Source organism: Bufo gargarizans, unplaced genomic scaffold, assembly GCF_014858855.1.
Source record: "Bufo gargarizans isolate SCDJY-AF-19 unplaced genomic scaffold, ASM1485885v1 original_scaffold_1057_pilon, whole genome shotgun sequence".
NCBI classification, from domain to species: Eukaryota; Metazoa; Chordata; class Amphibia; order Anura; family Bufonidae; genus Bufo; species Bufo gargarizans.
In genome coordinates this window covers 6197-78285 of record NW_025334216.1, presented here as the reverse complement: position 1 = coordinate 78285, position 72089 = coordinate 6197, and the positions used below count along the sequence as shown (strand labels likewise).

The following is a 72089-nucleotide window of genomic DNA, read 5'->3' as shown; positions in this document are numbered from 1 at the left end:
GATGTTCTTTTTAAACACAGACTGCACCCTTAGGCTACTTTCACACTGGCGTTTTGGCTTTCCGTTACTGAGATCCGTCATGGGCTCTCACTAGCGGTCCAAAACGGATCAGTTTTGCCCTAATGCATTCTGAATGGAAAAAGATACGCTCAGAATGCATCAGTTTACCTCCTTTCAGTCTCCATTCCGCTTTGGAGGCGGATACCAAAAAGCTACCTGCAGCGTTTTGCTGTCCGCCTGACGAAGCTGAGCCAAACGGATCCGTCCTAAAACACACTAAGTCAATGGGGACGGATCCGCTTTCTCTGACACAATAGAAAACTGATCCGTCCCCATTGACTTTCAATGGTGTTCAAGACGGATCAGTCATGGCTATAGAAGACATAATACAACCGGATCCGTTCATAACGCATTATATTATTGTAACGGAAGCGTTTTTGCAGATCCATGACGGATCCACAAAAAAAACGCTAATGTGAAAGTAGCCTGATGTGAAAATCACTGAGGATTCAGGGTACTAATTGAACCCACAGGAAAATTGTATGTCAATTTGCATGTGGATTCCAAATAGATTTTTATTTTAATACAGAATACTGCTAAAACCTAAACAGCTGTTTTTTACTTTGCTTCTGCTGAAGACGCTGTGGATTTTTCACCTGATTGCAGCATTTATGCCCTGTGTGAACAAAACCTTACTGTATAGATTAAAACAAGATCAGCGTTATCAGTGCTAGATGCCTAGACAATGCAGTTATAGAACCACTGTATACATATGTAAGACTTTCACCTGTCAATCCCTAGTCTCGGAGGGATGGCACTATATTCTCTTCTCGACACTGTAATAATCTATGACATTTCTCTGCCAATTGACTTGTTAATTTCAGCTTCCATCAAGTACAAACCCCGCAGTACTGTACATATAGGCTATAGAGGAAGAGAGTCTAAAGGCAAAAATAGGTCTTTAAAATGAATTTTTTTTAAAACACACAATTTACTAATCCTGCCTAATATTTAGATAGTGATACATCTGGAACACCATACACGGTCTAGTCTAAATTTATTATTGTAGGTGTATTTGAGGCTATCGTTTAGACTGGAATTGCTTTGCGTACCTGTGTTATATTCATGCAATAGACCCTATAGGATAGTTGGGAATGTAAATACAACAGCACTTTCTAAGTCCTCAGGCTATTCTGTTCCCACTTTATACCCTGTTAGATATGTAAATCTTCATGTCACAGGGTTCTTTCGCTTCTCATGCAATCAGCAAAGTAAGTGATATGGGGAATGCCCTAACAACATTTATTGCGGCTATAATAACGTTCAGCCTGTACCACACAGGAAGGAGAATGGTCTGTGGAATCCGGTATAGTCCAGGGGCGCAGGAAATACAGTACACAGAGCAGAGTATATTTCAGTAAAGCGGGATATACAGCAACGGGGATATAGTCCATGAAACTCTGCTTATTGGTCACAGGGAGTAGTCACTCTGCAGATGCTCTTCCTGATGAGTGTCCCTCCAAGGTGTTGGCCTTAGCTTCAACTCCTTTCACGCAGGTATCCCCAAGCAATGGGTGCTCTACTGGAGTCTGGCCTCCGCATCAGCGCCATAGATCTGCCTTCAAGATTCCAGGAAAAGGCTGCATTTCTAAGTCTCTGCAGGGAGCGTCTGCAGGAGCCAGACAAGAAGTCATAGATGCCAAATGTGTTCCTTGCCCAGTCTCAGCTGGAGGTCATTAGGTAAAAGCCCACATCATTTACCTACAGGGGCGGATTGGGTGACCCTGGAAAAAAACCTAAAAGTGATCCTACTATGTGTTGTAGGTGGGACTAAATTGATAGAAGATGAGGCAACATAAGTAGGCAGGGACAACAGAAGAAGAGAGGGCCTGCAATACCATAGTAAAGCACAAAGTACCGCCCTGGCAGAATCAAATACCACAGTGCAGCACAAAATAATGCTGCCCTCTCCAAAGTATTCAACTGTATCACCATCCTGAGAATGGTAATACAGGTCAGGAGGGCACCTGTAACCATGAACATCAGATCATTATGTACCTGGTCTGCAGCCATCAGGAGAGCTTGGGTGGCCCCCTGGGCATCAGCACACAGGGAAATTTAGCTGTAGGGTCTATGGCCAATCCGCCCCTGTGTACCTAGGATGTAGATGGACACTGATTCAGTTACCACTCCTCTGTAGTGCTGACTTCCAGGCTGGAGCAGGCTACTTGGGCAATAAACACAGCAAAACAGACAAAGCTCACATAAAATGTCACAACCTATTGCTGACCCTGTGGTGCCTGGGGTCAGAAGGTTGCAGCAGGGATCGCTCCATGACCTAGTTGCGGGAATGGATTCCGGTCCAGGTTTTCCTGTTTTGGTTTACTATCCTTTTTGTCCTATCTAGGTATCAGTAGTTTTCCTTTCAGCTGTTCTGGGTCTGCCACTTCCAGCCACTATTTAGTCTATCTTCATACTTCCCTTGTTGCCAGATAGAGACCTTCCTTTCAGGTTATCTATTCTGACTAGTGTTGAGAGCGAATATTCGAATATCAAATTTTTTTAGCGAATATCGGCACTTCGCCAATTCGCAAATATTTTGAATATAGTGCTATAAATTCGATATTTCGAATATTCTTTTAAAAAATTTTTTTTTATTGTTATATTTTTTCTTTTCCACTTCCCTAAAGTAGTTCTTACCTGTCCTTAGGATTCCTGGCTGCTCCAGTCAGTGCCCGTTGCCGCTTCTGCCGACTTCCGTGCTCATGGAGCGTCCCCATCACCATGGGAACATCTCCATACTAGAATGTACTGTCGGATTTGAGAATTACATTGAAATCGCAATTCGATTAATTCAAGTTATAATAATCGAATTGCGATTTCAACTTAGCACTGCTATATTCCATAGTCGTTAATTCTAGCCTAATATGGAATATAGCAGTGCTAAGTTAAAATCGCAATTCGATTAATTCAAGTTATAATAATCGAATTGCGATTTCAACTTGGACCTTGTTTACTATGGTTGGCTTGGTAGAATTAGCGAATATGACGAATGTATTCGTTTTATTCCTCAAAACGAAGATAACAAAGTATTCTCCATCTTCGTTTTAGCTACCTATTCGTCAACTTCGCTAATTCTAGCAATCAAATAGGAAAGTTGACTATAGAGACAGCTGTGTTTAATGCTCTATGCGATTATATTACTTTGCTTCTTTTTTTTTATAAGTAGAATAATTATAATAGTTATCAAGTATTATAATTATTCTATTTATAAAAAAAAAGCTAAGTAGTATAATCGCATAGCGAATTAAACTTAGCTGTCTCTATAGTCAACTTTCCTATTTGATTGCTAGAATTAGCGAAGTTGACGAATAGGTAGCTAAAACGAAGATGGAGAATACTTTGTTATCTTAGTTTTGAGGAATATGACTAATACATTCGTCATATTCGTCATCTTCGCTAATTCTAGATATCAAACCAATAGGAAAGTAGCCTTAAGTTACAATCGCAATAACTAGAAAAATGATAATCACGATAACTAGAAAAATGACGAATATTCGATTTCGACGAATATGAAACAAATATTCTAGTGAATATTTGCGAATTTCGTCGAAATCGAATATGGCACCTCCCGCTCATCACTAATTCTTACCTCGGGTGGTGTTGCTGGAGCAGTTGGAACCAGTGCGGTTGGATCTCCGGTCCTCTTCACTTTGTTGTATACTGTGTGTTGTCTCCCTTCAGGGGTTGTATGTGGCGGTTGTGCCTTTGAACTTGCGCCTTGAAATATTAAGAGAACATCATAACTCTGCACACGCTGGGCACCCAGATAGTAGGGCAACCTTGGAGCTATTATCTTATCGTTTTTGGTGGCCGAGGTTGCATCAAGATGTAGTTAATTTTGTGCCTACCTGTACAACCTTTGCACGCACTAAAGTCTCTCATACTCGTCTGGCAGGGTCCCTGTTACCACTGGTCATTCCCAACAGGCTGTGGTCACACCTGTCAATGGACTTTATCACTGACCTACCTGTATCTGCGGGTAAAACTGTTATCCTGGTGGTTGTAGACAGGTTCAGTAAAATGGTGCATTTCTTTGCTTTACCCGCGTTGCCAAATGCTAAAACCCTGGCTCAGGTTTTTATCAGTAAAATTGTGAAGCTTCACGGGGTCCCATCTGATGTTGTTTTGGATCGGGGACAACAGTTTATTTCTAAATTCTGGAGAGCTTTTTGTTCTCATCTGGGGGTACATTTGTCTTTTTCCTCAGCCTTCCATCCAAAGTCAAACAGCCAGACTAAACGCACCAACCAAAACCTAGAGACTTACCTTAGGTGTTTTGTGTCTGAAAATCAGGAGGAATAGTCATCTTACTTACCTTTAGCAGAGCTTGCTGTAAACAATCACTGTCAAGAATCAACTGTTAAGTCACCATTTTTGGTGCATATGGTTTTTATCCTCAATTTTGTACTTTCAGTGATGGGGAGCCGTATGGGATTCCTGAAGAAGAACGTTTTATGTCGTCACTCTCCTTTGCATGGCAGAAGGTTCAAAGCAATTTGAAAAATATGGGAGGCAGATATAAATGTATAGGTGATAAGAAACGTTCACCAGGTCCGGACCTAGGGGTGAATGACTATTTGTGGTTGTCGACTAGAAATATTAAGTTAAAAGTTCCCCCTTGGAAACTGGGTCCTAGGTTTATTGGTCCTTATAAAATAGTCGCCATCATTAACCCTGTGGCTTTTCGCTTGGAGCTACCTCAAACATTGAAAATTCATAACGTATTTCATAAATTGTTGCATCTCCAGAACCATCATCGTTACCGCCCCCTCCAGTTATAGTCGATGACAATTTGGAGTTTCAGGTAGCAAAAATTGTTAATTGTCATTTTGTCCCTCGCTCCCTTCAATATCTGGTGCATTGGATGGGTTATGGTCTGGAGGAAAAAATGCGGGTGCCAGCGTCGGAAGTAAACGCCAGCAGATTAATCCGTTCTTTTCACATCTCTCATCCTGAGAGACCTGGTCCTGAGTGTCCGGTGGCCCCTCGTAGAAAGGGGGATACTTTCACGACCTATCGCTGACCCTGTGGTGCCTGGGGTCAGAAGGTTGCAGCGGGTGGCTACTCGCCCAATTTCAAGGGATCGCTCCATGACCTAGTTGTGGGAATGGATTCCGGTCCAGGTTTTCTTGTTTTGGTTTACTATCCTCTTGGTCCTATCTAAGTATCGGTAGTTTTCCTTTCAGCTGTTCTGGGTATGCCACTCCCAGCCACTATTTAGTGTCTCTTCCTACTTCCCTTGTTGCCAGATATAGACCTTCCTTTCAGGTTCGACCTCAGGTGGTGTTGCTGGAGCAGTTGGAACCAGTGCAGTTGGCTCTCCGGTCCTCTTCAGTTTTTTGTATACTGTATGTTGTCTCCCTTTGGGGTTATATGTGGTGTTTGTCCACTCCCTATTGTTACCCTAGGTGTCAGTAGTGAGGACTAGTACTCCCACCGCCCTACTCACTACCTAGGGCTTCTGTCAGGGTAAGTCAGGGACAAGGCATGTGATCAGCGTACAGGTGAGCAACCCGTCTAGGGACGTCAGGGTAGCCAGGTGCCAGTGCTAGGTTTCCCTTGTGTTAGGGCACCTGGTTTCCCTTCCCTCTGCGCCACACGTCTTGTACCTGCCATACCAGACGTGATATAAAATCAGTCAAAATATAGATTACAGCTAATAAAGTACAAATATCTCTTTTTTACTTTATCCCCCAAAAAAAACATAAATGTAAATCATAATGCATCATCATACTTCAGCTTTATTATTAACTACAAAAATAAAAAATGTGTGATGCCCAAATATAATTGTGGTTTAAAAACACTGGTAGTTCAACATAGTTTGCTGGAGAATTTCTTTTTTAATGACATATGGAAGTGTCTCAGGGAAAAGGAAGGTGGTATATATTTCACACCAATTTTATGTATTTCACATGTATAGTGTCTTTAGACATGGAAACTGGAGAGAATAAGAATAATAATTAGCTTTACTATCTAAGTGTATGGTGACCATTTATTAAATATGATCGGCTTTTACACTTCAATCATTGAGAGCACTATAGTAATATAGGGCAGTATATGATAACTGTGCTGTCTCAGCAATAACTTTCAACTAGAGTTCACTATTGTATTCTGTGTTATTTCTTATCCACTATACTTAGTGTACTTTGCTGCCATCTTTTGGCCACTGTTATATTTGGTTTTATGTAAGTTATCTATGGTTGTATTTTATTGTGTCATTCATTTTGTGACTCCTCCCCCCTATGTGAGCTCACATCCTGTGTCCTGCAGTCTGGAGAGAGTATTTACCTTTGACCGCTACCATCATTTCTCAAAGTACATATATAAGGGAGCTCACCAGCAGCACTGGAGCCCAGTCCACTGCCCACCCTTCTGTGAATTTATAGACTCAAATAATATTTTAAAAAAATTGTCTGGCTTACAGTAATTTGCATCAACATTTACTATTTATATAAGACATTCCACATTTATATAAAACATTCACATAAATATAAAGTGATAGCCGTCACTTTCATATACTGTCCTTTTGAATGCAGAGCTCAAGCATAAAATGTTTAAAAAATAAAAATATAATAGCAGCTTTGTTCAATCGGAGCGTGTGATCAATGATATGATATACTGTTGCGCTAGCTTTAATATTTCCTCCTTTTATGTTTGTTATACGTATGCTCTCTTCAAAAGTTATATTGTGTCCATATGGTTGGGCTAGTTGTTATGTTAATTCGAGGGTAGATAGATATGCATGCACATATACTTGATTAGTCACAGATTTGGTTAGGCCACAACTTATACAACTATTTGAGTTTTCAAATGTTTAGGTATTTAACCACCTCAGCCCCCTAGCTTAAACCCCTTAATGACCAGACCACTTTTTACAATTCTGCACTACACTACTTTCACGGCTTATTGCTCGGTCATACAATTTACGACCCAAATGAATTTTAACTCCTTTTCTTCTCACTAATAGAGCTTTCATTTGGTGGTATTTCATTGCTGCTGACATTTTTACTTTTTTTATATTAATCGAAAATGACCAAAATTTTTGAAAAAAGTCATTTTTCACTTTCTGTTGTAAAATGTTTCAAATAAAACTACATTTCTATATAAAATTTTCTCTAAATGTATTGTTCTACATGTCTTTGATAAAAAAAAAGAAGCAATAAGTATATATTTATTGGTTTGGGTAAAAGTTATAGCGTTTACAAACTATGGTGCAAAAACACTTTGACTTTCTGAGCACCTGTCATGTTTCCTGAGGTTCTACAATGCCCAGACAATAGAAACACCCCACAAATGACCCCATTTCGGAAAGTAGACACCCTAAGGTATTCACTGATGGGCATAGTGAGTTCATGGAAGTTTTAATTTATTGTCACAAGTTAGCGGAAATAGAATTTTTTTTTTTCTTACAAAGTCTCATATTCCACTAACTTGTGACAAAAATTTTAATTTTACATGAACTCACCATACCCCTCACGGAATACCTTGGGGTGTCTTCTTTCTAAAATGGGGTCACTTGTGTAGTATTTATACTGCCCTTGCATTTTAGGGGCCCTAAAGCGTGAGAAGTAGTTTGGAATCCAATTACGTAAAAATGCCCTGTGAAATCCTAAAAGTACTCATTAGAATTTGGGCCCCTTTGCTCACCTAGGCAGCAAAAAAGTGTCACTCATGTGGTATCGCCGTACTCAGGAGAAGTAGGGAAATATGTTTTGGGGTGTATTTTTACATATACCCATACTATGTGTGAGAAATATCTCTGTAAATGACAACTTTTTCCATTTTTTTATACAAAGTTGTCAATTTACAGAGGTATTTCTCTCACCCAGCATGGGTATATGTAAAAATACACCCCAAACCACATTGCCCTACTTCTCCTGAGTACGGCGATACCACATGTGTGACACTTTTTTGCAGCCTAGGTGCGCAAAAGGGCCCAAATTCCAATGAGTACCTTTTAGGAGGGCATTTTTAGGCATTTGGATTTCAGACTTCTTCTCACGCTTTAGGGCCCCTAAAATGCCAGGGCAGTATAAATACCCCACATGTGACCCCATTTTGGAAAGAAGACACCCCAAGGTATTCCGTGAGGGGCATGGCGAGTTCATAGAAGTTTTTTTTGGCACAAGTTAGCGGAAATTTTTTTTTTTTTGTTTTTTTCTCAGTCTCCCTTTCCGCTCACTTGTGACAAAAAGTTCAATCTTTCATGGACTCAATATGCCCCTCAGCGAATACCTTGGGTGTCTTCTTTCCAAAATGGGGTCATTTGTGGGGTGCTTGTACTGCCCTGGCATTTGAGTGTCTCCGCAATCACTACATGTATGGCCAGCATTAGGAGTTTCCGCTATTCTCCTTATATTGAGCATACGGGTAATGAGATTTTTTTTCCGACTGGGTCAGAAGCCTGTAGGCCTCTTCAGAAGAATACCCCTTCCTTGCCATTTGGTCAACTAAATTTAGGGGGTATTCCCTGAGACTACCCATGAAAAAAAGCAAGCCTGTCTTACAAATGGGAGGCTAGCGAAGTACCGGAGGCTGCTGCGATTGATAAAAAATATCAAAACTGATTTTTTTTATCGCTGCAGCGCTTGTGTAGTGATTGTGCAGTGATAAAAAAATAATAATAATTTTGTCACTGCGGCGGGGCTGGCGTGGATGAACGCACGTGTGGGCAACCGATCAGGCCTGATCGGGCGAACACTGCGTTTTGGGTGGAGGGCGAGCTAAGGTGACACTAATACTATTATAGATCTGACTGTGATCAGTTCTGATCACTTACAGATTCTATAAAGTACCAATGCTGATTAGCGATACGCTAATCAGCGAATCAGTGACTGCGGTGCGGTGGGCTGGGCGCTAACTGAAGCTAACTACCTACCAAAGGGGCCTAAACTAACCTAAACCTAACAGTCAATACTAGTGACAGTTTACACTGATCACTTTTTTCCCTTTCACTAGTGATTGACAGGGTTGATCATTGGGGTGATGGAGGGGGGGTTATCTGGGGCTAAATATGTAGTGCTTGGTGTACTCACTGTGATCTGTGCTCCTCTGCTGGGACCAACCGACGAAAAGGACCCAGCAGAGAGCACAGAAGCCATTTAACACATTATATTTATAAATATAATGGGCCAGATTTATCATTAGCTCAGGTCAGAATAATGGAGTGAAAAAGTCCCCAAAAAAAGTCCCAAACGCTAAAACTGCGCACAAATTTGCACTTTTTTCTGCTCTGCACTATGCTCGCCAGTTTTCTGAAAGTGGGCGTGTTTTCTTATATAAATGAATCTCTAGACAGATTTACTATTGGGACTATTTAAAAAGTCGCAAAAAAGTCGCAATTTCACTCCAGTGAGGACCATGCTTATCTTATGAGACTTTTTAATAGAACATGCGACTTTTTCATAAAAACGTGTGACTTTTTCGTAAAGATGTGCGACTTTTGTAAAGCTGCTTACTGACGGATAAACTGCTACCGTCAAACCACATTTATTACAGTCTTAAAGGGCCGATCATAAATCTGACTTGGCTAAAACTGACTTTAGCCATATGTTAAAGTGGAGTGAGCTGTCAGTCATGATAAATCTGGCCCAATGTGTTATATGGCTGGTGGTTTGTTATTTTAAAAGTCACCAACCTGCCAGCGCTGATCATTGGCTGGCAGGCTGGTGACCAACTCCTTCTGCGCCTTTTGTCGACCCGCACTGCGCATGTGCGGCCAAATATGCGTCTCGCGAGATGATGCGTCAAGGAGGAATGACCCGGCCGCCCGCAGGATGCATCCCTGCGTTAGGCGGTCGGGAGGTGGTTAATGCATATTTTAAACTTAAATAACAATATACACCTGTAGGGAGGTACAGTTTCAACCATAATTCGGTCCAGAAATTATGTCGCATCTGAAATAAACCTATAAAAGTGAACGTCATGTCCCAACGATTATACATCATTTTCTATACCACTAAGGAAGGAACAGTATAGTTCCAAAACGCGTCTGGTGAGCAGTGACAGGACGGACAGTGTGAATAGAAGTATACTGCAGTGAAGAAAGGCTCCAGTAACAGGTTGGCGTTCCGGCAGGCAAACTATGCATGCGCCACAGATACACTCTGGGAAATGGCAGAGCTGAACCAACAGCACGGGAATGAGTGCATACTTCAGCGAGGATCGTGAGTAACTAACTAAATCTGTGACTAATCAAGTGTATGAATATGCACGTCCATTTAACCGCTTGAAAAACAGACCGCATATATTAGCGGTGAAATAAGTTGTGGACTAACCAAATCTGTGACTAATCAAGTATACTGTATGTGCATGCATGTCAATCTACCTGCGAATTAACATAACTAGCCCGACCATATGGACACAATATAACTATTGAACAGAGCATATAACAAATATAAAAGGAGGAAATATCAAAGCTAGCGCAACAATATATCATATCATTGATCACACGCTCCGATTAAACAAAGATATTATATTAATTTTTTTTAAACATTTTATGCGTGAGCTTCGCATTCAAAGGGACCGTATATGAAAGTGACGTCTATCACTGTATATTTATGTGAATGTTTTATACACATTCAAGAAATTACCGAAAGGCCTATTAATTTAATCTCCCTCAATGGAATTTACATGCATCTGGTGTCGCTAGGAGAATTATTACAGCAAGTTCACTATCTTCCAATGCTTGTACACGAGATTGCCACTCACACTCAGAGACTTATGTCACGTACATTGGTGGCTGAATAGTCAAAGAAAACCTAGGTCTACAGCATCTGCATTTACATGCCTAGTCTGCAAGCAAGCTGCAATTCTATCTTAAAGGGACAGAAAATTTCTGAGCAAAAGCACATGTCCACAAAAAGCTCTGTGGATTCCTCTGTCACTGGAACAAAGAAAATGCATCATGTGTCTGACAACTCGACACAATGAGCGAACGACACTAAAGATTAGATAGAACTATAAAGGCAACCAGGGATGAGTTCCATAACAATCTAAATGACTTATGGCAGGGATGCTCAACCTGCGGCCCTCCAACTGTTGCAAAACTACAATTCCCAGCATGCCCTAATAGCTGTAGGCTGTCCAGGCATTCTGTGAGTTGTAGTTTTGCAACAGCTGGAGGGCCGCAGGTTGAGCATCTCTGATTTATGGAAAAGAGCTGAACATGAGATCACAGCAGCTTTTTCACGCTTTGACAATGCAACAGAGTTGTTGCAGCTTTGAATTTTTTATCTTCCGCATATGATCGCTGTGAGGAATATGGATTATTATTTTATGTCAGCCTTGTTCCCACACCAGCCCTCTGCTGTCAGATAGCAGAGGTAGTGAACTCCACAGGGAGAACTTCTGGCAGGCCACCTTTGTTTAAAATTTTTCACCTCCATTCAGACAGCCCGGATCCGGCAGGAAAACTTCCCTGCAAGGGGTCTAGGTCATTCCTGAGTTCAATGAACATTATCAGACATCATGGAACCGGCGATTCATAAGGAATTATGAATTGCCCGTCCATCACAGACAAACCATATACACATTTGTGTCAATGTGGCCACGATGAACAGGCCCGTGGTCATAGTTTGGTGGTGAGATGCCAGGGATGGGAGATATACATATCTCCCCACAGAAACCAGATAATGGTACCATGCTTGGACTCTACTGGTAGCCGGAAGCCAGGCGGATCCATTGGTCCCAGAACCAGTTCCCTGAGACATTATGGTCTGGAGCCATGAACCCTAATCAATTTTGGGGAGTGGACCCCTCCCAGAGGCCGGGACAGGTTAAAAGGCTTGTGCCAGCAAGCAGGCATGTCTTTCCTCTGAAGGGAGGTCACATCGTGCCATGTGTTTAGAGGGACCTGCAACCTGCTGATATCACTGCTGCCCATGTGACTACAGCCAAGAACTCATCACAACCCAAAGGACTCATATACCTGGTAAACTGACTTCTGTCCTGTTGTACTCTATCACCTGTATTTGTAACCTCAGATCACTGCATACATTTTCTGTGTGTATAGTGTTATTTCTAGTGAGCCCTTAAAGAGGACCTTTCACTTGTATAAACTATGTGAACTGAGTATGCTGACATGTAGAGCGGCGCCCGGGGATCTCACTGCACTTACTATTATCCCCGGGTGCCGCTCCGTTCTCCCGTTATAGGCTCCGGTACCTTTGCTCCTTAACCTCCTTGACGGTATTCCCGAGCGTGACTCAGGGTTAATTTTCGCTGCCAGAAGCGGTAACCCCGAGTCACGCTCGGGGTAGATTGCAGAGGGAGCCGCGGGTGTCCTTACCTAATCCCGGCAATCCAGCGATGTTCCCCGCTGTGATCGCCGGTGAGAGCCCCGGCGGATGTCTCATCTCTCTTCCTGGTTCCGCCTCTGTGAGCCGCAGCGCCTCACAGAGGCGGAACTGTGCGGGAGATTCAAAAAAAATACATTGTATATAAGTCAAACACACACATAAAGTTAGGTGATACAATCCTGTCAGATTACACTATCACCTCAGATTTGACAGATTTGACATCTGATCATTTTACACTGCCCTGGCTGCCCTTTTAGCTGTTTTTTCTAAGCAAAAAAAAAATATATTTTTTACCATGGCATCAAAGCGTCACTTTAGCATCACCAAAGCGGGTTTGGATCAGATAAGTGACAGTGACAGCGACACAGAGCCCCTCGCAGAATTGAGTGACAGCGATAACGATTCGTGGAAAGATTCATCATCCGACTCTGAACCTGACCAGAGAAGTGGCGACAGCGACGAATCTGCACTTGAGCTCAGTGAGGTGCGCTCTTGGTGCCCTATTGATTGCGGTATGGATGCAGTACCACCGCCAAGATTCCCGTTTACAGGATCGCCTGGGATGAAGGTAGACGTTGATCACAATGATCCTTTGGCGTACCTAAAATTATTTCTGACTGATGACGTCATTGAAAAGATTGTCACGGAGACAAACCGCTACAAAGAGCAGCAATCCACTACTCTGCACAGCAAGTTTTCCAGAACCAGAAAATGGGAACCGGTGAGTAAGGAGGACATATGGAAATTTCTGGGGCTAATACTTCTTCAGGGGGTGGTGGGGAAACCCCTGCAGAAATGGTACTGGACTACCAATAAATTGCTGGCAACCCCATTTTTTGGCACCATCATGTCCGAGTACCGATTTTCCCTCATAATGAAGAATTTACACTTCACCAACAATGAGGAATTTGACGAAGCCACACATCCAGCGCCAAAACTGAAGAAGATCTGGGAAGTATTCCAAATGATCATAACCAATTTCCAGCAGGCCTATGTGCCAGAGACATCAGCATTGATGAAAGTCTGATGGCTTACAAAGGACGCCTCAGCTGGATTCAATACATCGCATCCAAGAGAGCGCGGTTTGGAATAAAATCCTATATTCTCTGCGAGTCTACAACTGGCTATATATGGAATTCCATCATATACACCGGCAAAGGAACACAATTCAACCCCAGGTACAGCGGCTATGGGATGGCAACGTCATCAGTCCTTTCACTGCTTGAACCATTGCTCAATCAGGGGTATTGTGTGACAACAGACAACTTTTACACGTCGCCTGAGCTGTACGAGTTTCTACTAAAAAACAAGACTGACGGATATGGAACCGTTAGGGCCAACCGACGTGGCCTGCCATGTATGTTTTCCAAGAAAAAACTGAAAACAGGAGAAATGGTGGCCTGGCAGAAAGGAAAGATGATGGCAATGCGTTGGCGTGACAAAAAAGACGTGTGCCTAATGAGTACAGTACATAACACCTCCACTACCACGGTCCACACAAGAGGTGGGAAAGATGTCATAAAGCCACAACTTGTGATCGACTATAATAACACCATGGGAGGAGTCGATAGAGCCGATCAGGCGATGACATTCTATCCAGCTATGCGGAAGCAACAAAAAAAATACTACAAAAAAATATTCAGGCATCTCCTGGAACAATGTCTGTGGAATGCCTATATACTGCACAAAGGAAAGAGTGACAAGCCTCTTGTTCACTCTGACTTCATCTGGAAGGTGGCGGAGCAGATTTTTGCGTACTACCAAACGCCATCAGTGGCCGTGAACAGATCTGGACGTCGCGCTGTTGACGTTGTACACCCAGAGAGGCTGACTGGTCGTCACTTTATGGATTACATCCCGCCAAGCGCAAAAAAGGCAGCACCTACAAGGATGTGTGTAGTTTGCTGCTCAAAGCGAGATGGAAATGGAAAAAAAATCCGAAAGGAAACCAGGTTCCATTGCCCTGATTGTGACGTTGGTCTATGTGCAGTCCCATGTTTCAAAATTTACCACACCCAGGATGTTTACTGAATTTTCTTTTGTTTGACAAATTTCATTATTTATTACATTACTGAATAAAATTATATTATTTATTAGATTATAACTCATGATTTTATTTTTTCGAACTTTATCACATCTGAGAGGTCTACTAGAGTCTTCTTTGGTCAGGTTTAAGTAAGTAATTACTAAGAATTGCAGGCCTACAATACATAACACCAAATTTCCATGCAAAAAAATGGTACCGCTTTTGGAACAAAATTCCTGACATAATCATACCGCCAGGGAGGTTAAAGGGAACCTGTCACCAGTTTTATGGTGTCCTAACTAAGGACAACATAAATAAGTGACTGATTCGCTTATCAAAATGCTGGGTCACTTTCTTTAATTGACCCAGTCAATCTGCCAACATCTTGTATTGAAAAGCTCCAGCTGATAATGATGAGTCATGAATATTCATGAGCTCCTGACTCTCCCCGCCCACCTGCTACTGAGTGACAGTTTGTTGCCATAGGAATCAGCAGCAGGTGGGCAGGGGAGTGGCTATAGCTCTGAATTAAATATACGCTGGACTCGATGACCTCACGCCGGACTCGAATCAGCTCATTAGCATGCGGCATGCGGCATCTTTGTGTGTATATTATGAGGTAATCATCTGTCACACCAGTAAGTGAATACATCTAAGGCACTTTTTTGTAGTTAAAGGGACTCTGTCACCAGTTTCTAACCCCCATTTTTAAAACTATTGTTCTGTCCATGGAGCCCTTGTGATTACTAAGGTGTTGTTAAAAGCTAAATCTGCTGGCTCGTTTTGATAAAAAAAACCTTTTATCTGACCTGTCAGTCATGTAGATAAGGTGCCCAGGGCGTTTCTCATGGTCCGAAGATGCCGCCGCCGTTGGTGCCCTGGGCACCTTATCTACATGACTGACAGGTCAGATAAAAGTTTTATTTATCAAAACGAGCCAGCAGATTTAGCTTTTAACAACACCTTAGTAATCACAAGGGCTCCATGGACAGAACAATAGTTTTAAAAATGGGGGTTAGAAACTGGTGACAGAGTCCCTTTAATGATTGTATATAATTAGTTAGATTATAATCCAATATCCACATGACAGGTACTCTTTAAGTTATAGTAGGCGGGTCTTCCCTTGTCCTGTGGGCGTCTCCTTCTCCTAGGCTGCAGCGCTGGCCAATCGCAGCGCACAGCTCAAAGCCTGGGAGAAAAAAACCTCCCAGGCTGTGAGCTCTGCGCTGCGGTTGGCCAGCGCTGCAGCCTAGGAGAAGGAGATGCCCACAGGACAAGGGAAGACCCGCCTACTACAACTTAAGGAGCAAAGGTACCGGAGCCTATAATGGGAGAACGGAGCGGCGCCCGGGGATAATAGTAAGTGCAGTGAGAACCCGGGCGCCGCTCTATATGGCAGCATACTCAGTTCACATAGTTTATACAAGTGAAAGGTCCTCTTTAAGGCGATTAAATACATAATTTAATCTTGTGCTGTCTTGCATCACGTATCCCCACGTCCGTGTTTTTTACCTAATAATATGCGACCGCGGGTTGGTTTCTTACCCTATATAATTTCGTTAGCGGACCGGGCTTATATCAAACAAGAAACTGGCGGCAATATACCTAGGCTGAGAAAGCGCTGTTTCACTGCGGCAGTGAAAAGGCTCTCTCAGCTTGTTGCCTCTCTGTGCCCACGTGGACAGGAGGCGTCTGTGTAAACTGTATCAAGCTGACCTTACCTGCTCCTCCAGGAGGGTGTAACGTCACGCCTTGGTAACCAGTGACCATACCCTATCTCGCTGGCTATACGTATTCGATGTCCGACATCAGTCGGAGTACGGTATTCATCACAATCGCTACCAGCAACTGTCCGCAAAGTACATCACATTCCTGAGTAACTACGACATTGATAATGACTCAGCAGAGCTAGCTGTGAGAAAGATTGTACTCCAAAAAGTGGATGCCTTGGTACAAGATTCCAGGGATAAGGAAGAACTGAGCATCGCACACTTGCAAGAGGTTAGATCACATTGATTGTCAACCAAATGTACATCTCCATCTACCAGATTATTTCATTCCAGAAGGTCAGCATTATGTTACAGACAAATCTATTGTTAGAAGTTTCTTTGCTAAAAAGGAAGCAGAGGTAAGGGCAAACATGGCAACAAAAGAAGCAGAGGTAAGGGCAAAAATGGCACAGAAGAAAACAGAAGTAGCCGAAATGAAAGCTCATTTAGAAATTCTCCAAATGGAAAAGGACGAAGTAGCTACTGTGGGGATTTCCCCCAGTAGACAGGCTTGTGGACGCAGTACAGAGGCAATGACAACATCTTTAACGTCTGAGATGGCTGGGTTTTTATCTCAAACCAAAACCCGGCCTGGAACGTGGGGAACAGCCACCCACCCTGCATTTTGGCTGCTCCCAGTAAGAGCCGGCCCGGATAGGCTTTACAGCCACACTAAATACTCAATAGTGTCAGTCAGCACTAGCTGCCGCTGACACTTAAAATGACTGACTCTTACCTCACCGAGGCCAGGAACCTCGGTGACACATATCTTCCGTCAATGATGGCCCCTTGCGCTTTCCTACACTACCTAAGGCAAGTTTCACACAGGGAACAACCTGCGATATCTCATTGCCGGCAGCTTAAACGTCGCCGTCCGGCCCCATTAACTAAAAAGGGGACTGGCAGAGATCTGGTCGCAACTAGGTTTGGGCAATATCAAAAATATTGCCACGATAACAATAGTATGGAGGCCACACGAAGAAATGAAACTGTATGGGGCCACAAGGAGAAAGTATACGGTATGGGGCGTATACAGTAAAATGTCTTGGTGTTGCCCCCATACATTATACTAAGGTCTCCTTGTGGCCCCACTCCCCCATACCATATAATGTGGCACGGGCACAGGGATTTAGAAATGAATAGGTCTGCATTTGATCCACAAAAATGCATTACATACAGCACTGCTAAACATACAGGGTAATACAGCACTTCATACCTCTTACATCCAGTGATGTCTCCTCTGATGTAGATATTATCTTTCCTCATCTTATCCATTCAGACCAGACTGCCATGACGATTTCTTTCAGCCATGTGTCGTCTTTGGAGGGTTTGAAACACATCTTAGATTCCTCAATTTTCTATAATCCTCCCCCTCCTAGTGCCCCAATATTGTCATCCTGCTGCTATACCAAATACTGTGCCCGTTGTGCCCCCCAATGTCCACAAACTCTGTACTGCAAAAATAATAGAGCCATATAGATTTTACTCCCATAGTTATAGTGCTCCCAGGCTGCCCCTAATAGTAATAGTGCCCCCCTACAGCAGCCCCATAGTAACCCCATTAGTAGTAGTGCCCTCCATATTGTGCCAATAATGCCCCCAGAGTACCCCCTAGGGCAATACTGCCCCCATGTGTGATGTCTCCCCCAGTAGTATAATGTCCGATATACAGAATATAATGCTCTCCCCACCAAAGTATAATGCCCCAATATATAATGGTCTTCCCCCTATAGTATAATGCCCTCATATGTAATACTCTCCCCCCTTCTAAAATAATGCACCAATATATTATGCTTCCCCTCACTACCTAGTTATTTTCCCCAGTAGTGCATAGATATATATTTAAAAAAAAAACATTATGCTCACCTGTGTCCACCTGCGATGCAGGCCACAGATTTCTTCAGGCCACAGGGCCTTAGTTGCCGCTTCCCAGGGCAAGCAGTTGTGATTATATCACCACGACCTACGAGTGAAGCGATAATTTGATCACGTTTCTACATCATTGTGCCACCTGTGAAGTGGCGCAGGAAGTCACAATGATGTCATTACGACTGCCTGGCCTACCAACCTGACGCCTATGGGGTTGAACAATGGGGACAGGATCCAAGCTGGTGTGACTTCACTAAAATACAACAGGAATTAAGAAACGGCGATATCGCCATATCTTAGTACCATGGTATATTGTACATATTTCCCAACAATAGCCGCAACCCAGAAAATATGGCGAGAATTGCCCGGAAAAAAAAACATTGAAGAAAATGGGGTTAGACCGCGACGTTTAAGCTTTCTGCTGGATACTAAGCACTAGTGTGAAACTAGCCGAGGCTAAACTGAAAGCCCTCAAATAAGAATTACGCCAAGATTCTGATCTGGACTTCTTCATCCCATAAGAAGTGAAAGACCCAGCTTATTACACCATTGATGATGTGCTAAAGCAATTATCACCTATACCTAGGGTGGCCGGACAGTAGTTTTCTGACTCCCTGTCCTCCATCCGGCGCACTCATATATTGTTCTCCATTTCAGTAGCTCACGCTCAGAAAGCGTGAGCTGCAGACACAAACTGAACCGGCCCCCTCTCGCAGCTCACCCAACGTTCCAGTGTTAATTTTTCTTTTTACTTTGTTGGCAGAAGGCGTGGTCTTTTTTTTAGATCAAATAATTTTTATTTTGGTTTTACAGGTGCAGAAGGCGTGGTCTAGCGTAGTTGGGGATGTGGGCAGAAGGCCTGGATTTTGGGGATGAACATGTGGCGGGCCTACCTATACCTCCCTCCTGCTAGTCACACTGAGCTACCACATGGATGTGCCCACACAGCAACAGATATTACCATCTATCAGTGACAAGGCAACTTTCACATCAAGCCAGCAGATCCTCCAGAGAGGCCCCTGGTCCGGATTAGTTGCGTCTGCGATCAGGGAAAATCATGCGAGTGCGTACGCAATTTCAGTCAGTTTTGATTGCGTTGCTGTTTATTCCGCGCTAGTGCAATGCGTTTTGCACGCGTGTGAGAAAAAAAAACAATTGTGGTACCCAGACCCAAACTTCTTTACAGAAGTTCGGGGTTGGGTTAGTTGTTCTGTAGATTTTATTATTTTCCCTTATAACATGGTTATAAGGGAAAATAATAGCATTCTTAATACAGAATGCTTACTAAAATGTGGCTTTAGGGGTTAAAAAATAAACTCACCTCATCCACTTGTTTGCGCAGCCGGCATTTTCTTTCTTCTTCTTTCAGGACTTGCCAAAGAACCTTTGATGACGTAATCGGGTGACATCAGCGCAGGTCCTGCTGAATGGAGATACAATCTTCTATCTTCATTCAGCAGGACCTGCACTGACATCACCAAGATGCCGGCTGCGCGAACAAGCAGATGAGATGAGTTAATATTTTTTTTATTTTTTTAACCCCTCAAGCCACATTTTATTATTTTCCCTTTTAACCATGTTATAAGGGAAAATAATACAGTAAATTGACTTGAATGGGATTGCTCATCCCTATCATCTCTTAGCAACCATGCGTGAAAATTGCACCGCATCAGCACTTGTTTGCGGATGCTTGCAATTTTCACGCATCCCCATTCATTTGTATGGGGCCTGCATTGCGTGAAAAATGCAGAATATAGAACATGCTGAGATTTTCACGCAACGCACAAGTGATGCGTGAAAAATCAACGCTCATCTGAACAGCCCCATTGAAGTGAATGGGTACGGATTCAGTGTGGGTGCAATGCGTTCACCTCACGAATTGCACCCACATGGAATTTTTGACCGTGTGAAAGGGGCCTTACACGGGACGACAGAGCATCAGATTGTCGAGAAGGAAGCATTCCTTCCCAACAATCTGCTGCTCGCTGGTGGAGGAGACAGGTGCATTTACATGCGGCGATCTCCTCCACAGTATGGGGAAGAGTTCATCGCTAATGCCATCACTTGTCTCCATACAAACTCGTTGTTTGCTGGCAAGATATCGCGTTTACACAGCACAACCTGCTGCCAGCAAATGACGTTTTTTTTGCGTGCTCAAACGATCGGATTACGCGATGAACAAGCGTTTCTCTCATTCATCAGGTAAACGGCGGTACAATTACACCACCAGATAATTGCTAATGAGTGTTCCTATTGTGGCAGTGGAGCTGCCAGAGGGCCATTAACCCCTTCTACCCCGGGCCAGTTTTCACTTGGAACCGAACCGAAGTTAGGGAAATGTTTTTTTTACAGTAGAAATCAATTTAAGAAGTTATTACACGAAGTCTAACGAAGTAATAACTTCGGCTCATCGGAGCCAATACATTCTAATAGTATTGAAACAAAGTTTTATGCGAATCGACTTCGGATGTTTCATCCGAAGTCGATTCGCTCATCCCTAATTATAATGAATTGCCTGTTAGTGTATTACACTATGTTTATTGTCCCCATTACAGCCAAGGATAGGACTGTTCTATTAGGGGACAGCTGTTCCGTTTTGCAAAATACGTAATGCACACGGACGTCATCCGTATCTTTTGCGGATCCGTTTTTTGCGGACTGCAAAATACATACAGTCGTGTGCCTGAGACCTAAGGCTGTGATGTCTGCGGTGCAAAAGAAATGTGAATTCTGAGTTTGTCTCTAAAGTGAGAGAGACACCTGGAGGCTGTGGACTTTCTTGCCGAGTCTGTTACCACGGGCCTCATGGAGGAATATGTCAGACAGTTGTGGCAGATAAAACAGCAGGAAAACCTGGCCAAACAGCTACCCAAAGTGAAATGGTGCGGTTTGATGCAGAGTGGGAGGCTTTGAAGGCACAACTGCAGTTGGCCCTGGAGAGAGAGTCTTTAATGCTGAGTGGACATTTTGTAAATGTCCGAGGTGTTGGTGATGTACCTGGAGTTCCAGAGGAAAAGGTGATGTGTGCAAAGTGAGACGGCTCTCAGGCGTTCATATGATCCCTGCCAATAAACAGGATGTGTAGAGGTGCCGTAATGCCGCTGCTAGGAGCAACCTACCACGACAGCATGTAGCTGTCCAGCAACAGAGGGAGTGCTGCTGGAGAGGCCGTCAAGTGGGAAAGTGTGCACCGGATTGCAGAGGAAGACATGCAAGTTGTTGGTGGGTGGAATCCCACTATGGGTTGATCTGGATTGTCATCAAAGAGTACTTTTGGGGACTTCCAGAGTTACTGATGTTACTTTGGTTGTGTCCAGAGATTGTTAGGCGGTATTTCTTACGCTTGTGACTGATTATGGAACTGTACAACATGAACTGTTAATGTGTGCTGAGCTTGGAGTGGAGCTCAAACTGGGCAGAGACTTCCCATATTTCTGGCAGTTGTGGGAGACAAGGTCCAAGATCAGACTGCAGAGTCTGCTGCTCAGCTACTTTAAAGTGAAAAGCCAGAGGAGACTCAGCCAAAAGTCTATGAGGTAATGGCGGGTGGAGTCTCACTATTGGACAGTCTGAATTGTGACGAGACAAAAGTGCAACCAGAGAAGTCGATAGGAAAGAGTCCTGGGCGTGGTGGGACCATGCTGGTTTCTGTTGAGATTGTTGTCTAATGGACAACAATGGGTTAAATGAAAGGGTGTCTGAAAAAGACACCCAACAGTTACAGTACAGACCAAAAGTTTGGACACAACTTCTCATTCAAAGAGTTTTCTTTATTTTCATGACTATGAAAATTGTAGATTCACACTGAAGGCATCAAAACTATGAATTAACACATGTGGAATTATATACATAACAAAAAAGTGTGAAACAACTGAAAATATGTCATATTCTAGGTTCTTCAAAGTAGCCACCTTTTGCTTTGATTACCGCTTTGTACACTCTTGGCATTCTCTTGATGAGCTTCAAGAGGTAGTCACCTGAAATGGTCTTCCAACAGTCTTGAAGGAGTTCCCAGAGATGCTTAGCACTTGTTGGCCCTTTTGCCTTCACTTCTTGATTGGGTTCAGGTCCGGTGACTGTGGAGGCCAGGTCATCTGGTGCAGCACCCCATCACTCTCCTTCATGGTCAAATAGCCCTTACGCAGCCTGGAGGTGTGTTTGGGATCATTGTCCTGTTGAAAAATAAATAATGGTCCAACTAAACGCAAACCGGATGGAATAGCATGCCGCTGCAAGATGCTGTGGTAGCCATGCTGGTTCAGTATGCCTTTAAATTTTGAATAAATCCCCAACAGTGTCACCAGCAAAGCACCCCCACACCATCACACCTCCTCCATGCTTCACGGTGGGAACCAGGCATGTAGAGTCCATCCGTTCACCTTTTCTGCGCCGCACAAAGACACGGTGGTTGGAACCAAAGATCTCAAATTTGGACTCATCAGACCAAAGCACAGATTTCCACTGGTCTAATGTCCATTCCTTGTGTTCTTTAGCCCAAACAAGTCTCTTCTGCTTGTCCTTAGCAGTGGTTTCCTAGCAGATATTCTTCCATGAAGGCCTGATTCACACAGTCTCCTCTTAACAGTTGTTCTAGAGATGTCTGCTGCTAGAACTCTGTGTGGCATTGACCTGGTCTCTAATCTGAGCTGCTGTTAACCTCCGATTTCTGAGGCTGGTGACTCGGATGAACTTATCCTCCGCAGCAGAGGTGACTCTTGGTCTTCCTTTCCTGGGGCGGTCCGCATGTGAGCCAGTTTCTTTGTAGCACTTGATGTTTTTTGTGACTGCACTTGGGGACACTTTCAAAGTTTTCGGACTGACTGACCTTCATTTCTTAAAGTAATGATGGCCACTCATTTTTCTTTACTTAGCTGCTTTTTTCTTGCCATAATACAAATTCTAACAGTCTATTCAGTAGGACTATCTGCTGTGTATCCACCTGACTTCTCCACAACGCAACTGATGGTCCCAACCCCATTTATAAGGCAAGAAATCCCACTTATTAAACCTGACAGGGCACACCTGTGAAGTGAAAACCATTTCAGGTGACTCTATCTCTTGAAGTTCATCAAGAGAATGCCAAGAGTGTGCAAAGCAGTAATCAAAGCAAAAGGTGGCTAATTTGAAGAACCTAGAATATGACATATTTTCAGTTGTTTCACACTTTTTTGTTATGTATATAATTCCACATGTGTTAATTCATAGTTTTGATGCCTTCAGTGTGAATCTACAATTTTTATAGTCATGAAAATAAAGAAAACTCTTTGAATGAGAAGGTGTGTCCAAACCTTTGGTCTGTACTGTATGTGGAACAGTAATGTGATGTTGCATACTATGTCTAATCTGCCTTTGTTTCAGGAAATAGGTACAAAACCTGACCAGGTAAAAGCAGTGTGTGAACTGGCAGGTAAGCCGGCTGAGATGTCTCCCTCTCAGGTGTCTGCAGAAGAGAAATTCACTGCTTTTCCAGAATTCAGTTACAAGAGGTAACTTTGGGATCTATTGCTAACCCATGTAAGAGGCTGTAGAATAGTGAAACCTAAGGTTGACAAAATGATTGCAAAATCGCTGATCTCCAAAACATGGCCACCTGTGTGCGGTCCGCAATTTGCAGAATGGGCGGCCCATAAAAGAAATGCCTATTCTTGTCTGCAAAACGGACAACAATAGGACATGTTCAATAATAAAAAATATATATTTGCAGGGCCATGGAACAGAGCAGTGGATGTGGGCAGCACACGGAGAACTGTCCGCGTCTTTAGCGGCCCCATTGAAGGGAATGGGTCAGCATCTGAGCAGCAGCAACCTCAGGCAATCCAACCGTTGTGAAACTACACCTCCCAGCAAGCAATCTGGCTTAACTGTCCTCTAAATGGAGCAGGTGGTCATACATTCACAATAGCTCGACTCCTAAAGGTTGCTGACTCCTGCACTATACTGTCCTGTGCAGGGCTGATTTGTGCTCCACTGTGCAGTGTTGGAGCAGTATGGACACACACTCCTCTGCACTGTGGAGGAGCACCCTGTAATGAAGCAGGTCAGTCAGTGCAGTGTTATGGAGGAGCAGTATGGACACACACTCCTCTGCACTGTGGAGGAGCATCCTGTAATGAAGGTCAGTTAGTGCAGTGTAATGGAGGAGCAGTATGGACACACACTCCTCTGCACTGTGGAGCAGCACCCTGTAATGAAGGTCAGTCAGTGCAGTGTTATGGAGGAGCAGTATGGACACACACTCCTCTGCACTGTGGAGCAGCACCCTGTAATGAAGCAGGTCAGTGCAGTGTTATGGAGGAGCAGTATGGACACACACTCCTCTGCACTGTGGAGGAGCACCCTGTAATGAAGGTCAGTCAGTGCAGTGTTATGGAGGAGCAGTATGGACACACACTCCTCTGCACTGTGGAGGAGCATCCTGTAATGAAGGTCAGTCAGTGCAGTGTTATGGAGGAGCAGTATGGACACACACTCCTCTGCACTGTGGAGCAGCACCCTGTAATGAAGGTCAGTTAGTGCAGTGTTATGGAGGAGCAGTATGGACACACACTCCTCTGCACTGTGGAGCAGCACCCTGTAATGAAGCAGGTCAGTCGGTGCAGTGTTATGGAGGAGCAGTATGGACACACACTCCTCTGCACTGTGGAGCAGCACCCTGTAATGAAGGTCAGTCTGTGCAGTGTTATGGAGGAGCAGTATGGACACACACTCCTCTGCACTGTGGAGGAGCATCCTGTAATGAAGCAGGTCAGTCTGTGCAGTGTTATGGAGGAGCAGTATGGACACACACTCCTCTGCATTGTGGAGGAGCATCCTGTAATGAAGCAGGTCAGTCAGTGCAGTGTTATGGAGGAGCAGTATGGACACACACTCCTCTGCACTGTGGAGGAGCACCCTGTAATGAAGCAGAAGGTCAGTCAGTGCAGTGTTATGGAGGAGCAGTATGGACACACACTCCTCTGCACTGTGGAGGAGCACCCTGTAATGAAGCAGGTCAGTCGGTGCAGTGTTATGGAGGAGCAGTATGGACACACACTCCTCTGCACTGTGGAGCAGCACCCTGTAATGAAGGTCAGTCAGTGCAGTGTTATGGAGGAGCAGTATGGACACACACTCCTCTGCACTGTGGAGGAGCACCCTGTAATGAAGGTCAGTCTGTGCAGTGTTATGGAGGAGCAGTATGGAGACACACTCCTCTGCACTGTGGAGGAGCACCCTGTAATGAAGGTCAGTCTGTGCAGTGTTATGGAGGAGCAGTATGGACACACACTCCTCTGCACTGTGGAGGAGCACGCTGTAATGAAGGTCAGTTAGTGCAGTGTTATGGAGGAGCAGTATGGACACACACTCCTCTGCACTGTGGAGCAGCACCCTGTAGTGAAGCAGAAGGTCAGTTAGTGCAGTGTTATGGAGGAGCAGTATGGACACACACTCCTCTGCACTGTGGAGGAGCACCCTGTAATAAAGCAGGTCAGTCAGTGCAGTGTTATGGAGGAGCAGTATGGACACCCACTCCTCTGCACTGTGGAGGAGCACCCTGTAATAAAGCAGGTCAATCAGTGCAGTGTTATGGAGGAGCAGTATGGACACACACTCCTCTGCACTGTGGAGCAGCACCCTGTAATGAAGGTCAGTCAGTGCAGTGTTATGGAGGAGCAGTATGGACACACACTCCTCTGCACTGTGGAGGAGCACCCTGTAATGAAGGTCAGTCTGTGCAGTGTTATGGAGGAGCAGTATGGATACACACTCCTCTGCACTGTGGAGGAGCACCCTGTAATGAAGGTCAGTCTGTGCAGTGTTATGGAGGAGCAGTATGGACACACACTCCTCTGCACTGTGGAGGAGCACGCTGTAATGAAGGTCAGTTAGTGCAGTGTTATGGAGGAGCAGTATGGACACACACTCCTCTGCACTGTGGAGCAGCACCCTGTAGTGAAGCAGAAGGTCAGTTAGTGCAGTGTTATGGAGGAGCAGTATGGACACACACTCCTCTGCACTGTGGAGGAGCACCCTGTAATAAAGCAGGTCAGTCAGTGCAGTGTTATGGAGGAGCAGTATGGACACCCACTCCTCTGCACTGTGGAGGAGCACCCTGTAATAAAGCAGGTCAATCAGTGCAGTGTTATGGAGGAGCAGTATGGACACACACTCCTCTGTACTGTGGAGCAGCATCCTGTAATAAAGCAGGTCAGTCAGTGCAGTGTTATGGAGGAGCAGTATGGACACACACTCCTCTGCACTGTGGAGCAGCACCCTGTAATGAAGGTCAGTCAGTGCAGTGTTATGGAGGAGCAGTATGGACACACACTCCTCTGCACTGTGGAGGAGCACCCTGTAATGAAGGTCAGTCAGTGCAGTGTTATGGAGGAGCAATATGGACACACACTCCTCTGCACTGTGGAGCAGCACCCTGTAATGAAGGTCAGTCAGTGCAGTGTTATGGAGGAGCAGTATGGACACACACTCCTCTGCACTGTGGAGCAGCACCCTGTAATGAAGGTCAGTTAGTGCAGTGTTATGGAGGAGCAGTATGGACACACACTCCTCTGCACTGTGGAGCAGCACCCTGTAATGAAGCAGAAGGTCAGTTAGTGCAGTGTTATGGAGGAGCAGTATGGACACACACTCCTCTGCACTGTGGAGGAGCACCCTGTAATAAAGCAGGTCAGTCAGTGCAGTGTTATGGAGGAGCAGTATGGACACACACTCCTCTGCACTGTGGAGGAGCACCCTGTAATAAAGCAGGTCAATCAGTGCAGTGTTATGGAGGAGCAGTATGGACACACACTCCTCTGCACTGTGGAGCAGCATCCTGTAATAAAGCAGGTCAGTCAGTGCAGTGTTATGGAGGAGCAGTATGGACACACACTCCTCTGCACTGTGGAGCAGCACCCTGTAATGAAGCAGGTCAGTGCAGTGTTATGGAGGAGCAGTATGGACACACACTCCTCTGCACTGTGGAGGAGCACCCTGTAATGAAGCAGGTCAGTCAGTGCAGTGTTATGGAGGAGCAGTATGGACACACACTCCTCTGCACTATGGAGGAGCACCCTGTAATGAAGCAGAAGGTCAGTCAGTGCAGTGTTATGGAGGAGCAGTATGGACACACACTCCTCTGCACTGTGGAGGAGCATCCTGTAATGAAGCAGGTCAGTCAGTGCAGTGTTATGGAGGAGCAGTATGGACACACACTCCTCTGCACTGTGGAGCAGCACCCTGTAATGAAGGTCAGTCTGTGCAGTGTTATGGAGGAGCAGTATGGACACACACTCCTCTGCACTGTGGAGGAGCATCCTGTAATGAAGCAGGTCAGTCAGTGCAGTGTTATGGAGGAGCAGTATGGACACACACTCCTCTGCACTGTGGAGGAGCACCCTGTAATGAAGGTCAGTTTGTGCAGTGTTATGGAGGAGCAGTATGGACACACACTCCTCTGCACTGTGGAGGAGCATCCTGTAATGAAGCAGGTCAGTCAGTGCAGTGTTATGGAGGAGCAGTATGGACACACACTCCTCTGCACTGTGGAGGAGCACCCTGTAATAAAGCAGGTCAGTCAGTGCAGTGTTATGGAGGAGCAGTATGGACACACACTCCTCTGCACTGTGGAGGAGCACCCTGTAATGAAGGTCAGTCTGTGCAGTGTTATGGAGGAGCAGTATGGACACACACTCCTCTGCACTGTGGAGGAGCATCCTGTAATGAAGCAGGTCAGTCAGTGCAGTGTTATGGAGGAGCAGTATGGACACACACTCCTCTGCACTGTGGAGGAGCATCCTGTAATGAAGCAGGTCAGTCAGTGCAGTGTTATGGAGGAGCAGTATGGACACACACTCCTCTGCACTGTGGAGGAGCATCCTGTAATGAAGCAGGTCAGTCAGTGCAGTGTTATGGAGGAGCAGTATGGACACACACTCCTCTGCACCGTGGAGGAGCACCCTGTAATGAAGGTCAGTCTGTGCAGTGTTATGGAGGAGCAGTATGGACACACACTCCTCTGCACTGTGGAGGAGCATCCTGTAATGAAGCAGGTCAGTCAGTGCAGTGTTATGGAGGAGCAGTATGGACACACACTCCTCTGCACTGTGGAGGAGCACCCTGTAATGAAGGTCAGTCTGTGCAGTGTTATGGAGGAGCAGTATGGACACACACTCCTCTGCACTGTGGAGGAGCATCCTGTAATGAAGCAGGTCAGTCAGTGCAGTGTTATGGAGGAGCAGTATGGACACACACTCCTCTGCACTGTGGAGGAGCATCCTGTAATGAAGCAGGTCAGTCAGTGCAGTGTTATGGAGGAGCAGTATGGACACACACTCCTCTGCACTGTGGAGGAGCATCCTGTAATGAAGCAGGTCAGTCAGTGCAGTGTTATGGAGGATTAGTATGGACACACACTCCTCTGCACTGTGGAGGAGCACCCTGTAATGAAGCAGGTCAGTCAATGCAGTGTAATGGAGGAGCAGTATGGACACACACTTCTCTGCACTGTGGAGGAGCACCCTGTAATGAAGCAGGTCAGTCAGTGCAGTGTTATGGAGGAGCAGTATGGACACATACTCCTCTGCACTGTGGAGCAGCACCCTGTAATGAAGCAGGTCAGTCAGTGCAATGTTATGGAGGAGCAGTATGGACACACACTCCTCTGCACTGTGGAGGAGCACCCTGTAATGAAGCAGGTCAGTGCAGTGTTATGGAGGAGCAGTATGGACACATACTCCTCTGCACTGTGGAGCAGCTCCCTGTAATGAAGCAGGTCAGTGCAGTGTTATGGAGGAGCAGTATAGACACACACTCCTCTGCACTGTGGAGCAGCACCCTGTAATGAAGCAGGTCAGTCAGTGCAGTGTTATGGAGGAGCAGTATGGACACACACTCCTCTGCACTGTGGAGCAGCACCCTGTAATGAAGCAGGTCAGTCAGTGCAGTGGTATGGAGGAGCAGTATGGACACACACTCCTCTGCACTGTGGAGCAGCACCCTGTAATGAAGCAGGTCAGTCAGTGCAGTGTTATGGAGGAGCAGTATGGACACACACTCCTCTGCACTGTGGAGCAGCATCCTGTAATAAAGCAGGTCAATCAGTGCAGTGTTATGGAGGAGCAGTATGGACACACACTCCTCTGCACTGTGGAGCAGCATCGTGTGATGAAGCAGGTCAGTCAGTGCAGTGTTATGGAGGAGCAGTATGGACACACACTCCTCTGCACTGTGGAGCAGCACCCTGTGATGAAGCAGGTCAGTCAGTGCAGTGTTATGGAGGGGCAGTATGGACACACACTCCTCTGCACTGTGGAGGAGCATCCTGTAATGAAGCAGGTCAGTCAGTGCAGTGTTATGGAGGAGCAGTATGGACACACACTCCTCTGCACTGTGGAGGAGCACCCTGTAATGAAACAGGTCAGTCAGTGCAATGTTATGGAGGAGCAGTATGGACACACACTCCTCTGCACTGTGGAGGAGCACCCTGTGATGAAGCAGGTCAGTCAGTGCAGTGTTATGGAGGGGCAGTATGGACACACACTCCTCTGCACTGTGGAGGAGCATCCTGTAATGAAGCAGGTCAGTCAGTGCAGTGTTATGGAGGAGCAGTATGGACACACACTCCTCTGCACTGTGGAGCAGCACCCTGTAATGAAGCAGAAGGTCAGTGCAGTGTAATGGAGGAGCAGTATGGACACACACTCCTCTGCACTGTGGAGGAGCACCCTGTAATGAAGCAGGTCAGTGCAGTGTAATGGAGGAGCAGTATGGACACACACTCCTCTGCACTGTGGAGGAGCACCCTGTAATGAAGCAGGTCAGTCAGTGCAATGTTATGGAGGAGCAGTATGGACACACACTCCTCTGCACTGTGGAGCAGCACCCTGTAATGAAGCAGGCGCGGCTCCTCAGCCATTGCTTCACACTTTAGGCTGCTCAGATAATTGCAGACATCCATCAGACGCGCAGCCTCCTCTACCAGCCCTTCAGTAACTGCTCCCAGAGGGCGAGAGTTACAACTGCAGCAGCCAGTGCCCTCCACCATAGGAGGAGACTCCCAGCTCCCACAGGCACTGCATGTAAAGACAGACGAGAGGCGGAGTCCGCATAAAAGACTACAGTTCCCACAATACATTGCTGTCAGCTGACAGGATGCTCTCTGTCGAGGTTCCTACTGATTTCTGTGTGCAGGCAGGACTCCTTGCCAGCTACCTGTGGTGGTGCTGCAGACAGCTGTGTACGGGCATGTCCTGTGTACTGCTGCCCCCTACCTGTGGCAGCGTTACCTGCATGTGCTGCTGACTTCCTCCTTGTCCCAGCGCCATGTGATTAGTGCAGCAGTTTGCTACTTGCATTTTACCAATAATTCTACCCTTCCCTAGGTGTCCTCTCCCTCATTGTCCCTGCCAGCAGCCTGACGTTCACTATGACCCCCTCTGCCCTCTTCATATTTGGGTGTTTGCTGTATTATGCTGCAGCATCGTCTGATCCCCCAAACATCATCCTGATTTTTGCTGATGACCTTGGCTATGGTGACTTGGGGTGCTATGGACACCCTACTTCCCTTACTCCTAATCTTGACAGAATGGCAGCCCGAGGACTACGTTTCACAGATTTCTACGCTAGTGGCGCTTTGTGCTCGCCTTCCAGGTAATATATAAAGGTAGCATCCCGGGGAATTGTCTCTAGCTCATAGGTAATTGGAAGTGCGTTGCTAAATTTCTAATCAATAATATGCTATTTTCCAGATTTTGTGGCTTTTGCATGTTTGCTTCCAGGAACCCTACAGAAATGATGTTACTCTTGTGTAGTGTTAAGAAAACTTGTGTTTTCAAGTTCGGCGTACAAGGTTTGGGTTATCTGAGAATTTCGTTATGGATTCCGCTACCACAGAACATAACTTATGGTCCGTGGTAGCGGAAAACCATAATCGTGTACGCTCAACACTACCTAATTAATTCCCCCCCCCCCCCCCAAAAAAAAAAAAAAAAAATAATGTGGATCGGACACAGACCAAAAATGGGGCATGAGGCCAAAGGCTGGGGTGACACGTGACTGATTAGCTGCGGATGTTTGTGAAGGAAATCCGCAGTGTTGTTCGGTAACAGCAAATTGGATCAGGATTTCTAAATTCTCATCCACATGCTGCGTAAAAAAAAGAAAACTGTAGAAAAGCCTCGGTATTTGAAATCTGCAGCATTCAATTTAGGCCTCATGCACACAACTGTAGTTTGGGTCAGCATCCGAGCCGCAGTTTTTGCTGCTCGGGTGCGGACCCATTCACTTCAATGAGGCCGCAAAACATGCGGACAGCACTTTGTATGCTGTCCGCATCCGTTGCTCCGTTCTGTTGCCCCGCAAACAAAAATATAACATGTCCTATTCTTGTCCGTTTTGTGTACAATAGGCGTGTCTACAATGGGCCACCCCTTCCCTAAATTACGGAAGGCACAGGGCAGCTTCCGTTTTTTGCGGCTCCGCGGTTTGCAGACCGCAAAAAATAGCAGTCGTGTGCATGAGGCCTTATACACAGATTTCTCAAGGGAGAGGTTAAAATCTGCTGGCTTTTTCACAACAAAAACTGTAATGCGTGCGGTTTTGTTGTGATTTTGTTGCGGAAATGCAGCAAAACCGCAGCAGATTTTTTTTCGCTGGATTTTCACTCACCTGTGAAATCAGCCTAAGGACTCATGCACACGGCCGTTGCCCGTATTGCGGTCTGCAATCTGGAAGGTTGGTGTGGAATAGAGCACGGAACCCGATGGAGTGCTTCCATGGGATTTCCCTCCGTGGCTCTGCACCACAAAAAAAATAGAACATGTTCTATTTTTTTGCGGTGCGGACGCATTACGGACCGCAAATTGTGCCCCCAAGGGTACAGTAAGGGTACAGAGGGGTGATAACTCGTTAGGGGTGTGTCCTTGCACAGTCTGCCACTGTCAGCACTGATTGGATAGTCAGTCTGTGCAGGGACACCCCCCCCAACTGTGTTACCTCCCCTCTGTACCCTTACTGCAGACTGCTAGCAATTCATTCATAACTTCTAGTAGAAATAATAAAGGAACAGCACAACATACAGACATAAGAATAGAGGCTCCAGAGCCAGTATTACATGGTGAATGCATGAAGCTATTAACAGACATTTTAGGAGTGGTGACGGGTCCCCTTTAAGGCAATCTGCACACAGGTGCAAGTGAACACATATAAGATCCACACGAATTTCCATGCGGGTTTATGTGCGTTTCTGCAGCATATCCACATCAAAATCCACAATGTCTAATTGCGTGTTTAGGTACGGATTTGATGCCATTTTGATGCCGATCTCATAAATTTACGCACAGAAAAAATCTGCAAAGTGCACACAAGATTAGCGTCATATCATAAGTTTTGCTGGTACTGTACTACACTGTAAGGCCTCTTTCACACAAACGTATTTTTCTTCCGTTCCCTTTCCATTTTTTGGCGGACCGTAGATGGAAATATTAATTCCGTTCCGCAAAATACAGAATGCACACGGACATCATCCGTATTGTTTGCGGATCCATTTTTTGTGGACCGCAAAATGCATACAGTCGTGTGCAAGAGGCCTAATACTTTAATACAACATGTGCAGGTGGCCTAAAGAAGGAGAAAAAAAAATGCCTGACATGCTGTATTTAAAAAAATGAAAACTGGAAAGGTATGTGGATAACTCACCACCCTCCTCAGTAAGGTAGGGGTGCTCTAGCCGAAAGACTGCTCACTCTATCAGTCCAAAGGGATAAGAAAAATGGAAAAAAGCGGCTGGCACTCACTATGTGGTTTCACATCAAACAACAATTTATTATTATCACTATACCGCTAATATAACAGTAAAATACATATGATCTAAAAATAATAATTAAAAGATCCCCTAAAAAATAAATATTAAAATACAATATATATTGTTGTGTTGGGTCACAAACCGCACCAAAATAAAGTCTCTTTTGGAGAATGTATATTTCTTTGCCTGTTTGGGCAGTGTGTGTCCAATTCAATAAGGATACTGTCGCTTTAAATGAAAAATACAGCCAAGTCCACAAGCTATGTTGAATACTGTTGGGGGATGATATCACCCGCTTTGTATTTCTCTTCAACAGTTCTTATATAAGTCTTGTAACTTCCAATTTGAAGTGTATAATCGATTTATAGGGTGATATTGTAGCTTACCCTCCCAGACGAATCTCCAGCCGTCTGTTTACGCTACTTCTGCTCGCTCTCGGCGTCCCCGCTCTCCGGCGTTTGTCACGTGATGTACCAGAGTTATCGCGGGATTTGAAAGTTTCAGTCCGAAGATCTGATGAGAGCTGCAGAGTAGATGAAAAAATGGAGCGCTCCACTTGTAGAAAATAATTCAAATATCGTCGATCATATCCAGAAGCTTGTTGTTGGCAGGGATATAACACTAAACGCGTTTCGAGGACTTCAATCCTCTTCCTCAGTAGCTATTTTAAAAAATATATATATATATATCCTGAGACCAAAAGAACGCCACCTGATTCACAAAAACACCAATAGCGAAAAAAACACCTGTGCGCCCTTCTTTTTATATTCTTCATAGACTTTTGGCTACCATCTGGAGCTGGTGTTCTTACCACAGAACCATACCAAAAAACGCCACTAGGCAAAAAAAAAAAACACTAGCTCCAGATTTTGCGGCAAACTCTATAGGTGGAATTTCTCATGAGGGTAATATTTGTAGTCAGTTTTGCTGGAGTCTGTGTTGGCGTACTTTGCACCAAATGTTGTTTGTTAAATTTGGTGTATCTTTAAACTCAGCTTTACCATAAGCACTTACACCCGAAACTGGCGGGGGGAAAAGCCCCAGTGCCTGCGCTATTGTTTGTCAATTTTTTATTTTTGAGTAAATGAGGATTTAAATCTACTCCACCACTGGAGTAGATTTTGATCAGGCACACAGACTTCCAGAGGATGCTCTTAACCCCTTCCTAATACATGACGTACACCTGACGTCAATTTGACGTAACAGTACGTCATGATGATCAGTGCATGTTCCGCCGGATGGTGGATTAACCGCTTTGATGATGCGGTCAGCATTGACCGCGGCAAAGAAATTGTGAAGGGTACGGGTCCCAGTGCTGCGGTGACGAGGACCCGATGACTGTGAGGGCAGCCCAATGCCTTCTATTGGCATCAGGGCTAGCCTTCTACTGAAGCCTGTGAGATCTAGCCCCCTGGCTACACTGGTAATACACTGACAGGCAATGCATTAGAATACTGTCACAGTCCCTCCTGTGACATAGGTTAGAAGATCTGAGAGACTGGTTGCACGTTAAGTTATCTGACAGTCTCTGTTGTCACTTGTTGCAGTGTTGTTGGTAATGACCACTTCTTATCTCAGGTGTAGCTTGTGGCCATTACTGCTCCTCTATTTAGTCTGGACTCGCACTTTATACCATGTGGTTGATATTATCTGATATTATGCGGTTTCTGGTAATTTTCCTTCTGTTGTCATTCTATGTACCTTCCCTCTCCCTACATTGTGTAAAATACATGTGTTGTAATGCATTGCAGAGGGGATCAGAACTTCAAAAGTTCCACAGTGGGACAAAATAAAAGATCCAAGTTTAAAAAAAGCACCCTTTTCCCATCATTAATTCATATATAAAATTGTAAAAAGTAGGAAAAAAAAAGAAAAATAGACATATTGGGTATTGCTGCATCCTTAACAATCAGCTCTATACAAATATCACATGATCTACACTGTCGGGTAAATGCTGTAAAAATAAAATCTGTGCCAGAACAGTCATTTTATTTTTGTCACCTTACCTTACAAAATGCATAATATTGAGTGATCAAAAAGTCATATGTACCCCAAAATGGTACCAATGAAAACATCACATCATCCCACAAAAAAAATAAGCCCCACATTAAGACAATCGCCCAAAAAATAAAAAAAATGGCTTTCAGAAAATGGTAATGCAAAAATATGACTTTTCTTTGTAAAAATGCTTTACAAAATTCTTTGTGAAAAAGAGGTAAAACGTAAATAAATAAACTTGGTATCTCTGTAATTGTATTGACCAGCAGAATAAAGATAATGTGTAATTGTTTCCCACACAGTGTACGCTGCAACAACAAAACCCAAAAAGCAATGACAGAATTGCTGTATTTCTTTATCCTGCTTTCCAAAAAGCGAAATAAAAGCTGTATGTACCTCAAAATAAAACCAATGATGATGGTAACTAATCTCGCAAAATATACAGTATTTTTCGCCCTCTAAGACACACCGGCCTATAAGACGCATCTAGATTTTAGAGGAGGAAAATAAGAACAAATTTTTTTTTTTTTAGAAGACCTCAGATCAGACCCCCAATCAGACTTCAAAATTCCCCAGCAGTCTCAATCAGCCCCCAGCAGTCCCCATTGCCTCATATCAGCCCACCCCATTGCCTCTCATATTAGCCCCCAGCAGCCCCATATTGCCCTACATTGCTCCCATATCGGCCTCCAGCATGTCCCTATTGTCCCCCATATTGGCCTCCAGCATGTCCCTATTGTCCCCATATCGGCCTCCAGCATGTCCCTATTTCCCACAGCGCCTCATTTTATAAAATAAAAAAAACACTTACCTTTTCTGCTCCGGACGCCGCCGCCGCCCGTGCTGGGTCTTCCTCCTCCTCCGTCTGCTGTGCAGGCGGAGGCCGATAAGAAGGACAAACTGCCTTCCACATGAGGGAAGCAGGACTCCTAGCAATATGCCCCCATTGTCCATGATGAGACAACCCCTTTAAGGAGGAGGAACATTCTAATAATTCCCTACTTGGACGATTTGTTAATCGTAGGAAGCTCAAAAACAGTCCTGGAAAACAATCTATTCATAACCTGTCAGACACTATATCAGACAGGCTGGATAATAAACTGGAAAAAATCAAACCCCTGTCCATCCCAGAGTTTAATATTTCTAGGGGTTCGTCTCTAGACTCAATTCTTCAGAAGACTTTTCTTCAAACCCAGAAAGTGATGGGGATAAGCGAAAAGGTCTCACAATTCCAAAGTCAGCCTGAATGCTCAATCAGAGAGGCTATGAAGCAGTTAGGCTTATTGACATCTTGCATCCCTGCAGTAAAATGGGCCCAGTTCCACACTCGGACTCTCCAGCAATGGATACTAGAGAGTTGGAACATAAATCAGGACGCATTAGAGGAGACGATTCAAATTCCCTTAAAAGTGAATCAGTCCTTACAGTGGTGGAAAGATCTAGACCATCTGATGAGGGGAGTTTCTTGGCATCCCGAACATCTGCAAGTTATTACCAAAGATGCGAGTCTTTGGGGATGGGGAGCGCATTGCTCTCGTCTCTTTCCAAGGACAATGGTCCGAGGATCGGAGATCTCTCTCTTCAAATCAGAGAGAATTGTCCTCAGTCTGGGAAGCTATAAAAGCATTGTCCCATTACATAGAAGGAAAGGACATTCAAGTAAGGATCGACAACATAATGGTAGTCTCCTACTAGGGATCGGCCGATATAGATTTTTTAGAGCAGATACCGATAATCTGCAAACTTTCCAGCCGATAATTTATACCGATATTCTGTGAATTTTCATTTTTGAAAAAAAAATTAAAAATTCCTACTCAGATCGGCTGAAAGTTAATGTTTATTGTTAACGTGTAGTTATATTTTTATTTTTTACTAAATATTAGCCCCCTTAGGGACTAGAACCCTTGTCCTATTCACCCTAATAGATCTCTATCAGGGTGAATAGGACCTCACATTGTTCCTGCTGCTCAGGGTTTGGGGGGGGCGCACAGCGTCACCAATGAAGATAACTCTCTCATTAATTCATATACAGGAGGCGGGAGCTGGCTGCAGAATCACATAGCCGGCTTCCGACCTCTATGAGCGGTAGCTGCGATCCGTGGCACCTGAGGGTTTAACTACCATGGATCGCAGCTACTGCTCATAGAGGTTGGGAGCCGGCTATGTGATTCTGCAGCCAGCTTCCGCCTCCTGTATATGAATGAATGAGAGAGTTATCTTCAATGGGGGCGCAGTGGCCACAGCCCCGCCCCTCCTCTTGTCCTCCCTCCTCTCATTGGTGGCAGCGGCAGCACAGGGGGAGGGAGACACTGCTTCCTTCTCCCCTGTGCTGCTGAGGGAACACTGAGAGCGCTATCAGCAGCGCGATCCTTGTTCCCAATACGTTATCGGTATATCGGCAATATAGATGACTATAACGTTCAAAATCCTTAATATCGGCCGATAATCGGTCGATCCCTATTACTTACCACTTACCAGTAATTTCCTTTTCATGAATCCTCCACGACAGCATACCATGAGAGATGACCCGCCTCCAACCAGGTAGGGACAGGAAGATAAATTTGACTCTCCTCTGGCTCCTCCTCAGTGTCTTTCTGAACCGACAGCCTAGAGAGTCTTTTCCCTTTTTTTTTTTTTTATTTCACACCAACACATACCTCCACCTATATACTATCCTACACTTATATATCTATAATTCTTCTTATTATTTTTTTTATATATTTTTTTGGGGGGGGGGGGGCGACCCATGCCGTTTTGGAGGATTCATGAAGCGGAAATTACCGGTAAGTAGTATGGTTTTTCCCTTTCATCCTCCATGACGGCATACCATGAGATATAACAGATTAATCTTGTTCAGGGAGGGACTATGGCCTGCAATACTGCAATACCTTCCTACCAAAGGAAAGCTCCTGACTAGCCCAGTATCTACCCTGTAGTGTTTAGTAAACGTATGAGGGCTTGACAATGTCGCTGCCCTACATATCTGATATAACGAAGCGCTTGCTCTTTCAGCCCAGGATGTTGCGACAGATCTTGTAGAGTGAGCTGTGAACGACTTTGGAGGAGATACCCTTAAAGACTTATAGGATTTCAATATGGCAATTTTTATCCATCTGGACAAAAAATTCTTTGTGGCTTTGTGTCCTTTATGTGCCCCACTGAACTGCACAAACAAGTAATACATTTTCCTAAAGGACTTTGTGGTCTCTAAGTAGTACAAGATGGCTCGTACGTACATCCAATCTGAATTTTCTCCTCTCCATCTGATTTTGGATCTGAACAAAAAGATGCAACAACAATCTCCTCCAGTCTGTGAAAATTAGATACGACTTTAGGAAGGAAAGAATTGGTCCAATCTACAAACAATCCTGTCTGGAAAGACCATGCAAAAGACGGTTCCACTATTTTTAGAGCCTGGATCTCACTCACTCTATGCGCTGAGGTAATTGCTATTAAAAATAGGGTTTTTAGGACAACATATTTAGTGAGGCCTCTGAAAGGGGTTCAAAAGGGAAATTAGTCAGGCCTGACAGAACTAAATTAAGATCCTAGGGAGGAACAGTAGGTCTTGAGAAGGGCCTTAAAGGGGTTGTCCCACTTTGCTGTTTCAATCTTACCAGCAGTAAATGTCCTGATAACTTCCTGGTTCTCAGGCAGTTGAGTGAAGGCCACGCCTCCTCATGACTCACCCTCAGAGCTCAGTCCTTGTGCTAGTTCATGTGGATGAGTCATCCACATGGAGCCTGCAGAGTATGTAAAGCCCATCCCCCTGCTGGGGAATCACTCAGTGACCACTGACCAATGCTAGTGAACTAATGGAGTAACTTGTGGCTGTCCTGCATTCTAATACACTTTTACACATAAAACCTGTGTTACAAACCCATTCTGTGCAGCAAAAACAATAAATCACTACAGCCCAAATGCATGTTAGCTAGTAGCCATATGATCTGTGCTAGATATAGATAGATATATTCACTGACTTATTACCCAGCTTTCCCGGTGTACAATATTATTACAGACTTATTACCCAGCTTTCCCGGTGTACAATATTATCACTGACTTATTACCCAGCTTTCCCGGTATCAGATATTATCACTGACTTATTACCCAGCTTTCCCGGTGTACAATATTATCACTGACTTATTACCCAGCTTTCCCGGTGTACAATATTATTACAGACTTATTACCCAGCTTTCCCGGTGTACAATATTATCACTGACCTATTACCCAGCTTTCCCGGTATCAGATATTATCACTGACTTATTACCCAGCTTTCCCGGTGTACAATAATATTACAGACTTATTACCCAGCTTTCCCGGTGTACAATATTATCACTGACTTATTACCCAGCTTTCCCGGTGTACAATAATATTACAGACTTATTACCCAGCTTTCCCGGTGTACAATATTATCACTGACCTATTACCCAGCTTTCCCGGTATCAGATATTATCACTGACTTATTACCCAGCTTTCCCGGTGTACAATATTATCACTGACTTATTACCCAGCTTTCCCGGTGTACAATATTATCACTGACCTATTACCCAGCTTTCCCGGTATCAGATATTATCACTGACTTATTACCCAGCTTTCCCGGTATCAGATATTATCACTGACTTATTACCCAGCTTTCCCGGTGTACAATATTATCACTGACTTATTACCCAGCTTTCCCGGTGTACAATATTATTACAGACTTATTACCCAGCTTTCCCGGTGTACAATATTATCACTGACCTATTACCCAGCTTTCCCGGTATCAGATATTATCACTGACTTATTACCCAGCTTTCCCGGTGTACAATAATATTACAGACTTATTACCCAGCTTTCCCGGTGTACAATATTATCACTGACCTATTACCCAGCTTTCCCGGTATCAGATATTATCACTGACTTATTACCCAGCTTTCCCGGTGTACAATATTATCACTGACTTATTACCCAGCTTTCCCGGTGTACAATATTATTGTACACCGGGAAAGCTGGGTAATAAGTCAGTGATAATATCTGATACTGGGAAAGCTGGGTAATATCACTGACTTATTACCCAGCTTTCCCGGTGTACAATAATATTGTACACCGGGAAAGCTGGGTAATAAGTCAGAAGTCAGTGATAATATCTGATACCGGGAAAGCTGGGTAATAAGTCAGTGATAATATCTGATACCGGGAAAGCTGGGTAATAAGTCTTATAGACTTATTACCCAGCTTTCCCGGTGTCTGATATTATCACTGACCTATTACCCAGCTTATATGGAACTCGGCCACATATCAGTGTATTACCCTATCTCTTCACCATTCTTTATATGACATATATTGATAATCCCCACCTCACCAATCACTGAGAATGTACCAGCGCATACCTAGCTCTGCTACATATCCATTTTATGTCAGTCCTACACCTGTACTATCTCTCCACCATTCTTTATATGCCATATATTGATAATCCCCACCTCACCAATCACTGAGAATGTACCAGCGCATACCTAGCTCTGCTACATATCCCTGTTATCTCAGTCCTACACCTGTAATATCCCTGTTATCCCTGCTGTCCATAGATATAATATAGTTGCCCCCAGTCTGCATAAAATTCATATAGTTGCCCCCAGTGTCCATTCATATAATATAGTTGCCCCCAGTGTCCATAGATATAATATAGTTGCCCCCAGTCTGCATAAAATTCATATAGTTGCCCCCAGTGTCCATACATATAATATAGTTGCCCCCAGTCTGCATAAAATTCATACAGTTGCCCCCAGTGTCCATAGATATAATATAGTGGCCCCCAGTCTGCATAAAATTCATATAGTTGCCCCCAGTGTCCATACATATAATATAGTTGCCCCCAATGTCCAAATATATAATATAGTTGCCCCCAGTTTGCATAAATATAATATAGTTGCCCCCAGTGTCCATAGATAGAATACATTTGCCCCCCCAGTGTACATAAAAATGCCCCCATGGAATTTCCTATGAAACCCCTTTATTGCAGAATATTCAATTATCGTTGGTCGATTAGTGGGACAGCAGATATTATACTTACAGTATCCTGTTCCTCCGACGTCCGTCCGCTCACTCCGCTGACTCGCCCGAACTGTTGTGACGCCCGCGCAGCTTTATCCAAGACGCGGCGGATATACTGCGCATGCGCGGTCGTGCGCGTTCATGTAGTGGAGAGGGCGGACGATAAATTTACTCCACTATAGTGCGCAGGCGCGGCAAAAGGATGCGGCCGGCGAAAAGCGGCCGTATCCAGGGGAGATCCTAGTAAACAAAGGATAGTAATATAAGCTGTTTTAGGGTGAAGGAAAGTTTTTTTTTAAACACATATATAGGAAGAAATGTTCACTGGGGGACAATAAATTAGGATAAACCGATTTAATGAAGTGGGACAACCCCTTTAATCTATCTGCCTCTTTAAAAAAACCGGATAACCCATGGATGGTCTGCAATTTTTTCATCAAACACTGAAGTCAATGCTACACATGTACCCTTGGGGTATTTGGACGCAACCCTTTTTCAAATCCTGTTTGCAAGAATCCTAAAATTGCCTGGATGGAGAATCTTAGAGGAGTTCCCTGACTGATTACACCAACCACAGAATCTTTTCCAGATTTTGAAATAAATCTTGGAAGTAACTTCCTTCCTGCTGGGTGACATAGAAACATAGAATGAGTCGGCAGAAAAGAACCATTTGGCCCATCTAGTCTGCCCAATATACTATTGGTGTCAATGATGGCGTCCGATAAGCCCTTGGACCTTAGTGTTACCCTCTCTGGTTCCAAGCTGCCAGATGTAGTCTTTCCACTTTGGGATAATAGACTGGACCATGTGACAACAGATTGTGACTCTAAGGAAGAACCCACAGGCTCTGGATTGACAAGAGCTTCAGCAGAGGGAATCATGGCTTTTTTGGCCACAGAGGAGCTATCAAAATCACATGTGCCTTGTCTATGCGGATCTTTTTTAGCACCTTGGAAATCGGCTGAAGAGGGGGGAAGGCGTACGCCAACTAAAAGCCCCATTTTTGCGACTGCACGTCTACTCCTATACAGGTCCTTCTAAAAAAATTAGCATATTGTGATAAAGTTCATTATTTTCTGTAATGTACTGATAAACATTAGACTTTCATATATTTTAGATTCATTACACACCAACTGAAGTAGTTCAAGCCTTTTATTGTTTTATTACTGATGATTTTGGCATACAGCTCATGAAAACCCAAATTTCCTATCTCAAAAAATTAGCATATTTCATCCGACCAATAAAAGAAAAGTGTTTTTAATACAAAAAAAGTCAACCTTCAAATAATTATGTTCAGTTATGCACTCAATACTTGGTCGGGAATCCTTTTGCAGAAATGACTGCTTCAATGCGGCGTGGCATGGAGGCAATCAGCCTGTGGCACTGCTGAGGTGTTATGGAGGCCCAGGATGCTTCGATAGCGGCCTTAAGCTCATCCAGAGTGTTGGGTCTTGCGTCTCTCAACTTTCTCTTCCCAATATCCCACAGATTCTCTATGGGGTTCAGGTCAGGAGAGTTGGCAGGCCAATTGAGCACAGTAATACCATGGTCAGTAAACCATTTACCAGTGGTTTTGGCACTGTGAGCAGGTGCCAGGTCGTGCTGAAAAATGAAATCTTCATCTCCATAAAGCTTTTCAGCAGATGGAAGCATGAAGTGCTCCAAAATCTCCTGATAGCTAGCTGCATTGACCCTGCCCTTGATAAAACACAGTGGACCAACACCAGCAGCTGACATGGCACCCCAGACCATCACTGACTGTGGGTACTTGACACTGGACTTCAGGCATTTTGGCATTTCCCTCTCCCCAGTCTTCCTCCAGACTCTGGCACCTTGATTTCCGAATGACATGCAACAGTCCAGTGCTGCTTCTCTGTAGCCCAGGTCAGGCGCTTCTGCCGCTGTTTCTGGTTCAAAAGTGGCTTGACCTGGGGAATGCGGCACCTGTAGCCCATTTCCTGCACACGCCTGTACACGGTGGCTCTGGATGTTTCTACTCCAGACTCAGTCCACTGCTTCCACAGGTCCCCCAGGTCTGGAATCGGTCCTTCTCCACAATCTTCCTCAGGGTCCGGTCACCTCTTCTCGTTGTGCAGCGTTTTCTGCCACACTTTTTCCTTCCCACAGACTTCCCACTGAGGTGCCTTGATACAGCACTCTGGGAACAGCCTATTCGTTCAGAAATGTCTTTCTGTGTCTTACCCTCTTGCTTGAGGGTGTCAATGATGGCCTTCTGGACAGCAGTCAGGTCGGCAGTCTTACCCATGATTGCGGTTTTGAGTAATGAACCAGACTGGGAGTTTTTAAAAGTCTCAGGAATCTTTTGCAGGTGTTTAGAGTTAATTAGTTGATTCAGATGATTAGGTTAATAGCTCGTTTAGAGAACCTTTTCATGATATGCTAATTTTTTGAGATAGGAATTTTGGGTTTTCATGAGCTGTATGCCAAAATCATCAATATTAAAACAATAAAAGGCCTGAACTATTTCAGTTGGTGTGTAATGAATCTAAAATATATGAAAGTCTAATGTTTATCAGTACATTACAGAAAATAATGAACTTTATCACAATATGCTAATTTTTTGAGAAGGACCTGTATTCCCATCTGAGGGATTTAGGGAAAATAATTTTGTTAGTTTTGTGTTTTCTGCTGAGGCAAACAGATCCACTAGGGGAGTACCCCATAATTCTGTGATCTGGAAAAACACTTCCTTTTTGTTTTAGGCTCCATTCTGTTGGCCTTAGATAATTTCTGCTTAAGAAGTCGGCCTTTGTATTTAGTGACCCTTTTATGTGCACTGCCGATAGAGATCTTGAGTGAACTTTTTTCTGTCACCAGACTTACAGACGTACACTTCTTGTACCCCCTTGATGGTTTAGGTAGGAGAACAGTGTTATTTTTTTTATTTATTTATTTTTTGCTGTGCGGACAGATCACGGACCCATTCAAGTTGAATGGGTCTGGATCTGTCACGGCAGTCACATGGATGGTGGCTGTGCATTGGGGACCACAAACTCTGCCCTCAATGCATGGAATGGCCGACCGATGGCCGTGTACAATTGACATAAAGCAGAATTTGCACAGTCAGTGTTTGGTCAGTGAGCCAAACAAAGAGTAAAGCCTACATAGTACACACAGGCAAGGGATAATGGAAATATTTCCTGCTCTGTGTTTTGACTTGCACCTAGTTTTGGCTCACAAACACTGACTGTGAAAGCAGCCTTAGGGCTCATGCACACAAACTTATTTTTGGTCCGCATCCAATTCGTATTGGACCATTCCCTTCAATGGAACTGCAAAAGAGGCGGATAGCACACCTGTGTGCTGTCTACATCCGCATATCAGTTCCACGGCCCCGCAAAAAATAGAACATGTCCTATTCTTGTCCGTTTTAGGGACAAGTATAGGACAGTTCTATAGAGGGCATGGTCACTTTTCTTAGGCTCCCCCCCCCCCCCCCCTACAGTCTGAGGAAACGCTGGAAATATTGCATGCTGCATTTTAAAAAAACACCATGGACCCAAAAAAACACCAAACATAATGGGGAAAAAGCCACAAAAAACTCCTGCGCTATGGATAAAAAGGAAAAATATTGTGACAACCCCCTAACTTCCTGAAACGTACACCTGGTATTTGATTCGTGTGCCACTTAGTAGTGCTGCGGGTCCCATGAGTATTCTTCTGGAATTCTTCCTCTATTTGCTGTTACTCTTTATCCCTGTTGACTTTAAAATGAGTGGAAAGTTGTATCAGAATTTGGATTTTAAAGGTATCTCAATCGCAGTAGCTCTCCTTACCAAAGCAATAATTATTCTATAGGTACTGCTTAGTGTACATTGATCTCGGTACAAGGCTCACAAGCAGATTTTTATTATTTATTCGTTGCCATAGTCTTACGTTTTTACTGCCTCATTTTTATCCTTCCAGAGCCGGCCTCCTGACGGGTCGTTTTCAAACCCGTTCTGGAGTGTACCCTGGAGTGTTTTACCCCAGCTCCGTGGGTGGACTTCCTCTGAGTGAGATTACTATTGCCGAGGTACTACAATCTCGTGGGTATGTCACTGCCATGGCAGGCAAATGGCATCTGGGACTGGGACGTAATGGGACTTTCCTGCCCACACGTCAAGGATTTGAGCACTTCTTGGGTGTTCCTTATTCACATGATCAGGTGAAGTAGTTTTATAGAAGTATGGTATGTCATTTTGAACATGTCTATTATTATTTTTTTGGGAAGGATATAATAACTGTATTATGTTATATACATACGCCTCGTGTTTCCACAGGGTCCTTGTCAGAATTTGACATGTTTTCCTCCAGACACACTGTGCTACGGGACATGTGACTTGGGGGAGACTCTTCTGCCAGTGTTCATTGATGAGAGGATCCTACAACAACCGGTGAACTTTCCTGGACTGGTTCCTCTATATCAGCAGTTCAGCAAAGAATTTATTCATAAAGCAGTGAGCGAAAAGAAGCCGTTCTTTCTGTACTATGCTTCACACGTAAGTGTTAAAGGAAACCGTTTATGACCCCAAGGATATGATCACTGAATGAATGCATTTTTTTACTATTGCATTGTACTTAAATTGGTATTCCATTTTGCAGTTTTCAGCCTCACTTGACAGGAGACAAGTTATCACTTATTAATGGTGATTGCTTATCTATAATGCCCCATTTTCCTACATGACCTTTTCCACTGTGTTGGTTCCCTATCCCGATGACATCACATCAACATCCGAGGTTTGGTAAGACTTGTAAGGCTCTGCCCTGTAGACAGAACCCTTATCGGTAACCTTGCCTCTCAGGGTGGTGTTCTGCTCATTCTCATGGACACTGCCATGTAGAAGTGACATCAGCAATGATGCTGGGTCTTAGGACAGTTTTTTTTTTTTTTTTCAGCAGGAGGTTCAGGCAGGCTTGGATTTAGGGCTGCCATCAGGAACTTCAGGGCTCCCCCATTCCCTTATTTTCTACTATATTGTATGGGTTACTATCATTACAGGGACACCAAATACTGTTTTGTGATATTTAATTAAAAACAGTAATACTATAAAAAAGACCACATGTTTACAGCAGAGCTTCTAGTGTGTAAGGTGACTGTTTACTGTACAGAAGGTCTGGGGTCAGACCTCACTGAGACCTGTAAAATAATATTTATAGTTAAGGCAGAAAGATATAATTTTTACTTTCTAGCTTTTCTCTACATAATTCTTAAAAATAACGAAGCAAAAACATGTAACATACGAAATATCGCAAAACAGTATTTGGTATCAATATAATCATATATATATATATATATATAGTGAACACATTATATATAGTGATTGGTAAATGGCACAATTTTTCCTTCATCTCTGTAATATACTGTTTTAGTGCCATACCTGTGAAGAAAATAGCTTGTTAAGCACAGAAAATTCAACAGAGCAGGTCTGTAGTGTAATGGTAACTCTTCTGCCTGCCATACAGAAGGTCTAGGGTTGAAATCCTGATGACCTGTTAAATAATTTCTTTAGTAAAGGTCTATGTGCTGGAAGATGGCCCTTCTCCCAACCAATATCCAACACAACTTTACTAATATTCACTGCAGTGGAGTGAGTACTAATGAGGCTGTGGACCTTTTTTGGATCTGGGATGTTCTAGCTGGTATGAGTCTTGCGTTCTAAACATAGGGTGCAGGTCACAGGTATAAATTACGTGTTTGCAGGGCATTTTAGGATTTCATACTGGCCAGCATGTAACAGCTCTCTATGGTGGTTTTTACTGCTAAATTAGGCTGTAAAAAAGTGGTGGTGTTCAAAAAAAGACCTAGCATGAAACTACCCTGTATGTTTACGTGGCTACAATCCATAGCAGAAAAATCAGTAGCTGAAAACAGATTGTTTTTGGTAGCAGATTTGTAATTTGGTGATTTTTTGTTTGAGGTTTTTCTGCTTCCCCATTGACTTCTATCAAATCTACTTCAAAGATGTAACTTGTCACTTCTCAATGGTTTTTCAAATCGGCTACTGAAAAAAAGCTACTATTTTTACACCGTGTGCACATGGTCAAGTTTTTTGCATTAAAGTTAATAGGGGAACTGTTTGGTGGAATTTTGAAAGAGGATTTCTGAGTTTTCTGCTGCTGAATCGGTGGCAGATTATATCCATGTCACCATGCCATCAGAGTGGAGGAGCATACAGCTATCCTCTGCTCTGTATGGGGACAAGCATTCACTACTGCTACCATTCGTCCCCATACAAATAAATTACTTGCTGTTTGCACAGAGATCTGCTGCCAACAAATGATGATCTAAGGTGGTGCAACAAAGAAGCTTTCACCCGGGAACCGGTCTTCTTACGAATGTTTCCGATAATCAGCCTGATCATCTGACTGTGTAATGGGGCCTGTGCTTATGAGCTCTCAGGAGTACAGAATAAGGGCTTCAGATTGAGTGACGTGACTGAAGCGGTGGTTACACATGTCTACTATGACTGCATTCACACAGGGGACTAGGTGATCCCCATTCTTATGATCACTGGGCATCCATGCTCTTGAACCCTCAGGGTTCATACAGTTAGGTGATAAATATTGTTCATGGGCCAGTCCTTTCAAGGGATTGTCCAGGAAGTGAAAGTTATTTTTTTGGCTTGCAAATAAGGCTTTATTGGCTTGCAAAGCCAGTTCCCTCCTTAGTCATGGCTGATGCTTAAGAAGGCGGCTGGCTCAGCTATTGAACGGAGCCAGCCAGTCATTCACTTACAGCACATCACAGGTCACACTGGGACGTAGGGGGAGCTCTTTCCTATCGCCTCTTCTGTTTTAGTGAATAATTGTATTCCACGTTAAATGACCATTCTGGAGCATCTATTCTTAAGACTCTATGTTGTGCCATTCTTCTGTTATTCTCACTACAAGTTTATAGTTAGTGGGGTGTCCTTGCATAGTCTGACCATGTCCAGTCAGTGCTGCCAGTGTCAGACTGTACAGGGACACACCACTAACTGGTAATGCCCATCTGTACCTTTATTCATAAAGAGGGAGGAATGGCACAACATAGTCATAAGAAAAGAAGTTCCATAATTTTATTACATAGGGGTGCAAGGTAGGGATCCACCAATATTGATTTTTTTTAGAGCCGATACTGATACCGATAATCTGTGAACTTTCAGGCCGATAGCTGATAATTTATACTGATATTATGTGATTTTTCATTTTTGAAAAAAATATAAAAATTCCTAAACAAATCTGCTGAAAATGAATGTTTATTGTTAACGTGTATATTTTTTATTTTATTTTTTTTGCTAACTTTTAGCCCCCTTAGAGACTAGAACCACATAGCAGCAGGGAGATTACCATGGTAGCTAGGGCTTCAGTAGCGTCCTGGCTGCCATAGTAACCGATCGGAGCCCCAGGCTTACACTGCTGGGGCTCCGATCGGAACTGCCACTGAGGAGGAGGGGAGAAGGGACCCTGTGGCCACTGCCACCAATGATTAATACTGAGAGGCTTGGGTGGGGGGCGCACTGCGCCACCAATGTCTTTAATACTGGGGTTTGGGGAGGGTGCACTGTGCCACCAATGAAGATAACTCTCTCAATAATTCATATACAGGAGGCGGGAGCTGGCTGCAGAATCGCATAGCCGGCTCCCGACCTCTATGAGCGGTAGCTGCGATCTGCGGCAGTTAATCCCTTAGGTGCCGCACCTGAGGGGTTAACTGACGTAGATCGCAGCTACTTGTCATAGAGGTCGGGAGGCGGCTATGTGATTATGCAGCCAGCCCCTGCCTCCTGTATATGAATTAATGAGAGAGTTATCTTCATTGGTGGCGCAGTGGCCACAGCCCTGCCCCTCCTCTTGTCCTCCCTCCTCTCATTAGTGGCAGCGGCAGCCCAGTGGGAGGGAGACAATGCTTCCTTCTCCCCTGTGCTGCTGAGTGAACACGGAGAGCGCTGTCAGCAGCGCGATCCTTGTTCCCCATACGTTATCGGTATATCGGCAAAATAGATCCCGATAACGTTCAAAATCCTGAATATCGGCCGATATCGGTAAAACCGATAATCGGTCGATCCCTAATGCAAGGAGCTACTAAAACAGACATGGCAGGTCCTCTTTAAACTCCAATGTATGAGAAAGTACTTTGTTGTAAAAGAACAACTTTTTCCAGTGTGTACCTTCTAGATGTGCTACATTATCAGACATGATCTTCTGCGGGCATACTCTACCCTCACCACTGAGGGACACTAGCTAATGGGACAATCATATAATCAGTTTTCTAGTCATATATTGTATCTTGTCTTTCCTCAGCATACTCATTACCCTCAGTTTGCAAGTGCCCGATATGCAGGGCATTCTCCAAGGGGAAAATTTGGAGATGCACTGCTGGAATTGGATGGAACAGTAGGGGAGCTGATATCATCTGTGTGGGATATGGGTGTTCAGAACAACACACTAATCATCTTTACTTCTGACAATGGGTAATTGTCTGATCATATGAAATGTTCTCATCCATTTGTGGTTGTAAAATGTTATGTGATAAAGATTTCTCGTTGTGCATTCAAAGGCTATGTTCACATGTCCGTTGTGAACTCTGGCAGGCTGTGCCCCACAGAGGAATAACCTGCCAGAGCTCACCATGCCTAGCCTGCAATGGGATCCGGTACCATTCCAGCAGAAATGCTGGCTTTCGGATGTGCAAAATGCTGTGCATGCTGTGTGTGGGGTGCTCCCGACACCATTCGAGACCATTCATATGTGGCGTTGCTTCTCATCCAAGAGAGTGGTCTCGCCCACAATTTTGCAATGAATAAAGAATGGTATCAAAACATCCTCCAAGAGCAACTTCTCCCAAGGATATAGGAGCAATTTAGTAAAGAACAATGCTTTTTCCAGCATGATGGAGCACCATGTGACAAGGCAAATGTGATAGCGAAGTGGCTCTGTGAACAAAGCGTTGAAGTTTTGCGTCCATGACCAGTAAGCTCCCAAATACAAATAAAAATAAAAACAAAAAAACGTAAAAATTGTGATAAACTCCAAGCACTTATAAGGCAAGAATGGGTTGCCATCAGTCAGGAATGGGCCCAGGAGCTGATATCCAGCATGCTTGGGTAGGGTACTGGCTCTCCATAAAGAAGCTGTCTCACTTCAGCAAATGGCATTTATAATGTAGACATAAATGCATATGGTGGCTGGGACCATAAGCGTGCACATAGGCAGGCCCTTTTCTTGCATATATAATGTTCTGGATTGCAGGGTTGTCATAACCCCTGGATACGAGCAATATATAATGCGATTGAAAAAAAAAATAAAAAATCAAGGCACATAGGAGGAAATATGGGCAATCAATACATTAGTAAGTGCCTTGTATTAACTTTCTCTACATGATAAATGCCATGTGCTAAAGTGAGACAACCCTTTTAATGTCTATTGTTTTACAATTAGCAACTACAGTTAATGTGTGTTGAGGTCCAAAATGTTTGGGCATACTAGACTACTAACCTCACCATATACCCAGGATCTTTGGTGTGCCTAACTTAGAAACCTGGCACACAACTGGATGGGTATGGACTCAGCACTAAACTGCTTCCCCACAGGGGCATACATAGAAATCATTGCGCCCATAGCAAGAACCTGAATTGGGTCCCCATGCCTAGCCCCCTCCTACTACCAGGGCCCTGGCCCTCCCCTGCCCCACCTATGAACTGTGCCTGCTGCTTATTATATAGTGTACCATATCCCCATGAAATGTGTCTTCTGCTGCAACTAATATAAAGTACCATAACCCCCAATGGTCAGTGCCTGCTGTATATTATATAGTGTGAAATATCTCCCCATGGACAGCCCCTTTAAAGAGACCAGTCCTATTGGAGACTTACCGAAAGTGGTCCATGGTATGGAGACTTATTGGCAATGCTCCATGGGAAAAAAATATATGCCAAACGGTATCTCCCATCTCACTAGCACCACCTTGTGGCTCCCTATGATTCAAAATCGGACTTTATAACAAGCCTTGGAACATGAGAAGGGAATATAGCCAAGCCTAATATCCATCCGCAGACATTGGAGTGTTTGCCCCTCATCAGTATGTAGGAATCTGTCTGACTGAGTGTGATGCCTTGGATGCAGCTTAGGTGGGATACTGGCCCTCCTTAAAGAAACCAGCCCTGTATGAAGACTTACTGGAAATGCTCCATGGTATGGAGACTTATTGGCAATGCTCCATGGGAAAATAATATGCAAAGAAAGAGAACCACCTTGCGGTAGTGACTCCTGATGAGTTATTTGAACGGTGTTTTCTGCAATATTTTATAGGATAGGCCATCAGTATCTGATTTGGTGGGGGTCCAACACCCGGGAACTCTGCCGATCAGCTGTTTGAAAAGGCACCGGTGCAGTAGCAGTGTGGCTTTCTCCCAGCTTTGAGTAGGCCATGTGGCATCACGTTCATCGGCCACATGGCCTAGGAGCAGCTCAGGCCCATTGAAGTGAATAGGGCTGAGCTGCAAAACTAAACACAGCCGCTGTATAATGTACAGCACTGTGCTTGGTGATCTGAGAGAAGGCCTGTGACGCTACTGCGAGAGCCGGTGCCTGCATTCTCAAACAGCTGATCAGCAGAGGATAGGTCATCAGTTAAAATATCTCAGAAAACCCCCTTAAAATGGTTGTCCAGCCATATCCATTTATGACCTCCTCGTTAAACTGCTAATTGGTGCTGGACCCCCCGCCAAACAGATATTGATGACCTATCCTGACGATAGGTCATCAATATTTATGGCTGTGCAACCCCTTTAAGGAGAACCAGGACTCTACCTAAGCTGCATCCAAGGTATTGCACAGACAGCCTCCTACTCCTACTATTGCAGTGCTGGTGCCTTCTCAAACAGCTGTTCAATGGGGGTCCTGGGTGTTGGATCCCCGCCAATCAGAAAATATCACCGAAAACACCTTTACAGTGACCTATTGGGTGCCACTACCACAAGGTGGTGCTAGTAAAATGGTTCTCTTTCTTTGGGAGATACCTCTTTGCATATTATTTTCCCATGGAGCATTGCCAATAGGTCTCCATACCATGGATCATTTCAAGTCTCAGGGCTGGTTTCTTTAAGGAGAGCCAGTACCCCACCTAAGCTGCATCCAAGGCATTGCACACAGTCAGCCAGAATCCCACGGCGTACTGATGAGGGGCAAACACTCCGAAACAGTTGTCCATGGATGGATATTTGGCTTGCCTATTTTCCCTTCTCAAGTCCCAGGGCTTGTTAAAGAGACAGATTCTGTCACTTTGGTCTGGTGATTGCTTATAATTTTTCTTTTCATCAGACCTGAGACCATGCGTATGGAGAGAGGAGGTAGCTCTGGGCTCCTGAAGTGTGGCAAAAGTACAACTTATGAAGGAGGGTTACGAGAACCTGCTATTATGTATTGGGAAGGAAAAATAAAACCAGGTAAGAACAACTTATGTCTAGAAATATATGACCCAAAAGAGTTATAGCATAACTACGTATCATCTACCTCTGAATACTACACACGGTTTGTGCTACTAAATTTGTAGAAATTTTTTGCTAATTATCGTTATTCCTGTTACAAGTAGTCAATTCATTTTGAACATAATGTAACAGTAATGCAGACGATAGAGATGTACATTATACAAAATGTTGTCAGTTGCAATTTGTGATGGCTGGCTGTAATATGAAAATTATTACTCTAGGTTTTTATCTCGTGTCTCTGGATAGCTTCACTTTTTTTTATTAAAGAATGTGGCCACTGTGTTCATTCTTCTGATGACTTGTAGGAGTGACCTCGGAGCTGGCCAGCACTCTGGACATTCTGCCTACTGTAGCATCTCTAACAGGCACCCCTCTTCCCAAAGTCACATTGGATGGATATGATCTAAGTAGACTTCTTATTAATGGAGAAAAGGTAAGTAATTTGCAATGCATATGGAAGGCTGTTAGTATGCCTAATAGCAATGAATGAATGAAGACCCTGGCTAGTCGATAAGATTAACTTTACAATTTTTCTTGGCCAACTATATAACATATGAAAAAGTCTCCAAAAAACAACTTTTTTTTTTCCTTTTGGCTATATTTTTGTCTGGTAATGCTGAGCCACATTCACTAATAGTACACAGACAGCTTTTAGGGTATACCTACATTATGCCAAACAATGGGAATATAGCCAGACAGCCCTGTGGTACTTTTGTGAATTTTTAGTGGTTATTTTATTATTATTTTTTCATGTCAATATATTAAATAAAAAAACAAAACCTTGCCGTTTTTGCACTGAGCCTAATAGGTGCAACTCCTTGATTTCTACAGATTACTTTTCTACAGTTAACTGCTGCATGATTGCAATGACAGTTATCACCTGTATAAAGATGATACAAGATCCATCATTCACAATAGGTGATATCACAGTTTATCTACTCCCTCCTGACCCTCTGCACAGGTCACAGAGTACGCCTCTCCCATAAAAGTCAGTGAGATCCCATCCTGTCCATTGTCAGTAACCTATGGTGGCTGCTGTAATGCATGTCTCTAATTGCTGTTGCGCAGGCAAGATGGTTGACCCCCATAATCATGTTCAGGAAATATCTGTAATGTTACAGACATTGGTTGTGAAACTACTACATCAACCGAACAGTCTAACTTTGGGCTAATCCTAAGAGCATTATTTTGGCAGTCCCCTTGTATTCAGTTTTTGACTTTGGGTCACCATCATAATGTGGGGGAAGAGACAGTCTGGGACAGGTTTCTCCGAGCAAAGGATCAGTACCGTGATCAGGCAAAGGTCAGATCAGATAGATTTAGCTAACTTAAATATCCTTCCCATGAACCCATAGGCGTGTTGCCTGGCCTACAATACTTCACACACTATGCATACTACCGGTATATCTCTAAATTCAGGTTCATTAGTATCTGAAGTTTTTGGGTAAATTCGGGACAAATTCCAAACCGGTAGAATCGATTTTCTCCCCCTAAGTCTTAGTAAATTACGCCTAAGCACACATTAACATATATTTGGTGATCTTGTTTAGTTTTCCTTCAGCTTGGTTGCAGCAGACCCAAAAATATTAACTACAGTGTCCATCATTTATTTTTATTTTTTTATTTGAGGCCAGTGGTACCTGAGTAGGATATTTTGGTGGTAATTATTATTATTTTACAGCTCACAGTAAATTCTAGTAATGAGTTCTTATCAGTATATTAAGCTATAGATATGTATTACTTATTATCTTTATCATTCATTATGGTTTTCTAATTTGTCTAATATGTTGGCTGTCTGTGATCTTCGAATAATTTGTCCAGAAAAAATAAATTCTGGTTGGCAACCCTGAGTGTCTCATCTGGTGTCCCTAAGGCAAGTTGGAAAATAAAGGCACCATTTAATTTGACCATTGAAGTAAAGCTTTACATGGATGTAAAGCTTTACATGGATGTAAAGATTATAATTTCAAGTTATAGAGATGTTAAAGGGGTTCTCTGGGAATTAAGAAAATGAAAATACTTAAATATTACTTCATTATCACTATATTACTGAATACCTTTCATTAGTTATAATGGCTCATTTTGTCAGGGAAGCAGTCATTAGGAAAAATAAAATGGCCACCAACCTACTAGTCCACACAAAACCTGTCCTAATTACACAGGAGGACAAGTTAGAGCTGCGCCATCTTCCTCTCTTACTTGGGGAGGGGAGTCCTCTCCTGCAAAAAACGGAAACGGCACGGATCCATTTTGCAGCCCTTCGACTTCTATTATGACGGAATGCCTCTAAAGGCATTCCGTCATAGAATTGCGTTATGGTCTGTGGTAACGGAATCCATAACTCAGTTCACCTTTTACCAGTAACCGAAGCGTGAACGAATTTCATAACTTGAAATTCACTCCTCTCTAAGGCTCCATTCACACGTCCGCAACCTGTTTTGCGGATACGCGGAGCCACGGATCCGCAAAACACGGAAAGCGGCAATGTGTGTTCCGCATTTTGCGGACCGCACATTGCCGACACTAATAAAATATGCCTGTTCTTGTCCGCAATTGCGGACAAGAATAGGACATGTTCTATTTTTTTGCGGAAACGGAAGCACGGATGCGGAAGTGCGGATCCGCAAATGTGGATGCGGACAGCACATTCTGGCCCCATTGAAAATGAATGGGTCTGCACCCGTTCCGCAAAATTGCGGAACTGATGCGGATCCATTTTGCGGACGTGTGAATGGACCCTAATTGTAGCATTTCCCACTGTATAAAATGTTTCTCCATAAAGAAAATCATATCTTGAGAAATCTATATTCTTGTATTATACTTTGTCAGTTGCTAAAATATCCCAACACTTGTTGGACGGAGTAAAATCTTCTATGGGCAGCCTGATTCTTCTGCTTTTCCTTTGGAGAAGTCCCTACTTCCCACCATAATATATGAAACTTGGAGGAGTAAGATGCTACTGAAGGGCCTCGCGCATCCTGTCAACATCTTGTACTTCTTTTCAATAGGCAATCTTTCTGCAGGCTTCGATGTCATTGAGGAAAATTCGACCGTTTTATAACCGAGACCTTTTCACGTCCTCGTTAGGTTGTTTTAGTTGCACAGTTCATTTAAATGGAAATGACTTGGCAGAGTTGCTGTACCATTACTGGTACTGTAGGTTACATTGTGCTAATGCTCCCTTCCAGTTTTCTACAATATACTTACAAATAAACAATTATCTCTCAGTTGGACGTCGGTCCTGTAAGTAAGAATGCAAGAATGCCTACTGCTTCTGCAACAGCCCTCTGAGCAATGAAGATGGCTTAGATTATGCTGAGCGCTCGTCCTGCAGTTAGGGAGTTATCATCATAGAACAGCTTTTATTAGTAACCTGGTAATATGTACATACATGTGTGTATAGAATTAGAAATTCCTAACAGAATGGCCCAGATTTACCAATGTGTCTTGGCCAAAAATCTGTCTAAAAACTTGGCACATGTACAGTAAGGTTTCTACACTACTTTTTTTTTTTTTTCCTCTCTGAATTGCTTGACAAAGGGGCTTAGTGGGGAATAGGCAGAACTTCTTTGGAAAGGGCCGGGACTTAAGATGTACCATTTTGCGCCAACATTTCTGTGCAATTCTGGCGTTAAAATCTGTCTGAAAGTAAGCTAACCAGCAGTTGGTATAGACTCGGAGAAAGGTGTCTGTTCCTTCGCCACACTTATCATCCAGCCTGAGCCCCTGTGATAAATCTGGTGCAGGTTTAGACTGCCTGTGTAAGGTTACAGAGCAGTGGGATATACTGCAGACTTCCACTGAAGGGATATGTAGGGAGATCTTCCAAAATGAGATTGAAATATTATGCACAAAAAGGTCCAGATTTACTAATCCTACAGATCAGGGATGCCCAACCTGTGGCCCTCCAGATGCTGCAAAACTGCAACTCCCAGCATGCCCAGGCAGCCGACTGCTATCAGCCTACAGCAGGGCCTGGTGGGAGTTGTAGTTTTACAACAGCTGGAGGGGTGCAGGTTGGGCATCCCCTGATTAGTAAATATGGACCTTTTTTTGTGCAAAAGTTTTCAAGCTCATTTTTGAGGATCTCCTTGCATATCCCTTCAATGGAAGTCTGCAGTATATCCCACTGCATTGGAATATAGTGGGATATGTCACAAAAAAAAAGAAATATAAAAATGAGGTTTTTTTTTTTCTCTTTTTGCTGTATTCCTCTTTATGGAATAACAGTCTACCACACTATTCGATACCACAGAAGAAAGGTGGACCTGTGTATACTAGACCGACTGCCATGAATGCCAAACGTATGCTCCAAATGTCATGTGAACATAGTTTTAGTTACTTATTGAGTGAAGTCTTTGAATATACTACCGGCTTCTGAGGTCTTCGTCTAAGGCCAGTTTTTAGACCTACCTGATTTGTTTCGAATCTTCAGTGGAGATACCTTAATCAAAAAGCTGCAACAAAGGACAGTATAATGCAGGGCAATAGGATAAAATGTTTGAGTTCCCTCACTGATGTTTGCCACAGATGTCACCCTTTTAATGGGCAGTCACATGTAGTATTCAGCACACCATAATGGGACTTACTAGACCTGTGAAAGCACAATTCTTTCTAACGCTAACATTTATGTATCTAGAAATATTCTTCATTCTTTTTGCATTTCCATTTACTGTTGCCTTTGTATCATATATTATAAAAAAATAAATCGTTTTTCAAATTTATATAGGACATAGGTAATCAACTCTGTTCTCTGTTTTTCCTGTCATTTAGTCTTCAAAGTGAATTGGTTAGCCCACACTCTTACCTTTCCCCGATAGATTACTCAAAAACATAATCATTTTTTCAATTGGAATCGCTTAAAAATATGTTCCTATGTCAAGGAACTGCTGTTACATACTTGTTACCGCGCCCCCTGGTGTTCATCGGAGTTCCTCTAATATCTTTATTACTCAACACACCATTGTACCATAATTATGATGTCCTTTTGCACTTCGCAGCGCAAGGTCTGGTTGTTTACTGCAGGTGACCTATCAGGCTTCACATCACTAGGCTAAACTGAGAATTCTGGCTAGCTGTGATCCTGGTGACGTCACTGGCGCAAACAGGCGGTCTATATCACTGCCGGAGGCTGTTTTGGAGGCGGGTACTATGCTACTTTGCAAAACTATAGACCACCCATTTGTGTCGGTGACGTCTTGCAGCTAGGTGGAAGTCTCTGCCTAGCATAGTGATGTGGAGCCCAGTACATCACTGGCAGTAAACAAACAGACCTTCTGCTTTGTGGTGCAGCACAAGGCAAGGGGGAGCATCAAAGAGCTTATATCTGGGTTTAGCCTTGAACCCGGAGAACCCCCTTCAAACAAAAGAGCGTAAAGATGCACTTTATCATCCAGCTGCCAAATAAATGTGGTACATGAAAAATGTGGTGCATCTTTAGATTATCTAGTGTAAATTTATACTGTCTAAATATTAGGGCTGTCGAATATAATCGATGCAGCGATGCATCGCGATTCGACCCCCGGCGATTCTGCATCGATGCGGTTGCTTTAAATAATCGATGCATGTTGATGACGTCAGCGTCGCGTCCGCCGTGCAGCCGAGTCGGAAAAAAGTTTTTGGGCGCCTTCTTTCCCGCCTCCCGCTGACGTGTCAGAGGGGGTGGCGACAACATTGAGTGAGCCGGGTCTGACTGAGTGAGGAGGAGCCGGAGGCGTGGTTTCCGCGCATCTCCGGCTCCCAGGCAGACACTCGGAAGCAGGCGGCAGTGCGGACGTGCGGTGGCTGGCGGCGAGGTGAGTTTTGTCACCTATGTAATATCTACCTCCAAAGCGCCTGCCACCTACACAGCATATACACCTACCGCCTGCCACCTACACAGCTCATATTGCCGCTTCTCATACCTTTGCCGCCCGCGCCATGTTTCTTCTTTATTTTTCCGGTTGTGTATCTTCTTATTCTTCCCCTCCGTCTACAGTGGACGGAACTTTAGGTTCCGGGTCTATGAAAGGCGGTCAAACAGCGGCCCCTAGTGGCCAGTCTGGGAATGTCTACATTTATCTCACACTATTCAGGAGATTGCTCCCAGCAGGAGGTGATCCACACTGACAACTCTCAGCTAAGGGCAGGGATCTGAAACTGCTGGGGTGTCAGATTTACTGACAGTTACTGATCCTGCACCATCAGAGCCCCTTCACACGTGTATCAGTCCCTACTGAGAGGATGGTTATTGTGGATACAATGTAGCATACACAGGATCTATCAACCTGAAACCTCCAGGACTAAGGCTACTTTCACACTAGCGCTTGATCGGATCCGTTCTGAACGGATCCGATCATATTAATGCAGACGGAGGCTCCGTTCAGTACGGATCCGTCTGCATTAATAACTTAGAAAATTTTCTAAGTGCGCAAGATGCCTGAGCGGATCCGTCCAGACTTTCAATGTAAAGTCAATGGGGGACGGATCCGCTTGAAGATTGAGCCATATGGTGACCTCTTCAAGCGGATCCGTTCCCATTGACTTACATTGTAAGTCTGGACGGATCCGCACGGCCAGGCGGACCGCGTTCAGCTGTCCGCCTGTCCGTGCGGAGGCGAGCGGAGCGGAGGCTGAACGCCGCCAGACTGATGCAGTCTGAGCGGATCCGCTCCATTCAGACTGCATCAGGGCTGGACGGAGGCGTTCGGGTCCGCTCGTGAGCCCCTTCAAACGGAGCTCACGAACGGACCGACGAACGCTAGTGTGAAACTAGCCTAATACTGATGGTCTCTCAGGTTCTTTCACACTTGCGTTTTTCTTTTCCGGCATAGAGTTCCGTCCTAGGAGCTCAATACCGGAAAAGAACTGACCAGTTTTATCCTAATGCATTCTGAATGGAGAGCAATCCGTTCAGGAGGCATCAGTTCAGTCCCTCTTACGTTTTTTGACCGGAGAGAATACCGCAGCATGCAGCAGTTTTCTCTCCGGCCAAAAATCCTGAACACTTGCCGGATCCAGCTTTAAACTTATATTGAAATGTATTAGTGCCAGATCCGGCATTAAAATTGCTGCATTGACGGATCCGTTCTTCCGATCTGCGCAGACCTTTAAATCTGTGAAAAAAAATAAACACCGGATCCGTTTTTCCAGATGACACCGGAGAGACAGATCCGGTATTTCAATGCATTTGTCAGACGGATCCGCCTGACAATAGATACAAATAAATATTTTTGTGCAATTTCTGACTGATTGAATTAATTTTTTGATGTAAAATTGAAAAACAAGGGGACTTGGGTAATAATCTTGATGCATCGTGATGCATCGCCGAATCGAATCGAATCGAATCGTGGACTTGATAATCGTAATCGCATCGAATCGTGAGACGAGTGAAGATGCGCAGCCCTACTAAATATTAGAAAGGGATGGTAGATCGGTCATCTGTCCAGTATTTTTTATTTTTTTTGTTATGTTACCCTTAGGATACCGGAGGTTTTTTCATTTTTGCGTTTTAATTTTTCTTCCCTATCTTCCTTGAGCCATAACTTTATTTTTCCATTCACAAAGCCATCCGAGGGCTTGTTTTTTTGCGAGACAAGTTGTACTTTCTAATGCCACTATTTCATATGGCAATTTTACAGGTTTTGTACCAATGGCGTTCCCGTTGCAGCAAAAATGACCCATGCCCTTCACTCTCTGAGTCCGTATGATTACAATGATACCACATATGTATAGGTTTTTTTTTTTTAGTGTAAAAATAAATTGAAACTTTGAAGAAGCAATTATTTAATTTTTTTTACATCACCATATTCTGAACCCCATAACTTTTTTTTATAGTTATATCTACTTAGCTGTGCGGGGGCTCATTTTTTGCGGGACGATCTGTAGTACCATTCTGGAGTGTGTGTGTGTGTGACTTTTTGATCACATTTTATTACATTTTTGGGGGCAAGCGATCACTTTGCTGCCTGGCCGCCACACTTCTTGTCCTTAGAAATACTAACTCTCATTTTGGGCGACTTTAGCCTCCCCATTTCTATCTAGCCAGCCCTATCTCCCGTCAGCCTCCCAGCTTGTATCTCTTACCTCCTCTGTTGGATTTTCACAAATTTAAACTCTCAGACGCATAAATAAAGTAACACACTTGACCTGGTCTTTTTCCTGCTCTCCTTAGTTTCAAACTTTACTAACTATACTCTACCACTCTCTGACCACAACCTTCTCTCCTTCACTGTCACAAGTCCTCATCCATCTTGGCACACTCCTACTTATCACACATTCAGAAATCTACATGCCATTGACACTAAGAAGCTTATAGACTTTTTACAGTCATCACTGTTCTCAATCTCCTCTTTCTCCTGTAAAAACACTGGCTGCAAAACACTATAATGACACCCACAGAAGCAACCTGGGAAAAAAGTAGCGCCCCCTACACTCAGATCTTCCAAACAGAAACAAAAGCAACCCTGGCTTACACCTCAATCCAAAAGTGCAGGATCTTAGTACAGACCTCTGTGCTGAAGACCCGGCAGAGCGAACTGCAGACTGGTCTCTAATCTTCCCTTCATCCGTAAACACATGGACTGTTTGGTCTAGTCTTGCCTCATCCGTTATCTTCCAGCTTACTCTGTCCTTTTATAAATTTACTATCTGGTTTTTGCACCCTATATAATTTTATAAAGTATTTTATTTGCAGTTTATGCTAGTAAAAATGTAAATTAGTTGACTACTTTTCCTTTTTAACATTTCCCATGTGTAAAAAGCAAAAATAAAGGTCTCGTATATAACTAATGCTACTTTCACACTTGCGTTCGTCGGTCCGCTCGTGAGCTCCGTTTGAAGGAGCTCACGAGCGGACCCGAACGCCTCCGTCCAGCCCTGATGCAGTCTGAATGGAGCGGATCCGCTCAGACTGCATCAGTCTGGCGGCGTTCAGCCTCCGCTCCGGACGGCCAGGCGGACAGCTGAACGCTGCTTGCAGCGTTCGGGTGTCCGCCTGGCCGTGCGGAGGCGAGCGGATCCGTTCAGACTTACAATGTAAGTCAATGGGAACGGATCCGCTTGAAGATGACACCGTATGGCTCAATCTTCAAGCGGATCCGTCCCCCATTGACTTTACATTGAAAGTCTGAACGGATCCGCTCAGGCTACTTTCAGACTTAATTTTTCTAAGTTATTAATGCAGACGGATCCGTTCTGAACGGAGCCTCCGTCTGCATTAATATGATCGGATCCGTTCAGAACGGATCCGATCAAGCGCAAGTGTGAAAGTAGCCTAAAAAGGGTGCAAAAATGTTGTACATAACCAAATGGAAAAAAGTTATGGCTTTTAAAGCCTAAAAAAAAAAAAAAATGTGTTGGATGGGGTAAATGGCACGGTGTTGAACTGGTTAACAAATGTGGACTTGTTTCCATACAAACCTAACCACATCTTAATCTGTTGTACTTTAGAGTCCAAGGAATACTTTTTACTATTATCCTCCATCTATTGATCCAACCAGAGGGATCTACGCCCTGAGGATGGGAAAATACAAGGCTCATTTCTATACAGAGGGTAACTACTGATTTGTATGCCATGTTTACAGAGGAGAGCAATTTAAGAAATGGGACAGCATGCCTGGAGAAATCAAATTCGCCATGTATGTTCCAGTTGCTGTCATCAGAATGAATGCATTTTATATATTTTTTTCTATTAGGACCTTTTATTTAACACAGAAATAATATGACAAACTGCGGGCTATAGATTGATAACCAGTCCTCAGAATAGGTAATCACTATTGGATTGGTGGGGGTCCGACACCCGGGACCCCCACTGATCCACTGTTTAGGGCTGCTTCAATGAATAAACTGAAGGCTCCGTACACTGTGCAGTTTCCATTGCAGGTGTACTGAAGCTCGTTCACTTCAACAGGAGCTGAGCTGCAGCACCCTGGCACTGCCACTACCCCGTGTATGGAGCTGTCTGCCTCCACCACTGTACACAGTAGCATGCATCGCAGCAGCCCTGCACAGCTGATCATTGGGGATGTCAGGTCATCAATATAAGATTGACACCCATCTGAAGGACCCCTTTAAATGTTGACAACAAATTAATGCTACGATATGCAGCCTAAAAACCCAATTGAGTTTTCTTATAAATATTAGTTCATCATAAAGTTGACTTTAATTTACTATTCTTTATTGACCTTTACACTGGGCTCACACCTGAGCATACCTGATAAAGCGCTGTTTACAAGCGTGTTTATCGGGCATTTACATACGTGCGAGGAAACAAGCAAACGCCCATTGTCGCGCGTTCCCGCTAAGTCTATGTGCGGGAACGCGCGACAATACGCCCCAAAGAAGCTCCTATACTTCTTGGGGCGTAGGGCGTTTTACATCGCGTTCGTACTCGCTGTAAAACGCTCAGGTGAGAACCATTCCCATAGGGAATCATTGGTTTTTGCCTGTTGAGCGTTTTACAGCGCGTAGGAACGTGCTGTAAAACGCTCAGGTGTGAACCCAGCCTTAACAACATGGACAGCTCTGCAGCCAGTTTTTATAGCTCTAGTGCAGCTTCTCAAATAGTCCTGATGAACAGTCTTCTAGTGTCCTGTGTCTACAGCTGGTATGCTCACTTCATGGAGTATTCCCATCTCAGTCATTTATGAGATTAGAATTCCTGTTGAATGCTGTGGCAGGGGTTACAGAAACAGCCAAGCGGGCTATGCTACACTGTTTCCGTACCTCCCACAGAAGTAAATTGGAGTAACGGATACATCTTAGCACAGCCAACTCCATAACCCTGGTCAGAGGCCGCCACATATAATGTGTATTCCTATCTCAGCTGTAATTGGCTGAGATGAGAATACCCCTTTAAGAGATCTCCAAGGTTAAAAGCTGCAAAAGACCATTCTGTAGCCTGATCCTGCCATCCATCTGTCCTCTACTTCTTGCCGACCCATCAATGTCTTATTTCTTTGAATTCTTAATGCTTGACATGATTTTACATTTCCCCAAAGGAGCATTTCACAGTGAGACAACTCCAGATCCAGACTGCCACATCACTGCGCTGCTGACTGAGCATAACCCGCCTCTGCTGTTTGATCTCGACACAGACCCCGCTGAGAACTATAACTTACTGAAACCGGTTATCCCTAAAGAGCTCCAACCAATTGTAAATGAAATCCAAAATGAACGGGAAAGATTTCTCAAGAGTATGACTTATGCAGAAAGTGAGCTTAACAAAGGCGAGGACCCATCGCTGAGACCATGTTGTAACCCAGAATGCACTCCTAAGCCAAACTGTTGCCGCTGTTAAACCTCACACTCAGATCTTCTGAATAGGCCTCAGGTCAAGTGTCTTAAATCCAAAGAAGTCTCTCATGAGAAGTCATGGATGAAGATGCAAGTTATCTTTTTTTTCATTTACAAATGCAGTTTTGAGGGTTTTTTTTGTTTTTTAAGCAAAAGCTTGTTGATGCTAAAAAAGAGGATTTTCTTTGTGCATTGTATCCTAAATAATCCACACCTGGCTTTGGCTAAAAGAAATTGCACTAGAAATGGCTTAAATTATTATTATTATTTTTTTCATAAGAAGACTTCAGTATTTCAACCAGAGAAGTGTTATAGGTTCCTGTAACTTCCATTCCTTTCAGTAGAGAATGACTGTGCATGTGTGGCCACCTCTGCATAGAAAACTGGAAATAGAGTGTACTTGTTCTCGAGGTTGGACCATCACCAGTATAACACTTAAAGTGGTTATCTAGTCAGGGGGGCACCACCAATGAAGCCAAGTAAGGTGATCGCCTCAGGCAGCACCAGGTAGGGGCGGGGGAGGGGGGGGGCAGCTGAATGGCCATGAGTTGACAGGGTTAGGCTAAGAAATTGGCATTGGGGAGGTGGGGTGTTTAAGTTTTCGCCTCAGGCAGCAGAAAGGCTAGGTGCACCACTGTATCTAGTGATTAGATTAATATTGATGACCTATCCTCAGGATAGGTTATCAGATCAGTGGGGGATTGACACCCAGGACCTCACTTATCAGCTGTTAGAAGAGGCTGGTGCTATGTGAGCTCCACAACCTCTTCCTAGGCCAAGTGAGGTCACTGGACATCGGTCACATGGCCTAGTTGCAGCTCAGCCCCATTGAAGTGAATACCAATACCAAGCACAGCTGCTATACTATGTATGTACGTCTCTGTGCTTGGTAAGCTCCCAGGAGCCTGCTGTGCTCACCAGAGCTCCGGTGAGCGAGGGTTGCCGGGGCCGGACCACCACCAATGTGACAACTATAATCTATCCCAAGGATAGGCCATCATTATGTATTCTTAAATAACCCCTTTAATATGTTAGATTACCATTCTGTCTTGGCAAACCCTTAAAGGGAAGTTGTCCCACACAAAATATTCTAAATTTTTTGCAAAACAGCCCCTGGATGTGAATACTTTTGTAATTGCATATACACATAGCTAAAAATTGATTGTAGCTACTGAGTTATTCAATGAAATTCATCTGTATAGTGCCACTTTGTTTGTTCCTTTTCTAACTTTAATGTCTAGGTGGACGCACATGCTCAGTGCCATCCTTCATCTGCCACCAGCTGCAGCAAAAAGACATGCCCCCTGAGCTGCCAGCTTGAAATAAATGTAGCAGAGTAACTGGAATAATGAATGTACAGGACTGGTTCTAACTTTGTTCATGTTCTATATGATTTTTTTTGTTTTTGTGTTTTAGACTAATCATGAGAACTCCTTTCAGCTTATGTTCCTAAAGCAATGATCATATATGAGTAGTCGGATCATTATGCAATACAAATGGGGATGTTTTTATGTTTTACTGTGTCCATTAATGCAGTCAGTGCCTTGATCTCTTTCCTGCCTTGTATGAGAGAATTGCTCGCAAGCGAAGTAAAACTCTGTGGGCCTAGAGGGCCTGGACACAGAGTATTTCATTAGCTCAATATAAGTAGTAGTTTTTTTTGTTGTTGTTTTTTTTAAAATACTTTTACAGTATGAAGGGGTTAAATCTCATTTGGATTATTACTACCGGGCATTTTAAGATCATCTTGAAATTTGTGACATTCATAGCTAAGCTTATTAACTGTAAAATATAAAAAATGCAACAATGACTATTGGGAAATGTATTTACATCTTTAATGTTGGCAATTACTTAGGAAATAAAATTAATAAAGCAGCTTATCGTGAATTCTCAATTATTATTTTTTCACCAGAACAACATTAAATAAAGTTTGTCCAACAGGATGCTCAAGTTACGTTTTTCTTGCCTGTTGAAATTTGCCCCATATAAACCATCAGTGGATTTAAAAAAAATGGGCGCCCTAACAGGATGCACAAACTTAGTGTAAATGCAGTCTATATGAGATATCAGTGTGGTTAACATTAACATTATTTTCTAACTTTAGGATACTTGCACACAGGGTGAATTTTGCTCCGATCCTGCAGCTGAATTTCCTCTGCAGGTTTGACATGGATTTCACCTTGTGCATTGCAAAGGGTGAAATCTGCATGGAAATTTCTTACAATCTCAACCACATTGTTGGTACTGTAAAACACTATGGATTTGCCTCCTGCAAATCTATGGTGTCAAATCGGCAAACTTTACGTCCTGTTTTGACTTAAAGGGGTTGTGTCACTTCAGCAAATGTCATATATCATGTAGATAAAGTTAATACAAGGTACTTACTAATGTATTGTGATTGTACATATTGCTACCTTTTGCTGGCTTGATAATTTTTTTCCATCACATTATACTCTGCTCATTTCCATAGTTACGGCCACCCTGCAATCCAGCATTTGTGGCCGTGCATGCACAATATAGGAAAAAACTTTGGCCTCACCTGTGGCTGGGACTGTAGGAAGCATGGCCACCACTGCTGCATTGCAGGATGGTCGTAACCATGGAAACGAGACTTTTATAATGAAATATCCAGGGCTTTTTTTCTCAGAGAAAAGGTGGTGGAACTCACCCCCCCCCCCCTCCCCTGGCCATGCCCCTACCCACCCCTAGGACCGCCCCCTAAAACCGCCCCTTTAGAGAACATGGATGCAAGTAAAATTTTGGGGCGTGCGAACTGGAAGTCACGTGGCGGGGGTAGGAAAATTTTATAGTTCGGTTAAAATTTTACAACACCGGCGCAGCCTGGCCCCATCCTTCCCTCAAGTAGTGTTCCTGCTAATACATCAGGGACCCCCTGGCATGGGGCCTGGGCATAGCTAAGTGCAAACTGGGTGATCCATAGGCAGGACCGGGTGGCTGCCCTCATCCACCAGCCCGTCCCTAATGCCAGTCAATACCCCCTTAGGAAATCTCTCATCAGATGTGAGAGCAGCAGCGATCGATCAGCCAGGATTAATGCCTAAGGGGGGCCTCCCACTGTGCACAAGTGACAAAATTTCCCCCCCTTCCCCCTCATTCTTAGGCAAGTGACAAACTCAGCACTGCTACAGCTACAATGAGCAACTACAATAAATGTAATGCCAAACTGCAGTTCCTCTATGTGATGCCTTGGATAGCTTCCACTGGACCCACAGGCTGTGTGGGTCCAGTGGAAGCCATCCAAGGCATCACAAGGAACTGCAGTTTGGCATTACATTTGTTGTAGTTGCTCATTGTAGATGTAGCAGAGCTGAGTTTGTCACTTGCCTAAGACTAAGGGGGGCCTCCCAGGCTGTCCACATTAATCCTGGCTGATCGATCGCTGCCGGCTGGCCTGGCCTGCTGCAGTCACATGATGAGAGTACTGAGATTTCCTAAAGGGGGTATTGACTGGTCTGGGCTTATTATCACGATCTCACCGGCGCTCCCACCAGGCGGGTCAGGGCCCGGACTCACTCAGGACAGTCACAGACTCAGTCACTCACTTACTCACTGGACCGACCGGACCAGGACCCCGGTCGGTCGGACGCTCACCTCACCTCAGTAAGTCAGTCAGTATGTCTCGCAGTCGCAGTCACACTCGCAGGATAGGAGAGGAGTCAGAGAGTCACTCGCAACTAGTTTGCAGCACCGCTGCACATAGCTTCCTCTTCCGACCTCAACTAAAGCCGCTCCCCCGGCCACTCCTCACTTCGCCTGCCCAGCTGCCCTGCACAGTGCGCGTCACGCAGGGCCTCGCCTCCGCTCCGCCCCCTGTAAATCTTATTTTAGTTATCAGCTGCGGCGGCGTTCTCCTGGCTTGAGGGGGCCCCCGTGGACCAGTAACTAAAGGGGGGGCGGGGCGAGTCGGCAGAAAATAGGTGGCGGAACGCCGTTCCGGGGCATTCCTCCAGAAAAAAGCCCTGGAAATATCTGTCCATATTATCCACATTTGCTGGTTGGATTATAACAATACAATAGTATTAACTTTCTCTACATGATGAATGGATTTTCTGAAGTGAGACAATGCGAGTGTCATGAATGTTACATGCTTTTTTTAAGAACATGTAGTTTGAATCGTTTAGGTGGTTTACTTGTTTTCAAGAATTAAAAGCTGGTATGTTAACCCATCCGAATGGAGTGCTGCACTGCTTTATAATTCTTACCCAAAGTATTCCCTCACTACCATGCACAAAAGGGCATAAATGTGCTTTCCACACCTCTAAAAAAGACTGAGTGTCTACATCTGGGTAATGTACCTCTTGGTGAGAGATCATTGACGCTAGACTTGCCTGTAAGGAAAACTAAGTAGAGACAAAGACATTTTACCCAGTTGACAGACTCTTGAGAGGGGGAAAACCGGATGGTCATCTCGACAAACTGCTTGTCACCACTAGACAGACCACCAGTGGAGGGGATCATCTACCACAGTTGTAGTCCACCATCCTGACACCGGTGGCACCTTTACTACACGCCCCCTTTTCTCTGTCTGGACCATTTCCAGGAGCTTAGCAGAAGGAAATATAGTGTCACCATGCCCATTACATGTCTATCATTGACATTCAGCCACTATTGCATTTGTTTGTGAACGAGAAACCTGGACTGGAACTGTATTGTCTTTATCAATGAATCCAGGCTGTATTTGGGATTCCATGACAGTCGAGTTTAAGTATGGAGGCCTCATGTAAGCTCTTCAATAATGCCTTTACTGTGGAGCGACACACCGCTTCAACTGCAGGTGTAATAATCTGGAGAGCCAGATAGTCGGTCACCTCTAGTAGTGATGCAAGAGACACTAAGGCTACCTACATACATTGTGGATTAGGCAGTTTTTCCATGTGAATTCTCATGCAGAAAAAAAATCTGTGCATAATACAGTACCAGCAAAGTGTATGAGATTTTGGAAATCTCATGTACATGTAGCTTTTTCGTTAAATGTGGAAATTGAGCTATCCCGTGCGTTTTGAATCTGCGTTATGTCAATTCTTCTCAATGCAAGGGTGTTGTCTGCAGCAAAATCGTCTCAAATCTGCAAAATCTTATGTCAATTGTTTGTGCAGAGACTCTATATCGTGTGTCTCCATAGGTGGTATAGTTAACGTTTTCTTTTTTTTTTGTGGTGAAAAGTGGTGAGCATGGTGCACCCCCCAAAAAAAGTTTAACATTTTTGTGACTTTTTGATGCCACAAAACTTGTGTAGGGTGTTTCATAGATGTGTCCCACAATGTCCAGGAACTAGAGTTACAAATATATGTAGTCAAATGCTATCTAAGCTTCTTTTATGCCTTCCTCTCATGATTATGACACACTATACAACAAAAGATGCAACAAACACACTTCATTGTGATGTCACAGTACTACCACCTCCATCATTCTACACTGACTCCTAGTTACAGCCATTTTCCTCCTTACCATGCGGAAAGACACTACATGGCAATGAAGCTCCAGGTGTTCCTACAGGTCACCACCATCCTACTGTGGCATTGTTTGGACTGTGCCACTGGCTTCCCTTACCCTGGCAGTAAGTACTGTATGCATGTATATTCATTGTGGGCACACTGATCATCTCTACATCTTGTGTCTTAGTCTAAAACTGCACTGGTGGAGCAATGCCGTATTTCAGATCTTGTCTTATATGCAGGAGTAAGAACCTTCAGTCATGAGAGTTAACGTTAGTCATATAAATCATAAAAAGAATAAATCAATTTCCTGCTTAAAGGGTTTTAGTGGGATCCAACTCCCAGAACCCTTGCTGATCCTCACAGGTCCATACCCTGTGTAGCGGCTGTGCCTGGTTACTGCAGCGCTGCTCCCATTCTATTGTCTTGTTGTACATTGCAACCAATGAAAGTGCAGCTTTTACTTTCCGAAAGCTATAATTGGTTGCTAGGCCTGTGGTTTTGTTCACTTTAATAAATGGGTCCTAATGGTAAAAAATAGTAAAAAAATGTGGCCCATAGCAACCAATCAGATCTCTTCTTTTATTTTATAATCTGCACCTGAAAGATGATAGCTGCAATCTTATTAGTTGGTTTGGGCACCATCCCTATAACCTGCTGTAGTTTTCTGCAGTATGTAATGCCTATTGATTTCTGTTTTATGAAAAAGTAATGTTACCCTCAATCATTTTTTCCATGCACTTTTCTGAGATCCTTTATCTGTTAATTAGAGGAATCAAAGGTTTATTGAAATTATCTTATAGTGAGGCTGAAGAATTAGTGACACCTAATGGCGGATCATAATAGAGGCGTTTTGGTTGGCTGCCCCGGGCCCGATGTCTCTGTGGGGCCCATTGCCACCCCAAATGCCCCCATTACAAAATGCACAGTTACAGACAGTCTGTCTCAGCAGCTATTCAATCCCTAAACAGCACGGGGTCGGGGGGACTGGAAGAAGCAAGGAAGAGGAAAGTGAGGCCCCCCTAAATACTTGACTTAGGCTTCCTCCTCCAATCACGTAGCGCCATTCTTTTAGCTGACTGCCCCTCTCTGCCATCCATCCTCAAGGGATGTCCTGGTCTGGGTGGTAGGTGTCACAGAGTGAGTACCAGCTTGCCTGTAAAACCAGTTTATTAAATACACATACTGTCTTGGACAGCCAGTCCCGGACAGACTCGTACTTACACAGTACACTGTTTGTGTGGCACGCAGATTCCATGGCAGATGAACACACCCTGACCCAGTTGCTCACTTACTAGGGACCTGACTGAGCCTCAGTTACCCCCAACCATTCCCAGTCCAGAGTCCTCTATTTCCCTGCTCCCTTATTGGAGTCTAGTTGGTAGTTTGGGGTTCCCTTTACTTTTACATTAGTTAAAGGAGTTTTCTCAGGGATTTACATATTGTCGACCTATTGTCGGGATAGGTCATTAATATGAGATTGGTTGGGGTCCGACTCCTAGCACCCCTGCAAATCATCTGTTGAGGAGAACGCAGCTCTCCCATAAGCGCTGCGGCCACCTCACAGCTTACCATGCCCAGCGTCATCCATAAGATTGCAGTTCAGCCCCATTCATTTGTTATACAATGTACATGACGTCACATGGCCTAGGAAGTTTGGTATAGTTTTCTGTAATATTTCTTTAATATTTACCAGAAAAAAGTAACAGTGCAGCGAAACATGGAAGAGTAGATGGTCAGGGAAAATGGAGGGAGGGGGCCCAAGTTGGGTGAACAGCACCAGGCCCAGTTACACCCAGTATCAACCTTCGTAAAATGAAACTGCAAAAGGCATCCTCTCCAGCTATGAGAAAATACATTCATCCTTAGGTCGTAGTCAGGGGAGGGAAGCCATGTGTAAAGTCATCTGCCGACTGGTGGAACATAGCTGTAAACATGAAGTAATGGTTAGTGACATGAGCACAGCATTCCCTGTCATCTCAGCCAACCTCTTTTCCTTTTGGATCTATGGGAAGAAGACTTAACCCTATAGTGAGAGATCTTTCATGTAAGTTTACATCACAGAACTTGTCTGCACTGTGCCATACACCTCTCCAGGGGCCTTCCTTCCATCACCATGACACTATACACTTCATTGTGATGTCACAGTACTACCACCTCCATCATTCTAGGCTGACTCCTAGTTACAGCCATTTTCTTCCTTACCATGCGGAAAAACACAAAGTGGCAATGAAGCTCCAGGTGTTCATACAGGTCACCACCATCCTACTGTGGCACTTTATGGATTGTGCCACTGGCTTTCCTTACCCTGGAAGTAAGTATGCACATCTATATATATATATATATATATATATATAAAGGACGTATGTATGTATGTTCCGCGATCACTCAAAAAAACAACCATCGATTTGAATGAGACTTGGTATACAAATCCTTTCGACGTACCGTTCCTGAGATATTCCCCAAAAATTACCTGCATTAGCCAATACAAGCCTGCAAGTCTTTCTCTTCATATCCCAACTGCCACACACACGGTCACATGTCCCTTCTCAGCCAATAGAAGCTCGCAGGCCCTTAGTCCCTACATACACACAGTTTTACTCCAGGTTTCCATAACAAACCAGACATTTTTCTTCACTGTTGTAGGCTTTAGGCTAGGGCTACACAGCTACATGTGGCACATGACAATAAGTCACCCGACACATAGGGCACAACTACACTGCTACATGTGTCGCGCAACATTTTTTATAATGATAGTCTATGGTGTTGCACTGCGATGCGACAGTCTCAGAAAAATCCATCTTGGATGGATTTTTTGCAACTGTCGTGTCGCAGGTGCAGAATGTCACATGTCGCAGTGTGACACGATAGCCTATTATTCTGAAAATTGTTGAGACAAAATGTTGCGCGTGTAGCCCTAGCATTAAAGGGGCAGGGCGCTGTGGAGGTCACTGTTAAAGAGGCGTTCACTGTGGATGTTACTGTTAAGGGGGCAGGCCGCTGTGGAGGTCACTGTTAAAGGGGCGGACACTGTGGAGGTCACTGTTAAGGCAGC

General features: G+C 44.0%; 1 protein-coding gene across 1 annotated transcript; it reads left to right on the top strand.

The window, feature by feature from the left end:
• The first annotated feature begins 30171 nt into the window (after window positions 1–30171).
• ARSA (arylsulfatase A) lies at window positions 30172–64262 on the top strand. The gene is made up of 8 exons (XM_044273687.1): window positions 30172–30653; window positions 44761–45001; window positions 45117–45335; window positions 49120–49289; window positions 52138–52262; window positions 52610–52737; window positions 61734–61836; window positions 63284–64262. Exons 1-8 carry the CDS (start codon window positions 30430–30432, stop codon window positions 63580–63582), a joined length of 1509 nt encoding a protein of 502 aa, XP_044129622.1. The 5' UTR covers window positions 30172–30429; the 3' UTR covers window positions 63583–64262.
• Window positions 64263–72089: the final 7827 nt, after the last annotated feature.

What these genes read in the sequence shown, in the direction of transcription:
- ARSA (XM_044273687.1), top strand. Translation starts at nt 30,430, where the DNA reads ATGACCCCCTCTGCCCTCTTCATATTTGGGTGTTTGCTGTATTATGCT. An exon ending in TTCTTATTAATGGAGAAAAG is followed by an intron (nt 52,738 to 61,733) that starts GTAAGTAATTTG and finishes GTTGTACTTTAG; the next exon opens with AGTCCAAGGAATACTTTTTA. An exon ending in GGCTCATTTCTATACAGAGG is followed by an intron (nt 61,837 to 63,283) that starts GTAACTACTGAT and finishes ATTTCCCCAAAG; the next exon opens with GAGCATTTCACAGTGAGACA.